The sequence below is a fragment of the Protomyctophum bolini genome, assembly GCF_963924005.1.
Source record: "Protomyctophum bolini genome assembly, chromosome: 17".
NCBI lineage: Eukaryota > Metazoa > Chordata > Actinopteri > Myctophiformes > Myctophidae > Protomyctophum > Protomyctophum bolini.
Window position 1 is genome coordinate 22251836 of NC_137878.1, and position 72089 is coordinate 22323924.

Sequence of the window (72089 nt, forward strand, 5' to 3'; positions counted from 1 at the left end):
TTCGGTCAAAAGCCCAAACCACACCAAAGGGTTGGGTCGGGACAAAACGTTTTTTTTATGTTAGGGTGGGAGTCAGGCATCGTCAATATTCTTTGTTTAATTTATTTGTATAAAACTGAAATCAAACCTTTTTGGCCTGGTTTTTATGAAGTGTTTGTTTAATAGCATGTAATGCTATTTCTTTATTATGATGTTTGTCGGATTGTATTGTCTTATGTTTATTAATTTCATCATTCATTTACCCTAACCCTAAAAGCAGTTTGCACTTTTAGTTGCACCTGATGTATGACTTGTTGCTTTATACATGTGATTAATTGAATGATTAATAAATTGATTGAAACCTCCTCGGTGGAGAAGAAAAATAGAAAAAATAATGTCCAGAAGCAAAGTAAAGGTGAATCGGAAAATGGCATGGCTGCACGAATGGTAATACTCAAAGACGAAGGGATGGCATTGCTGCACGAGGGGTAAGACACAAAGACGAAGGGATGGAAAAGTAAGAAAGAAAGAGGTAGAAGGGACCAGGGTGGTAAACGACTGTGAACGCCAAGGCAAGAACAAAAGGCAGAAATGCAGCGAAAGAGGCAGCCGGGCAATTCCATACGAGAGGGGAGGCGAGATGGAATGCGAGTCCTCTCCATGGCAATGAGCTTCCAGCGGTGAGTGTGAGAGGCAGAAAGGCCAGCATTCCTGACAGAGCCTTATCTCATCTTCAGCCTGGAATAAAACCCATTTTCCAGCCCCGAGACAATAAAGCACAAGGTTACCAAACCTCGTACCCGTGACACCCCCCATTTAGAGTAAGGCTTTGACCCAGCATGAAAATGCATAACGCCAGCCGAGGAGTGGTGTATGACACGTGTGATATGATGGGGGGAGGGCGTGTGCAGTTTCATGCAGTACCACTGTGTGTGTATGTGTGTGTGTGTGTGTGTGTGTGTGTGTGTGTGTGTGTGTGTGTGTGTGTGTCAAACAAAATCGATTCTGAATCGATGCAGCAACGTGCATGACCATCATCATCATCATTCGAGTGCCCTCGAGATCTGCGGCACAAGCTGCTTACACTGGTCTCTGTTGCTCACTTCCAGACCAAGTTCATTCACAGGCAGTCCTGTGTCCCTACTCAGAACATCTGGAAATGTGAGTGGTCTTGTTCCTCTTGATGGGCAGGGTAGTCTCCCACAGAAGAACATCCCAAATTACCTGGTCTTTTGCTCTGTGGCAGTGTCCAGCAAAGCAGAGTCTTCTTTCTGCCAGAACAACTGAGATGGGGGGGATGCCTCCATAAACCTGAGCTTTAGTGTGATGGTCCTTCCATGAAGGACCACCAGGGTAGCTATACTACCCTGGGTAGTATACCCAGGGTAGCTACTACCCTGGGTAAATAAAGGATTTAAAAAAAAAGTTCTGGACACGCATGAGGAGTCTTGTGTATGTTCAGTCAAGACGATCCCTGTCCATGTTTTGGCACCATAAAGAAGGATACTTTGAAGGCTTTGAACAGGTTGATCTTGGTAGGTCTTGAGATGTCTGACTGCCATATATGATGTAGCTTATTACAAGCACTCCAGGCCTGTCCTTTCCTTGCCTGGAAGTCCTTTCTTCTACTGACTACATATCAATGATATATCGATATATCGATTATTATAATCGCCTTTTTTACCCTTTCAAGTCTCGTTTGGATTTAACTTATACAGCCATCTCAACCAATCACAGCGACTCGAGAACATGTCTAGTTGAGACCGTAAGTCGCATTTAATATAAAAACTTGAATCTCTGTATATTGCCTCCATATATGGGCAGTCACGCCTCGTGACACGGCATGCAACCATATGGCCATTTCCATATGAAGATCACGACACTGACCTCATCTAACCCTGGATAACCATACATGGAAAAGAATGGACCATCACCTAGATCTGCATAGTTGTATGCATGGAGCGGGCCAGCAACTCTACATCTGACCTCAAACCTCAAGCCCTAAGATCTCCATATTTGGAGCTGACCTGTTCTGACATTCCATATGTTGATCCTTTCCCACCTGTCCTGACATTCCATATGTTGATCTGACCTCATCAAACCCTGTACACTCAAGACCAGCTCCATATATGGCCAGTAAAGAATTCATTCCATATGTTGATCTGACACCCCATGCCAAAGCACATATCACAGACTGTTTTCTAATCACGTATTTTTCCATGTGCACAGTACTTTTATGGAGGCATCTAAACAGCGGCAGTTATCTTTTCTGTCTTTGAAGGTATCGCAAGATTACACATCAAAAAGAAACACAGCAGACAACAAATAATGTGCCATATGTCCTCACTCCTCATCCAGTGTGATGAATTTGCTGGCTGGAATTGCAGGGTACAGAAAATGACAGATGTTGATAGAATGTTGTGCTGCCTTGTCAGAAAGAAACTGAGGGCAGTGCCAAGGCACACCTGTGTGTGCGCTCCTGTTCACGCTAGTGTGAATGAACACATTTTTATTGCTTTGTGTGCCACCACACCCGTGCCTGGGTTTCTGTTCCCCCCCACCCCCTCCCCTATGTCATTGACAGTCTGACAAGTGGTCTCTCATCAGCCTAAGTGGATCAGACTGTGTGATAGGCCTATATCGCCTGTAGGAAGAAATTATATGCTATAATATAATATGATGCTGCTGTATTAGCGTGGGTGACAAGTGTTTCCTCAATGTCCGCCCACCATCCATCCACCCATGCATCCATCCCTCCACCCATCCACCGGCAGCCAGCCACCCCAAGTATCACCCCCAGGAGACGTTGAGCCGCAGAGATAAGAGGATGGACGGAGCAGGAGACGATCGAGGGGAATTGGGGAGAGAAGAAGATGCCATTTTGCATGTAGTAAGATCAGAGACAAGGTGCGCTTCTGGTTTCTTTGCTTCACAAACCCTTGGCAGACAGAGAGAAAAGGGGTTTCAGAAGACTAGGGAAGTTGCGCCAGACTAGTGGTTGATGCAAACAGAGGATGGCTTGGGCTAATGTTAGCTCTGAGCTATTTCTTCAGTGAACTTTTAATCTCTCATTACAGGCACTCAAAAGCACACAGCAGACGCAGCAAACACACAACAGGCACAGACACAGACGCTCGTGCGCACGCACACAAAGCAGGCAGACAGACCACGCGCACGCACGCACGCACACGCACACGCACGCACACACACACACACACACAAAAATATAACAAGCCAGCTGTATTTCCCGTAGCCATGCTAATTAGGTATCCAATCAATGTATGTTTGGCATCAGGAAGCAGTTGGAGTATGCCTACTAGTTCAAATGACATCAGTGTTTGTGTCAAAGTAATTACTAGTCAGTAACAAAACTCTGTGTAGACATTCAGATTGGCCAATTTGGCCCCATGATCTGGGATCAGCTCAAGGGTCCTGTGTGGCCCCGCCTGACCCTTCAAGAGACATGTAAAACTGGCCCATGACCAGCTACTGGTTGATTAGGGGCAAGCGAAGCAATCTCTGGCTTGGTCTGTTAAATGAGATAGCAGTGAGTGTTCAGTTAGAGTATGGCATTCACAGACTCTCTTTAATAGCTTGAAAGACTATAAAGAGAGCTATTTGTCGAGAAAGTCCGTTTATCTAATCTTTGACGGACTAGTTCGCTTGGAAATGCTGCTTGGGAAAAGCCAAACAATTAGCACCCTTGGTAAGACAACAGATGGATCTTGGGCAAGCACGTTTTGGCAGTATGAAGTCATTTGAGGATGGAAATGAGGGAGCTTGGCACTGAATTGCTGATGATAGAGAGTTGTCCCAGCAGTGCATTGTCCCAATGCAGTTAAGGAAGGATATCTCCAGCAGCCATCTCTCAATATCTTAGAGAAAATGTCTACTAATATCCTTAGCTGTATTGAGCTTGTGATGCATAGGTTGCACACACACACACACACACACACGCACACACACACACCACACACACACACACGCACACGCGCACGCACGCACACAGGCACGCGTAAGCACAATAAACCATAACCCATGAGCAACATGTCACATCCACTTGACTTTGACCCTCACAACCCCATGGCAGCCGCTGTTGGTCACAGCACAAGCCTTGTTCAAATAGATCCTTTCATACACTATCAATTAGATCTCAGGCTGGCCAGGCGGCTACCAGGCTAATGGACCGACACTGATGTTAGCTTGCAAAAGGCCTGCTGAGCCGAGGAGTCTGTCAGTGTATCAGAGCTATAGCTTCAACACTTCCAAAGTGTAGCTTGTAGCTTAGCAGGAGGCAATTTCTGGAGTGAGAAATTGCTGTAGCTACTCGGTGGGTGTTATTTGACAATGATGGGAACTGAGCTTCTTTTCCTTCTGGTGTTTGAGGCAGTTATGAAAAAGTATAGGGATGGAAATTAACTCATCTCTTTTTCTGGGCATTAGTAACGCTGACCAATTTTGAATTTGTATACATGAAAGGCCTTTACACACTAGGGGCTTGATGAGTAAATGTGAAATACTCGCCAGAAAATATTTTGCATCAAAACAATTCATATATTATAGTTGATGCCTTCATAAAAAGTGACCTTATTCCAAATTAAAGTGATATAGCTTAATCACCAGGTAATATTCATATTTTGTGAGAATGTACTGAGCCCCTGAAGGGACATTAGTAGGTAGATTTCTACCTACTGTAATCCGTAATTTTTCAACCCACAAAATATTTTTTAAATAAACCTACCCATAAAAAAACGAATCTACCTACACAAATAGGTATGAATGTACTCATGCTGACTCAAATGACGAAATTAAAAAATAAGATAAGATATATTTTCACGTGAACTACTCATTGAGTTGCTGAAGTGCCTTAAGCCTTCAATGGCAAAATATTATAACAAAAATTATTCATAAAATAAATCACCATCCTAAACGTTTGATGTCCTCACAACAAGTACAGTAAAACAAGTGTGTGTGTGTGTGTGTGTGTGTGTGTGTGTGTGTGTGTGTGTGTGTGTGTGTGTGTGTGTGTGTGTGTCTGATGTTGGCAGAGTGGGCCGGCCAGGGTTGGATCGATAAGGCTTTGGCCTGAAACAGCAAGACGGTACCTGGACCTCAGCCTGCCTCCATCTTGGCTCACATTGATCTTCATTACCTCCACAAGCAGCCAGCCACAGCGGCCGCGCACACACACCCCTTAACACACAAAATACATAATGCAACACTTAAAGCGCGCACACACACACACACACACACGGATAGGGGCTTTAGCCACCTCTGGTGGAGTAGGGACAGCGCAGAGGGACAGCGCATGTCAGATGTTTTAGAGATAAAACCAGAGAGGCCAGACTGAGATGGTTTGGACACGTACAGAGGAGATCGATTAGGTGGATGTTGAGGTTGGAACTGCCAGGCAGGAGGCCTATATGGATGTTGTGAAAGAGTGAAGTTAGTTGGTGTGAGAGAAGAGGAGGCAGAGGACAGGGTGAGATGGAGGCAGATGTTCCGCTGTGGCGACCACTGAAGGGAAAAGCCGAAAGGAAAAGAAGAAAAGATCCTTTGGTGACCAAAAATAACTAAAAAATAACAAAAAAGCATATACTATTACTAGGTTATGTCTAGATGTTAGGGTTAAAGCAGCAATATTTCATGCACGAGGACATTGGTTTCGTCATAATGCACTCCGAAGAAAGTAAAATTGTCCTGGTGCAAAGTTCCGCCTATAAAATAGGGTCCAAAGTTGTCTGCCACTCTGTGTCAACCAAGATTTCTGATTGACAGACTGAAACTTTGATTGAAATATCCACATAATAGTTACATGAAAGTTCTTGCTTGTTGTTGGTTTGTTTACTTTTCAATTCATAAAACATTCAACAATGACAAACCCGCCAAAGCCACCAGTGAGGATGCCAGGTCCGACAGGGAGTTCATAAAGCCTTTGTTTATTCTATTGTTAGCGTCTCGGTTCATCTTGTCTCTTAGAATCCGGCTATTTAATGCACACCAGGGATAGTGAGTTAAGAGGAAGAAAGTAGACAGGGAGGGAGTGAATGAAAGGTGCTTTATTGAATGACAAAAAGCTCTCAGGTGTCATTCTCCCCCTGTGACTAAAGCTAATTCAATTCTTTCCCCTACTGTCTACCGGCGGACGGCAGCATAGCCTAGCCCCGGAAAACAACAAATGATTGTAACTCAATTGTTGCGAAACCACCATTGATTGTTTGCCGGTAAGGAGTTGGAAGAGAGACTCGTCGTGGCACTCATTTTCTCCATCCTGTCTCTCCTGTGGTAATGACTTTTGGGGTAAAGTGGCTGTGCATACAGAATATGCGCTCGGACCCACCTGTCTGAAGGAAGAGTGTGATTTCCTTTGTGCTTGCATTGCATAGTCAAGTCACACAAACAAACGGAAGGGCGAAAAAATTTACTAGAAACATCTGAATATGTAAAACAAAAATAGAAAAATAACTATTATTACAAAATAGGAGGCAACTGAATTGAACGAGCAGCAAATTAACCTATCAACCCCCCTAGGCTGTAGTTTTTAAAAAAAATTAACTGCCAGGCAGATGCACTCCTGCCCGTCTCCCACCTGAACGTTGTGTATAGCGAAACGTGGGGTGTTAATATAAGTCAGATGTACAGGTCCATTTTCACACTCTCATGGCCCTATCTTCCACAAAGTGCTGTTGGCTGGGCCGGCTTTGTGCTGGGCAGAAATGTCAGCTCAGTGTGGAGCTGTGAAGCGTTATTCATAGTCTAATATTTTCGGTGGTGAGGTTTCCACCGACGTGGACGTCACATGACGTCACTGAGCTGCGGTGAAGAGCAAACCACCGCTCTCTCCCCAGCCCTTCTCTCCGGTGGTCATCTCACCGGTCACCTCACCACCGAAAATTCAGACTATGAAGAGGCCTTGGGTTAGACAAAGGTCAAATTAGAAACTGGCACTCAATCAACCTCCGCTTTTCCTCAATCAATTCATGGACAATATGGTGCGTTGTGTACTGCTTGAACCATGCAGATCTCTCGTCAGACTTTATACACTCTAATACAGGATAAACGAAGTGAGCAGATAAGATTGGTCGGAACACTACAAAATTGAAGCTGATAAATACAGTAGGTATACTCTTTCCTGATTGGATGAAATTGGCAACCCATCTGACATGACAGCAGCGCCGCCACACAGATTAATCCCGCCACCCGTACAGCAAGGCATCACAAGATATGCTCCGTTCTATCTGTGACTCTGAGGACTTGTCTAAATTATCTACAAGCTAAATGCCTTTATAACAGGGTATGAAACCTAGCAAATACGTAGCAGCGTACAATAAGAGACGACGTTAAATTGCGTTGTATTCAACTCAATGAAGGAATCCATGATCGCACACGCCATGTGCAGTTCAACTGTGTTCCCCCGTATATCACGCTGCTGCAGTAATCTGATCCCAAGTCAGTGTAATCATTATAGGTTTTCATGCAATGAGCACTGAGCACAGGTCTTCTCGAATCCACTCGGGTATTATACATAATCATAAACAGACCAACAGGTCTAACAATAATATTATCTGAAGTTTCTGAACCGTCCGAGAGATTATGGTAAAACACGGATCAGGACCCATACGTGTCTCTCATGTCCTGTTGGGTATTTTGGGAATCGGGGGGACCTGTGAGATGGCAATGGCATCATAGGATCTACCAGCAAGCAATGGACTCTGCTGAACCGCTTGCATACTGGGGTCGGTTGCTTCAAGTCAACTATGAAGAAGTGGGGCCTAGCAGACAGGGCAGAATATGAGTGTGACAAGTCTAAGCAGACTGCCATGCAAGCCAATCTCAGCGCAGAATGGCACACCTTCAAGCCAATCACAGTGGGCAATAAGTGCAGACGATTCCGTCCTCAAAATTTGAGGACACAATTATTACTTAGATATACGAATCACTATTCTGCCCAGCTTTCTCATCACAATGATTTTCTAACATCTGCATAGATAGATATTTGGGCATGCCTGACAAAGAACTCCATATATGGGCATCGTTTGAAAAGTAGGTCAGTGCCCAACGGGCACCACTCTAGTAATTTCAATTGATATAAGACAAGTAAAATAAAGGTAGATCTTTTTTAATGTCATCTCATTTCGACAACCCATTTAGGCCTGAGGCCAATTCTAAATATTTATATAGCAGCATCAATGTTTTTTACGTTTTTGAATACTGTACATACTGTACAGAACCCCAAAAGGGGTTCCCGCCCAGAATGGGTTAAGTGAACCCTGTTCTCCCCTAATTGAAACCAATGTGAAGGTCCTCAAACGGCGAATATTTTACATCAAACAATTAATTTGGCTTCATTCATACAAGTTGAGGGAGGCTTTCATATGCAGTGAAAATGTCACTTAATCGGCACGTAATATTCCATTGACTGTTTGACTCATGACACAAACAGCAGTTTAAATGAATTCATCACAGAAAAGGACCTTTAGAGTTGTTGGAGCAAGTCATTAGTCAACCATATGTTTAGCCATAGTGCCATCTGGTATAGACAGCATTAAGTTCTAACATTCAAATTATCTTTAATGTCCTACTGTAACTTTCATACAGAACATAATGTTAAAGCCCCTGCATCCCCATGTTTGTATGAGTCTTTAAATGATTATTAAAAGACCCCCTTTCAAATAAAAAGTCTCACGCCACTGCGTTTCAGGCTGGGGCTCATGCATCTATATTGAGGTCAACTTCTACCGCTCCGGGTAGAAGATGCACAGTAAGAATTTAACTAGTGTGAAATTACTACTTCATTGAATACAAATGTTAATCTCACAAAGCGTAAATACCGTCAAACACAAACTCCAAATCCATGCTGACAGTACAGTCCATCTATTCTAGAACATCCATAACAATGTTAAGTACAGAGCCACAACATCAAAGAGTCTGCAACCATTTGAATAATTAGGGGGCTCACATCAAAAGACTACTGTAGGATGGGGGGGCGGAGATCTTTATATTCTCTTTGTTTCTCTCACTCAATAAAAATTGGGGAGGTCAGATCGGTACGAATCACACGTGTCCTCAACACGTGAAAAACAGTGAGTCATCTTTCTTGAATGAAACATTTGAATGTACTGTTAGACAAGGCATTACTCTGCTATCAGTTTCACAGACTTTGTCTGGATTGGATACATTTAAAAAACGCCTGAAAATGTCAATACTAAATCAGTATTTTTAAAAGTTACATAAATATCTGCAGATAGAAGACTTCCGGTATGACGGCACGCTAAGCAGTCGGGTGTCTCGTACCTCCGTTAAAAAAGTTACTGAAATCCTGATAAAATTAAAACAGTCTACTGCTAAAAGTGAACATTCACATGCCTAATCGTTACCCTGATGAAGAAAGCAAAACCACAAAGTAAAGGTCGCGGTAAAACGCAGTCTAAAATAGATTTTGCCTCGTCCAAACAAACTGGGGAAGCTAGCAGCAGCATGGCGGACCATGAGGAGGAGGAATCCACCGGTGACGAATGCAGTGGAACCGGGCCGCAGTTGCAAGTAATTCTTGATGCAATCCAAGAATCAAGAACAGAAGTTTCCAACAGATTTGATGCGGTGCTGGCTGCAATTGAAGGACTTAAAAAAGAAATGGGGGAGTGTGTGGAACGGATTGAAACTGCAGAAACTCGCATCTCTGGGACCGAAGACACGCTGACTAGCCTGCTGACCAAGGTAACACGGCTCGAAGGACAGAACAAAGAACTGAAACAAATGACTCTGGATGCTGAAACAAGGTCCAGAAGATGTAATTTGAGATTAGTTTTATTGCCGGAAAATTCTGAAGGGGATAATGCCTGCACTTTCATGGAGAATTGGATTCCAGAAGCTTTTGGTATCACACTAACTGCAAAAGCATTCCTGGGACGGGTGCACAGAGTCGGACCGAGAAGGGGTCCAAACGCTCCACCAAGACCTCTCATCATGCAATTTCTGAACGACAGAGATCTGATGGCAGTGTGGAATGCAGCTAGAAGCAAACAACAAATACTCTGCAAGAATAATCCAGTGAGGTTCCACAGAGATCTCCCGACCGACACCCACAAGAAGATGAAGGGATTCGACGAGGTGAGACAGAAGTTCCGCTCCATGGAAATACGGTGTGGGATACAACTACCAGCCTGCAAGCTCCTGGTGACCTACAAGGACCGAACGCATTCATTCAACACCCCTGAGGATGCGGCGATCCTTGCCGGGCGAATCGAAGTGGATCGGAGACAAGAGAGAGAGAGAGGGGGCGAGCCATCGGGAGACGGACTTTTTGACTAGCCTCGGGGGCTAAACTTCAATCAAAATATTCATTCATATCCTTTGCTACTATACTGTTCTTAATCTAGGCGGCGTTATCACAAACTTAACTTTTGCACTTTATTTTATACTATTTATTTTACAAACTTATATGGGGTTCATGGGACTGAAGTAAATGGGTCACTAATCTAGCAGTATCGCTACACTGACCATAACATCACAAGCTATTCCATCGTGTAAGGTTCTGAATCCACATATATGTCTGACTTTATTTTTATTTTGTATTATCTAAAAACGAATGGGGTATATCGATCTGAGATGGACCAATGTGGCTAAATGTTTACTTTATAGGCTTAACCAGCTCGCGTTTTTTGTTTTTATTTAATGACTTAATTACTTGAGAGACTATATCATTTTATTTCTACTACTACACTTTAGCGGCGTTGTTAAAAAAAATATCTGCAGATATACAACACCTCACCATATAACAAACCGTAGTTTGTGCAGCGGGGCACAGGGCAGCGAGCAAGAGGGGAATTCTTTCAACATAAATTGCTACTTTCAGTTCAGGACGGAGAGGGCACTTTTCACCGACGGGCTAGGGCCCCCTTTCATGTATTAAAGTGTACGTACCTGCATGCGTACCAATGTACTATGCGCCCTAGCACAAACAGTTCATTTGTCATTATGTCATATAAAACAGAAGCCAGAATGTAAGAACTTACCTTTCTGGTATGCGGTCAGGCTTGGGCTTGGCTCAGGGAAGAGGACGCCACTGCCATGCATAGTCCGCCATGGCACCGTTGGACGTGCGACAAAGAAAGCAGGAAGACCATCCTTCTGTATGAAATAATACCAAGGTCAAATATAATGGTCAGAATAAAAGCAGGAACCAACTGAGGGAAATGCTTTGAAGTACAGTCAATTGTTAATATGTATGGTAATGTATGGTATCCTACATATTATGTTTAATTAATGTGCAAGTGGGCCTTGAAATAACACCATTGGTGCATCCACATGCATCCTCTGAATGACCATACATTTTTATTAAGACCACATCAATGTGTCATAACTGTCATTAGTGTCATCATCACACAGTGACATACCATCATCCACAAAAACATTAACACACATGCTATTGATTGAACTACCGTACACATTCTGCATACACATCCACAACATGTAGACAAAGTAGGCATGTGGTGCGAGCACATACGCGTGCACACTGCACACACATTAAAGGCTGCTAGCCTATCAGTGTAACATCACAAACAGCCATATTTTAAACCCCACTGTTGTGTCTCGAGGATATTTTGTATTTTTTGTTGAGCCAACATTATGTAGTGCTATATCATTGTGTGATTCACACTGGACTGGTCAGGTTTATGGGTAATGCAGATAATAAAACTGAGAAATCTCTCTGGTATTCTTTATTATTGGGGTAAAGTACACCTCCCACGGGCCTAAAAGTAAGCACAGATATATTGCATTTATGCCACATAAAAGATACTGGTTGAATTTCCTTGTTTTGTTTTTATGTTCTAATTAAATAAAAATAAAAAATAAAAACTTTTATTGCCCTACCAAGAAAGTTTCTAATGATGTTACCAAGGTAACAGAACACATAATGTCAATTCCAGTTTGCTAACGATACACAATTGTATTAGGCTATGTTCCCTGAAGATAAAAGTCCATTCAAGTCACTGGAGAAATGTCTAATTGGTCTAAAAACGTGATATATGATTATTAAACAGAAGTAATTTTGCCATATAAATAGTCCACCTGGGCCTGTGCAGTAGTGTTGAAGCCACAAACGTATGTGATAACATCTGTGTGTCCATTTCACCGTTTGTGTGTCCATCATGTATCTCCAGAACCGACGGACCAACCAACATCAAACTAGTCGTGCACATTGCCAACAACCTGAGTAGAGAGTTAAGTGCCTTGCATGGCATCAAGTTGGTCGGATAGGCGGTTGTCCAGCAGCAACCGATGCCGATACAGTACAGTACAGTACAGTACAGGGACCCACACACGGTAACTCTGTCATTTCTCAACCGTTTCGGACGTAGGGCAGCTCGCTGGAACCGGCCCGGCCTCATTCCTGGGGGTCTGGATGTTCCGGGGACCCCACATGGTAACTCTCTCATTTCTCTACCGTTTTGGACGTGGGGCGGCTTGCCGGAACCGGGGCGGCACCCTGGCCGTGGTCCTGTGGGTCTGGAGATGCACCACTCACTTCACACGGGTGTGATTTTAATTAATTAATATGCTTTTTCACCTTCGATTTCCTAAAATTGTCAGGTGTCAGAACTGCATTTAAATTAACTATTTACTGGACAATGTTATAATCATGATCGCCAATGTCTGTGTACTTTACTACTTGAACATGAGACACAGTGTACTTGATATGTATTGTGCACTGCCTGAACTGTAGCATACTTTATAGTTGCATTAGTTGGGCTACGAGAGACATCGCAGTGACATCAAGGTCAGCCTTGCTGCAGTAGGTACGTTATTATGTCTGATGTCTTGTTGTCACGTCATTATGATCCAGCACTATATATGTTCCTGTTTGTGTAATAAACTTTGTGAACCTTTAGCGTGATACTGTCTTGTGTTGCGCTATTGTTCTCCCGGGCCCGCCGCCGCTGTCGCCGTACCAAAGGAATACTTCAACTGGATTATCACACACCACCCAGCCTGCACACACTACTGTCTGTCAAACCAGACGAGGGTCCAGTACTTAGAGTTTACAACAGACAATGCACCAACCAACCAAAGAATACTATACCCCTGGACAATGCACCAACCACCAATACAACTGGACAATGCACCGACTGTCTACTTTTACTATTGGCGGGGGGGAAATCAACTGCTGCGTAGTTTGTGCAGCGGGGCACGGGGCAGCGAGCAAGAGGGGAATTCTTTCAACATAAATTGCTACTTTCAGTTCAGGACGGAGAGGGCACTTTTCACCGACGGGCTAGGGCCCCCTTTCATGTATTAAAGTGTACGTACCTGCATGCGTACAAATGTACCATGCGCCCTAGCACAAACAGTTCATTTGTCATTATGTCATATAAAACAGAAGCCAGAATGTAAGAACTTACCTTTCTGGTATGCGGTCAGGCTTGGGCTTGGCTCAGGGAAGAGGACGCCACTGCCATGCATAGTCCGCCATGGCACCGTTGGACGTGCGACAAAGAAAGCAGGAAGACCATCCTTCTGTATGAAATAATACCAAGGTCAAATATAATGGTCAGAATAAAAGCAGGAACCAACTGAGGGAAATGCTTTGATGTACAGTCAATTGTTAATATGTATGGTAATGTATGGTATCCTACATCTTATGTTTAATTAATGTGCAAGTGGGCCTTGAAATAACACCATTGGTGCATCCACATGCATCCTCTGAATGACCATACGTTTTTATTAAGACCACATCAATGTGTCATAACTGTCATTAGTGTCATCATCACACAGTGACATACCATCATCCACAAAAACATTAACACACATGCTATTGATTGAACTACCGTACACATTCTGCATACACATCCACAACATGTAGGCAAAGTAGGCATGTGGTGCGAGCCTTTCTGCAGTAGGTACGTTATTTTGTCTGAGGTCTTGTTGTCACGTCATTATGATCCAGCACTATATATGTTCCTGTTTGTGTAATAAACTTTGTGAACCTTTAGCGTGATACTGTCTTGTGTCGCGTTAGTGTTCTCCCGGGCCCGCCGCCGCTGTCGCCGTACCAAAGGAATACTTCAACTGGATTATCACACACCACCCAGCCTGCACACACTACTGTCTGTCAAACCAGACGAGGGTCCAGTACTTAGAGTTTACAACAGACAATACACCAACCAACCAAAGAATACTATACCCCTGGACAATGCACCAACCACCAATACAACTGGACAATGCACCAACCAACCAACCAACGAATACATACAACTGGACAATGCACCAACCAATACAACTGGACAATGCACCAACCAATACAACTGGACAATGGGCAGTTTTGCCACTTTACTCTCTCAAAAACAACTCTTCACACAGACAGGTGCAAGCACATTATTATGGATGCTGCCTTGGTACAACCACATGCCATTTTCTTTGCAATATCAGTCTGGAAACTGATCTGTATGACTGGGAGTGTTACACTGACTATGTGGTATAAACCAGTGGTTCCCAAAGTGGGGTCCGGGAACCGCTAGGGGTCCTTGAGGGAGTTCCAGGGGGTCCCCAGCTAAATGCTAGTTAGGAACCAAATGGACCCAAATAGGTCCATTTGGTTCCATTTGTACAATCTCAGAGTTAAATTAACAATGATTTTACAATATAAATTGGGGGTCCCAGGGATAGAAACGCCATTAAATGGGGGTCCATAGACTAATGCATGTCAAACTGGGGGTCCTTGAAATTAAACAGGTTGAGAATCACTGCTAGAGCTGTAAACATCTTCTCGACTTCTTATGGGAGTCCCTGGCAGTATTGGCATATATTTTCAAATGGGGGACCGCGAGCTATAGTGTCAATTTGGGGGTCCTTGACATGAAAAGGTTTGGGAACCACTGGTATAAACACTAGTTATTTCAGCTGCTGTTACCTTTGTGTTGGAACCTTGTTTTGGTCGGTCCCATACATCCAGACAGCAGACAGAGTGAAGCCTCCTGCAGGCTGCAGCACGGTTTGTTAGCCAGTGGTTTGTGACGTCTTGCACTGGCCTGGCCTCACTCACGGATAAACTTTCCCAGTCTTTGTTGTTGTAACTGCATTCCCGTTTCTTTCTCCTCCATGTTTATTTATTTCGTCACAATTTTCGCTAACTTCGCTAAGACGCTAACCTGTGCTGTGTTTCATGCGTCGTGTTGTTTTGTTTTGGTGGGCGTTCTCTAAACAAACTAGCGTGCGCGGCTGTTTGATTGCCAGCCAAATGAGCCTCCTCCCCCCCCCCCACACACACACACCGCGAGCACTCGCACGCACATGCACGCACACACACACACATAGACACACACACAAAAACAAGATTGAACAAGATTGTCGTTCCAAGAGAAAGTGAGTATTACTATACCACTTACTTATTTATTCACCTGTGATATTCATAAATATGTTCTCTTCCCATTTTGTGAAAAGACTTATTTTGTAACTTAATTAATTACAATGTTTTTGTTCATTGAGGTTTGGCCTTCGAGGGAAATGTGGCTTTTTACTGTGTTTCCTTGATTTTAAACTAGTCGTGTAGTCAGCTGTTACATACATTTGTAAACGTTTCAAAATAATACTGCATGTTTAGCTTGCGGCCCTTGGACTTTTGGAATTTTGCTGAGGGGCCCCTAGGCCATCTTAAATTGTGTAGCCCTGAATTAGCCGATATAATCACATAGGATTGTTACAGAGAAAACACCACTTGACTGCAGAAACATGCACAAAAATGTGCATATTTTTTTACTCCCCATTTGAGGATCATTAAGAGTCACGTGTGTGTTGTGTTGCCAGCTTCTTGGTTTAATGTTAAGTCTGTCTTATCTGGTTATGGAGGAGTGCCGCCCTAACACATCTTGCTTCTTTCATTTGACACATAGGCTACACAACACTAACCAAATGAAGATCCCCTGGGATTTAAACAATTGTGTTTTCAGCACTATAGGGAGTCTCTTATCATCACCAGCCATGTTCAATGGGCCAATGTAAGGCTTAACTGGTCCACAAGGAATTGTCCCTGTGCTCCAGATGGCAAGTTACTACTGAGTTCACATGATTGCACAACTCATGCATTTATCTGTGTAAACAATATGCAGAGGCTTACACACAAACAATGACCCCATGCTGAAACCGTGAGATGACGCTGCTCCTGTGGTTAGGCTGTTGAATATGCATCGTTAATTACTTTTCGGTTGATCAGCGACAGCGTAGGTCAGGACAGGTCTACTGAAAAATATCCAATCAAGAAATATTGAAAATATCTGAAAGATATTCAAATATGCCTATACTGGCATTACACAACATTTGGCAGACAGAGACAGACTCCCCCTTGCCTTCAGCCTGGCAGAGGTAAGAACGTTTTTATTTATTTTTATTGTATTCATTTATCTCATGCTGTACAGTACATGTTACAACTAAGCGTACAAATTGCAATGCAATTGCAAACTAGAGTAACAGTAAAGTGGTAATTTTAAAATGAATGAACGTCTAGTAGAATGTTATGTCTAAGCATATTGGCATGCACACAACAGCATGAATTAATGAATTAATGAATGGAATTAAATTGTCTTTCCACTTGCTGCTTTCATGATTATTGATGTGTGTGGGTTTTTATTGTCTCTTAATGTCCTGACACTTTGATACACAGATCAAGTAACTGTCCAATGCACTGGAGTAAGTTGTAAGCGGGGGGGGGGGGGGGGGGAGAGAGAGAGAGAGAGAGAGCTCAAAAGATGAAGAGATAGAGGGAGAAGCGACAGATCGCCAACTAGAAAGCAAAAGATTGAGACAGGGGTATATCGCCTTTATCCAAGGCGCTTTACATAGATTGTGCATTACATTCACACACCAATGGCAGAAGAAACCATGCAAGGCACCAACCAGCACATCAGGAGTAATTAGGGGTTCAGTGTCTTGCTCAAGGACACTTTGACACCAACTCTGGGGGAGCCCGGGTTCAAACACTCTACCCCTGAGCCACCGCCACCCCAGGGGAACAGATGGGGTGAGACACACACATAGAGACCTGTGGATGGCGGATTTGGCCATGGTTGCTGCAGATAACCGCGGTTGGCGGATGGTGTGGTTAATACAAATAGGATGATGTGGTTATATACTGGGCGGATAATGAATTTGCGTTTGCGGGTGACAAAAAACTTAATCCGCAGGTCTGTAGTGACAGTATAGATATTTGACAAAGACATGGACAGGGAGAGAGACAGACCGAGTGAGACTAAACAACTGAGTCATGGTAGGAGTCAGAGGACACACAGGCAAACTTATTGAACATAATGCTCAACATGTCATTATTGAGCCAATGTACATTACCATATCATGTAGGCTACACCATGCTTGGTTTAAATCATACCCAAGGACATTGACTTTAAGCAATGTTTATTCTGTTAATTCTCCATGCAGATCCCCCAAATCCCCCCCCGGCCCCCTTGTGCCTGTCTGTTTGCTGTTTTGTTCCATTTTTACTGACTTGTTCAGCTAAGACTCAAGTTGTTTCAAGCAATGCATCTCCTGGACGCCTACCAGTTTCTGCGGATTAACTCAATTTACTTTCAGTTTTTCATCAAGCTTGTTATTCTCAGAATCCCTTCCCTATTGTGAAGTGTGATGTTCATAGAAGGACTGTTTAGCATCTCCATCTGGTGCTTGCTTTGACAACAAAACAATTAAGCCTTATGCTATGCCTAATCGTATGTCTGTGTTGCACAGTTGCACTGCATATAGACCTATTGACCAATGCCCAAAATAATTGCCACAAGTCAACAGGGTGAAGGTCCATATTTTGCTTGAACATAGGCTACTACTAGTTTTCACAAACAGCAGACTTCGACTTGAGCTGCTGAATATGGACAACAGAACAGTAATCTTGTGGAATCAGATTACAAGAAACTGCATAATCTATGTCAATTGCAATGTTAAAAGATGAAATAGTGATTATGTGAAGTAAATGTGTCAGAAATAGTCACTATTCGTGTCATAGTGCAAACCATAGTGGGTATATACAGTACAACTGTACAATGCACACAATTTCCAAAATCAAGATATTGCCTTTTTAGCCTCTAATGGCAGAAATGCCAAAATAACTGCAGTGTTTTCCATTTACTTCCACCTTTTCCTTTCTCACTGATGATGTGGCTGCTTTATTCTGGTAACAGAGATGAGATTTGCTGATTCTCTGTCCACTCAACATTGATCCCCTCTCTCCCAACCAACAGAGGGGGGGAAAGTGTATTGAACAAACCGTGGAACATGAGCACCCTCTCATGGACAGCACACTACATAGCAGTCACGATGATATTTCTCCTGTGCCACAGTCCCCCATGACAATGTTTGGGAGTAATGTAATTTGTAAAAGTCCATTGTGTGTTTTTTTTGTTTATTGTTTTCCATTTACTCAATGCTGCAACAAAAGGAGACATTGTTCAGCAATGTTGAATGATGGGCATTGGGCAAGCGAGAGCATTTCCTTTGTCCCATGAGGGGGCCCGAGACGTTGTTTAACACCCTGCACACCCTAACTGAACCTAACCTGACTACGCCAGACTGGGCGGTATTGAGTTTGAGTTGACAAGTTGACAATATGCTCCTCTATCTGGGATCGTGTAGGGATAGGCGTTGAAACCCATTTTAAAAATAGATGCCTCATCGGCCGCTGCAGTTCAGTGGAGCCATGTGTCTCCAACGTAGGCGGAAGTGCGGAAGGGGCTCTGCGTCACTGCCACTCAAGTGACTATTGGCCAATCACAGCGCGTCTTTTCTGGGACTTCTGGGAATCAATTCAATCCAAGGGAACGTTACGTTCTGTGAAGCTTGGCAAGCTTCCGCTCATTCCGCTATACTTCACAGGGACTCTCGGGAAAGCTTGCCTACCCTCGAGAAGCACACGCCCCAGAGCCGGAAGAGGCGTCTACCCTTTTATGTCTATGTTGAATCCGGCCTGTGCCCAGGTCTAAACAATCAGTGGCAGCTATGGGCGGGATCTTGGCGAGACTGGGTGTAATGGCATCGAGAAGCGCCTGTTGCAATTGTATTTCCTATAGAGCCTTAAAATGTTTGTGTGTGTGTGTGTGTGTGTGTGTGTGTGTGTGTGTGTGTGTGTGCGTACTTGCATGCGTTTGTGCGTGCACGCGTATCCAGCTTTTATGAGTTCATTGGGGTGTGCCTGTGTGGGTTGGTGCTTCAAATTGTTGTTGTTGTAAGCACTACTGTACATCACTGTATCTCCACGGAAACTGCTAAAGAAAACACTTAGGTGGGTTAGGCTCATCTCATCTCGTCTCTGGCTCATTCCTCCCACCTGAGGAATGTGTGAGACTGTTTGCCACAGAAGACAACTGCTGTGAAGGATTAACACACTGATCCTGATTCAGTGTGGTGGACTTCCATTGAACACAGGCAACAGATCTTTTTAATTGCCGGAAATGCAAATTGTGTGTGTGTGTGTGTGTGTGTGTGTGTGTGTGTGTGTGTGTGTGTGTGTGTGTGTGTGTGTGAACATTTCATTTGAAGTCATGTAATAATTATATTAACAAAACCACTGTCTAGACATGGCATAAATATTAAGTTGTCCCTTATCTGTTGCCATACTCATCGGCCGCCAGTGTTAGATCAGTGTCATATTTACATTCTACTTGCATGTGCGTGGCATGCATGCGTGTGCAGTTTTGCTAAAAAATGTGCACACTTGCTGGTTCTTGTTATACCTCCCAATGGCTTGAGCAAACAATTGCTGGCCCATGACACATAACTAGCTGATGAAGCAAATATGTTAAGTGGGATGTAAAGGTTAGACACACAGACAGACCCATAGGGGTCCATTTGTCACATTCTCACAGTAACTTAGGATTTTACTGGCTGCACCCATAGAGGCTGCACCTGAAACCAACATGGAACCAAGTGTTCATGTGGGCCCTCCGCCTTCCTATACTGAATTAAAATGTGCTGATTTGCATCAATTTCACACTCATACCTGTCCTTTTACATGCAAACCATCTGTACGCCGATCTATCATGAGCATTGAAGTCAGTTCCTTACTTCCTGCGCCTGCCTGCCTACCTGAGTTTTGTCTGCTTATACTTGTCTTTCTGACTGCGTGTCTGTGTCCATCTGTTTGCTTGACCGACTATATCCATTTCCTCCTGCATCTCTCTCTTATCTCTCTTACATCTCTTGTCTTATCCCAGATGCCTCAAGGCAGGCTTGTTCTTGTCCAAAGGAAGGTTGCTAAACAGGTCCAGAATAGAACTATAGATATGTGTGTTTGCATAATGTGTGTGTAGTCTATGATGCTCCACCCCTAGTCCCACTCAAACTAACTAACTAAAAAAATCTGTAGATAGCTGCAGCCTACAACCACACCCCCTCTCCCCTCCCTCAATCCAGGTGAAGTCAGTCTCTCCAGGAAACAAGACAGAAAATATCACCTCTCTTTCAGTTCCTGAGGACACATCTATACTCTGCTCTGTCCACGGTAAGGCACTATACCTTATTGTCCTGAATATAAGACTGTTTTTTTTTTTCAATGGAAATATCCTAAAAAACAGGGTCGTATTATAATCGGGGACTAGACTATTTGGCATTCAATGTTCTTTTACCACAAATGAGTCTGAATCTAGTAATTTTACAGGTGAAGAAAAGAAAGGATCAGTGGAGGACCAATGGACAATGATGCTAGTCTGTGGGAAAAGGGATTCCGAAAGGACTTGAGTAATAGTAGCTGGTTGTAGGGGACTTGTTCACATGTCAAGGAGCAGAGAGCTGAGCCCAAGTGCACATGGAGCAAAGAGAAGCAAAGACAGATTATGTAACTGGTGGTAATATCAGCAAAACATGTCATACAGTATATTTGCTTGGACTCGATGCTCCATTTTGACGGATATATTGGCTTGGACTCGATGCTCCATTTTGACGAATGTATTTTATATTTTGGCAGCCACATGAGAGCAAATGCCACAAAAAGGAATATATGTAGGCTACCAATGAAATTAGAACCGGTACTAAAGATTATACTGGGGGAGGTTAATTTGTTGCTGAGATGTTGGAGGGCAAACTGACACATAAAGACACCAGGCTTAGTAGTTACTGAGGTATGTAAGCTAGTTCAACCTGTAGAGCCAGTCACAGCCACGGATCTATCACACTGTCAAATGAGCTGACCTGATACAGCAGTGAGATGAAAGAGCTACAGTATATGAACTATACTGTTTTCAAGCAGTGATCCTAGTAGTGTGTAATTGCTAATTAATAATTGATGACATCTATTGACGTTGCATTTAGACTGATTTATATTATTGGCCTCAGATAGGCCATAGGGATAGGTTATAAGAAATAAATGATGACAAAGATTACACATTTTTGTTCGTACATCATGGATTAATTCAACCATTGTGCTTTCTTTTTTTTGCGTGAAAAGATTGCTTTTTTCTTGGTCTTTTATAACTCAACGATAGCTGATCCATTCTGAACTCATAGGTCTAAGCATCTAAAATCGAAAGCAAGGATATGGCTTACAGCCTTGCTTCTCAGCTACATAGACCATAAAGCACTGGTGAGGAACAGCAAAGGCATCGAGATGCACAATAAGATCGATACCACTGATCGCGTTATCCAGTTAGATGCAGACATGAACCGTGGGTGACATTTATGTTCTGCGTTGTAACTTGAGTGTGTTCAGCAAATAAAACACCTTTCTTTACAAGTGCTGTAAGAATTCTAGAGTGTGCACTGACTCATTTGACAGGCATGTCCACACTCCACAGTAACCCTGACAAAAATTTGGCCTGGACTGGCCCACCACAACCAGCGCGCAGATAATCTACTGACTTTTCGGGTCGAGTGCCGAGGCCCATACAAATACTTGAAATACAAGCCCTTAACACCACCACATTTACAGTACAACATAAATGATACACAACCAACAGACAACTAATGTAACATTTGACCCAGACCGGCCCACCAGAGGGTTGGCCCACCGGGCATATGCCTGGTATGTCCTGTGGCCAGTCCACCCCTGAGTGCCCTACATTATAGTGCAGATGGACTTGAAATGGAGAGCTTGTACTCAGAGAGAGTCTATTCATCATAACATCACGATTGTATGAAAACATGAGTTGAGTTTGGTTCAGTGCCGTTTTCTTGGAATCGTAACAGCGGAATCCTGTTTTAGGTTCACATGTGTTCAAAACCACTACGTTTTAGTCCTCTCCTGCCAACAGTGCCACTCCAGTGATACAAATAAAGTCTGATTCAAATGAGTCCTAATTGGAATTAACTTGAATTAACTATTTTTTTAAAACTTTTAGCATGAGGTCAGCGGACTGACCTCATGCTTCCTTACAATGCATGAGGAGTCCAAGCTGCTTCTTTTCACCTGACAGGGGGGAGTTTCCCCGGCCGGACATAGTGTGTGGAAGGAACACGTTATTCCGACCAGTTCATTTCCCCTCCATCAGGCGCCCCGGCTGGCCAGGGGGATGTAGTTTAGAGACCAGGATTACTGCATGTTTTTGTGTAAAAAAAAACAGACAATGCAAATATTTGGGCTGATATCCCCTTTCTCTCCATCTCAGCACAGAACAGCCACACATCTTTCAACAATCAAATTATATTCTTCAAACTAAGTATGCAATTGCTTTTGTAGAGCCTACAATTAGGCTTTACAGCAGGGCAACAGGGTTGTACATGTTTGACGCGTGCAGTAGTGTGATTAATTCAATGTCCAGAAGTTTGTCTTTCTTTCGATATGTCAATCCATTTATTGTATACTCAGAAGTAGTAACATTTGTCAATAAACTGAAACTGTTAAACAAACAAACGCACTGAAACTATAATGACCACGCACGGGCACGGTCGAAAACTGTCTTGTCTTCCCCTGTCGCACCTGAGTGCCATCAGAGGGACAGGTACTTGAGCGTTTCCAAGACAACAATCATCATGACGTCATCGTACAGAGAGACATCGTTAACTTCATCATTAATTAGTGTAAATAAACAAAACAAATAAACAAAAGGCATTTTGGCTCCAACACACCGGCCCCTAATTGGGAACGGCAGGATGCCGTGAGCAATTCAATTCAAATAAATAACAAAGGGAGCCAATAATTCATACAACACTCAAACCCTCTGCTTCGTGGATCAAGCAAAGCTTGTTTACTGGTCTGTCCAGTGTGCTGGTTTTTGGGTTTGACCCGTGCAGAACGCACTAATCTGGCCACTCGTCCTCTGGTTTCCATAGAATCCACCTTCTGTTGGTCAGCAGATCATCCACCTTTACTCCTCTGTGGCGTCTGCAGAACACAGTCAGACAGAATCTTTCTTGTACCTGCGTTGGCACTAGTGATCCAATATGTTCTCTGCAATCTGGAGAGAACATGCTTCCTTCCGCCATGGCCCACTTGTTCATGGATGTGCTTCAGTATGAGAGTGGATATATGGAGGTCTTTTGTGAGGATAACAGGATGTTTGGATTCCTCAGGCATTGCTGCCCTACTCAGCCTTCCTCCAACTCTAAGCAAACCATCCTCCAGAATGGGGTCCAGTTTATCTATGGGACTGTCTTTCTTCACTTCACCCAATCCAGATGTCAACACAGCAAGTTCATCTGGGAACCTTTGCTGCTGAGTGAACCCGTTAGCTGTGGAATGATCATCTGGCGTTAAATGCTGGCTTCCCAATGCAGCTCTAATGCGCTTCATTTCTTGTTGAACCTTTTCCGCATTTTCCTGTTGAGCCTTTTCCGCATTTTCCTGGTGAGCCCTTTCCGCATTTTCTTGTTTCCGCTGGTTTCTTTTTTGACTCATGTTCAATAGAGTGCTCATATCATCCCTTGACATTTCCTCTTTGTCTTCTGATGATTTCTCATTGCAATCATGGTTGTACTGATTGTGCAGCAACTCCTCCAAATGCGTTATGGAGGTCCTGTTGACAGTAACATTCTGATTCTTTTCACTGTAGCCACAAAGGGGACCATTAATGACCCACCCCAATAGGGTCCTAATGGCATATGGCCCATTGCCACGACTGTTCACAACTTCCCACGGTTCAAGCAGTTTAGAGGCATTGGTACCTATCAATAACTCAACGTCAGCTTGAATGCGTGGAAGAACAACCCCATTCAAATATGGCCACTTAGTCAGCTCCTCTTCTTTAATCATGTTACTGGTGGTTACAGGCATTTTCTTCTGAGTGTAGACCTTGGGCAGGTCAAAAAACTGTTCTCCAGTGAGGCTTGAGATTTCCAGGCCCGTCAGCATATAGCTGGAGACAATTGCCTTTGGGCCCATGGTTAGCAGGCCGATTTTGGCTTTCCTTCCATTCAGATTTAACTTTTTCATTAGGGCCTCTGAACAAAAGGTGTCGGTACTGCCGGGGTCAAGGAATGCATAAGTTTCAATTATTTTGTGTCCCTTGCTGGACTTCACTTGCACAGGTAAGATTGACAGAACACCACTGCTGTCACCGGCCCCTGTTTGTCCACAAGTTTGCAAAGAGACCTGTAGATTGCTCACTGATGTGTTGCTTGCTCTCTCTGTTTGATCAAATTCAATATGAAGAAGACTGGGATGTTTTTTGTTGCACACCTTGCAAGTCAAACGGTCAACACAAAATTTGCTTAAATGTCCAACATGAAGGCAGCCAAAACAGATTCCCTTTTGCTTGATGAAGGCAACCTTGTCCCCATGTGCCTTTTTCTCCATCTGTGGACATTGATCAAGAGTGTGGGTTTTAGAACAGCATACACAAGTGGTGGTGTTGTGAGCAGATGCATTACTTGAACTGTGTGTAGATCCCTCTTGGTCTTCTACTTCAGGGGTTTCAATAGTAGTAGCAAAACTGTCTCCCTTGAACTTGTGTTGGCCCTGTGACTTCATTCTGTTCATCGGCTTTCCTGGGTTGCCTGTACCCTGTGTGGGATTCTGAATGTCCCCAAAGACTGGATCAGACACAATCTTCACCTGGCGCTCAATGAAAGCTACAATGTCTGTGAATTGTGGTCGGCGGTGATGCCTTTCCATTATACCACATGCAGAGACTCTCCAAATATCTCGTAGCTTATATGGGAGCTTCGAAATCACAGTTTTCATGTTGGCTGGCATGTCAAGTTCCCTCATATACTGTACAGTCTCCATGGCATTGCAACACTGGCGAAGGAAGAGTGAATATGCGCGAAGGGATGTCAGATCTTCAGATTTCAACAGCGGCCAGTTGAGCACCTTCTCCATGTAGGCTGCTGTGATCTTGTACTCATCTCCAAAGTGTTGCTCAAGGAGGTATTTTGCCATGTCATAACCTCTGTCTGGCTCCATGTGTTGACAGCTGCGTACAAGTTCATTGGGCTGACCCTTGGTGTACCTTTCCAAGTAGTACAGACAGTCACCTTTGTTGCTTGCATTTCTCTCCACACAGTGTGCAAAGGCCCTGACAAAGGGTCTGTATCGCAGAGGATCCCCATCAAAATATGGAATCTCTCTGGGTGGCAGTAAATGAGAGGTTTGCTGTGCCATTAGCATTGCCGTAATGTCATTTTGTTGTTGTAGCAAGTTGCATACAATTGAGGTTTCATTTGGTTGCTGTGGGGGGTTTGAAATGAGTGGTTGCTGCTGTTGTATGAGTGGTTGTTGTACACATGGTTGTGGGGGTTGGATGTATTGTGTCACTGGTTCATAGTCTCTGGCTAGGGGATTGAATGTGACTGAAGGTACTTTTGCCCTTGTGGCTTTCCTGAAGTATGAGTCCATTCCATCAGATGGTGCGTGTGATGGGGTTTGGTGACTGGGGGATTGTAGCACTGCTATTTTGGCATTAGCAGCTGCCAGTTGTGCATCCAGTTCCATACTTTCCTTCTTCTTTCTTAGTATTTCTTTTTTTTGTAACATTTCTCTTTGTAGCTGTAACATTTCTCTTTGTAGCATTTCCTCCTCTTCCTCAATTGCATGCCTTTCTTTTAATGCGGCAGCACTTACGGCAAGGGCTGCTCTCTCTGCCTGTGCCTGCCTGCAAGCTGATGAGTTGCTGGACCTGCTGGACCTGCTTGTTCCAGACCTGTGGCTTTTATCAGTGGACTTTGAGCTTTCAACATTTGAAATGCTGTCATTGGGATTGATTTCAACAACATCATCCCCACTTTGCCCAGTTTGTTTATTTGTCCAGTCATTCACCTCATCAATAAAGGCATGAACATTGATCATTTTTGCCTTGAACCAAATGTCATGTTTCTCTGTTTCCTCAGGCTCAATTAGTGGCAACAGAACACTCTGTGTCTCTCTTGCGTACTGGGCTATGTGGAGATATTTCATGAATGTTGATTGCACTTCCTGTTTGCTTCCTCCTCTTTGCATTAATTCCTCAATAACTCTCTGCAGGTTGGATGCCTTGTTTAGTGTAGATTTTCTCTCCCTTTGTAGCCAGTCAATTTTCTCAGCTAAGGCCTTTGGTGTTAATTTCACCTTGCGTTTTGTGATGGTTAGGCCCACCTGTGATTCCCTTTCACTGTGAACACTTTGGCCTGTGGTGGTCACATTGGAATGTGTTTCCATTTCACTGTGAACATTTGGACCTGTGGCGGTCTCATTGAACTGTGTTTCAACTTCACTGTGAACATGTTGACCTGTGGTGGTCACATTGGACTGCTTTTCAGCCTTTGATGGTTCAATCATTGCAACACCAGTTGAGCTTGTAATGTGCGATACAGCCACGGGGGGCTCTCCAACCACATTTGACTCAGTTGGACCCAGAACGCCATTATCTGGTTCCATTATTGCAACTAACCCAAAAGTGTAAAATGTAAAACCAGTACCTTGTTATTTCACAGTAAAAACACACAGTTATTCATCACAGTTAAAACCATCACATTAAAACCTTAAGACCTTATAAAACGTATAGGAGTTGAAAACCATAAAACCACCAATGCATTGGATTTACCAGAGCGCTTGTATTTGACCCTTTTTTCTTCTTTCTTTCTCAAAGTACTTCTTTGTGTGCACACGTTTGTTTTATATGGCCATATTCATATACCAGCTGGTAGCGCGCTACGTTACCTTTCTGTGCAGTGTGCACAGAGGACCGGCCCAATTCAAACTGGGAAAAGCTCCCAAGTGCACAATCAAGCACGGGGAAGTTGAACTGCTCCAAGCACTGCGAGGAGGGCGGGCAGCGCGGCTGTCCGCTCACCGGGACGTTCTGGCTGGCAGTGGCTGCGCTGCGGTGCTGGTCCGAACGGCGAGAGCCTGCGAGGCGGGCGTGGTGCCGTCGGGCTGGCTGGCTGCGCTGCGGTGCTGGTCCAAGCGTCGTGCGCCTGCGAGGCGGGCGTGGTGCCGTCGGGCTGGCTGGCTGCGCTGCGGTGCTGGTCCGAACGGCGAGAGCCTGCGAGGCGGGCGTGGTGCCGCCGGGCTGGCTGGCTGCTGATCCGACGCCGTGTCCTTCCGAATGGCTCCTGGTCCGTCCCAGTTTCGCACAAACACAGCGAAACGAGTGCCTTAAGCAACGATCACGGTCCCGTCCTCAACGATCAGCCGTCGCGTTGCCCACGAAGATCCTCTTCTTCCCAACTAAACTCAACTTTCATTAAACTAATAGTCCTTGTTTCTAACGAAGACTAGAGTTTTCGACAATGTAGAGCCTACAATTAGGCTTTACAGCAGGGCAACAGGGTTGTACATGTTTGACGCGTGCAGTAGTGTGATTAATTCAATGTCCAGAAGTTTGTCTTTCTTTCGATATGTCAATCCATTTATTGTATACTCAGAAGTAGTAACATTTGTCAATAAACTGAAACTGTTAAACAAACAAACGCACTGAAACTATAATGACCACGCACGGGCACGGTCGAAAACTGTCTTGTCTTCCCCTGTCGCACCTGAGTGCCATCAGAGGGACAGGTACTTGAGCGTTTCCAAGACAACAATCATCATGACGTCATCGTACAGAGAGACATCGTTAACTTCATCATTAATTAGTGTAAATAAACAAAACAAATAAACAAAAGGCATTTTGGCTCCAACAGCTTTAGTTTATTCAGATGACGCCGGCCTGCCCGACCCCCTTCCGTTCAAATGACCATAGTGGCTTTGCCTACTGAAAAGTATTGGGCAATGATTCATTGATGGGTAACGAGTCGGTATTGAAAAGGTAGCGCTGCATAAATACTAATCAGCAAAAGCCCAAAGGGAGAAAGTGGAGAGTATGTTTACAGTAAATGATGAATGACTGCTGCGCATTCCCACAGACAATCTTCGTCTCAAGGATAAAAGTGGCTCTTTATAGTTTTGTTTGTTTATTTGTTTGTTTTGTTTCCCAGAGGGAAATTACTATGATTTTCATTGATTCTACCTATTATAATGGCCCCTGAAATTGGATGTGTCCTCTTCAAAATGATAAAATAGGGCCCTTCACTTTTAGACCGCATTAATTAAACTTCTGATTATATTTATGCGTACAGACTACAGTATATGTGCACATGCATGTGAGTGTGACCATATCTACAGTACCATAGTATATACATGTAATGGAATACACATAATAGCAGCATTTTATATCGATACTGAAACATCATGCTACTTATGAAATGTTGCTCTACCTCATTTACGCTCAGCCTAACATCCATTTATCTGTTGTTGTTTTTCTTCACTGGCAGATCACCGGCCACCGCCTATCCCCACCTGCCCCCCCCTGTCCCAGGATTGACCTGCCCCCTCTGTGTTCTCCCCAACCTCTCCCAAGCAGCAGCCATGAACTGGTCAGCACTGGAGGCCCTGCTCAGCGGGGTCAACAAGTACTCCACCGTGTTCGGCCGCGTCTGGCTCTCCATGGTCTTCGTCTTCCGCGTCATGGTTTTTGTGGTGGCCGCCCAGCGGGTGTGGGGCGACGAGAGCAAGGACTTTGTCTGCAACACGGCGCAGCCGGGCTGCACCAACGTCTGCTACGATAGCATCTTCCCCATCTCCCACATCCGCCTGTGGGCCTTGCAGCTCATCTTTGTCACCTGTCCCTCGCTGATGGTGGTGGGGCACGTCAAGTACCGCGAGAAGAAGGACGTGCAGTACACCTCGACGCACAACGGTACTCACATGTATGCCAACCCCGGGAAGAAACGGGGAGGGCTGTGGTGGACATATCTGGTGAGTAATCTGTATACAACAGAGACATTTCATATCAAATTCATACCCAAAACTAAAGAATATTTTGTTATTGTTGGTTACGGTTTTGATTACGATTCCATGCTGTATTTATTGATGTGGTACCATAGGATAGATAACAGGCAAAATAACAATTGTTCTACGATCTCTAATAGGCTATACACACGCCATTTTGGAAAGAACTTGGGCCCCTTCCCTACTTCCTTCACAGGTGTTACCGGCCGGCGGCCGCTGATACTAATGAAGGCTCTGGTCAAACAGAGTCAGGGTGCTGCTATTGTGTGTGTTGGGTTATTGGCTCACGTACCGGAAACACCAGTGGGTCTCAAAGTGTCCTTGAATGGGTTCTACTTCTAAATGGCCCTGTACGGGTGTGTATTCTGTGTGAAATGTGTACACTCCCAGAGTTATGGGGGTCCTTGAAATTTAAAAGTTTGAGAACCATTGCACACTAAACGGAACAGAGCCTTAATTAGTATCAACAGTAAACACCTAGTAGGGAATTCTGTGTACATATCCCATTGTGTAGACTTTGTAATGCAGATATTTAACAATAATTTAACTCTTGAGAGCGTAAAATAAAAGCAAATGGACCCTTAAGGATCCATTTGGGTTAACTTTACGCTCTCAAGAGTTAAAGATCTATAAGGGTCCATTTGGTTACCAACTCTCCATCATTTACCTGGGAACCATGCACCTGGAACCCCCTCAAGGACCACTGGTTGAAAACCACTGCTCTAATCCCTTGACCACTGAAAGATTGTCATGGCATACAACTTCACACTTTATAACAAAATACATACATAAATGGATGCACCTGGGACGTATCCTCAGTGATGTATCCCAAGGTCATCGGGGTTTCGGGTCTCGCAACATCATACCCCTCACTCAGGTGACCCAGCCGGGAGTGATCAAGTCCCGACTTACGTCCCAGTAGCTACCCTCGATAAGTCCCATTAGGGAAAAACCAGGGCCACACAATCCATTCCTCCTGAACTACTCTGCCGGGACTGGGAGGTACCATTCTGGCACATGGAAGGACTAGGCTCTGTGGGTTGACACCTGTCCGGGCCCCTCCTACGTCTCACCAGGTCCACTCCTGCTCTCACCAGGTCAGGCCCTGTGCGTTGCACCAGGCACTTTATTCAGGAATGGTGGATTCTCAAGCCGCAACGGTTCCGCAGGCTCCACCTTGCCCTTGGTGGTGCCGCAGGCTCCGCTTGAGGCTTGCATGGCCCTCCTAAAGGCCTCACCGTGGGTTTGTTGGGCTTCTTCCTCACGGAAGACACAGGCTGGGGCGCTAACCCATACTGCTCCCGGGTGCCGTCTAATTTCCGGCTGCCACCCGTCTCTCCGGTGGTCACCAGACTATTCCTGGTTGTCACTTAGTCTATTCCTATGAGTCACTATAAATAGAAGTATAAATTATAAGTTGCTCTGAAGAAAGAATGTCAGATAAACGTCTAAATTGTACATTGCACTCACCACAGGTGAGTTTGATCTTCAAGGCAAGCTTCGACGCTGGCTTCCTCTACATCCTGCACGAGGTCTATAAGGGTTTCGACATGCCCCGCCTGTCCAAGTGCTCCCTGGAGCCCTGCCCCAACACGGTGGACTGCTACATCTCCCGTCCCACGGAGAAGAGGATCTTCACCATCTTCATGGTGGTGTCGTCCGCCTGCTGCATTCTCATGTGCATCTGCGAGATGATCTACCTCATCTGCACACGCATCCAGAAGCTGGTCAGGAAGAAGAAGGAGGCACACAGGAAGCTGTTCGCAGAGACCCACGAGATGATGCCCTTGGCCCGGCCCAGGCCCGAGTTCATGTCAAAGTCGTCGGTCCGAGTGGACCTCACCAATACAGCCTCCATCCAGAACCTCAGCAACATCAAGACAGAGGCAGGACCCTCTGAGAAAAAATAGGACAATGTGTGACTGGCTGAGTGGAGAGACTGGGTGAAATTGAAACTACAATATGTGTTTTTTTCTTTTTCTTTTGTGAGCTTTCAGAAGACTATACTTTTTGAAGAACTTTTTGAAGACAGAATATGTTAAAATGTCTTGTGAAGTGTATGTAGATAGCCCTACCCAATAAGACTGGAAGAGAGGGGAGGAATATATACATTCTTTCGTCATAATTACTATTTCATTATCCATTGTTATTGTTTCATTTGGCCTATTCGTGTCATTGTATTTTGTGAAGAACAAAATTGTACATAGAAGGAAGTATGGAATCGCATAGAATTAACATGTACCACATTGAATGTACCACGTTGAATGTCATTTTTCTTGTCTTTAAAATAAATTATAACTAGAGGACCGCCACACACACACACACACACACACACACACACACACACACACAAGCACTTAGGGATAGGGACCCCTGCAATAACACAGCAGCCTGATTCTCAGAGATGAGAGGTGTGACCTATTTAAGACGAACTGAAGTAACATTCCAGTGGATTGTTTGTAATTTTGAAGTAAGAAGATTATCTAATTAAAGTTTGTAATTTTGTCTATATAGGCCTACATGTATTTATTTATTACTGTGACTCATAAAGCTATTTATCTCTGAAAATGACACGACGTAGTCCTTCTTTCCTTAAGCTTCAACATTCTATGTAATCTGGTTTGCTTTAATTTAAATAATAAAGAGAAGCTTATGTGTTCTCGTCTGATCCACTCTGGCAAACAGAACTATCAAAAGTTAAATATTTGTTCAGTCCGGAGTCAATGCGAGGACATCAATTTTGATCATAGCAAGACAATGTGTGAATGAGAGATGAATGGCCCTGGGTCCGCGAGATAAAGAGAATGGGTGAGGGTGACAGTTGAGTTGAGAGCCAGAGAGAAAGAGGAGGGTTGAATTGAAATAGAATTGGGGGAGAGAGAGAGAGAGAGAGAGAGAGAGAGAGAGTCAGTCAGTCAGAGAGAGAGAGCAGCATTGTTCTGTATAATTAGCAGAGGAGGCGAATAGGCGTGTGCGTGTGCCGCGTGTTGACTTTGCGGGTCCATTTGGTTTCGGGTCTTTACCCAGGCAGTGACTCACTTTGTTCATCATATCTTTTCCATGTCGTCATGCGGTCCGGGGCGGGGCTTGTGGGTGCGGCTTTTGACGGACACGTGAATGCACCAAACAGGCGGAGCTCCAGTCCAGCCTCGGCGATTACGGATGCGTCGTTGTAGGAAGTAAATAAAAAATGAGCTTTCATTACGGTCACGGTCAGGTAATAACTGCATTTCGTCTCTTTATTACTATGATAATTGTTTAATTACTGCTCAGACTGCTAGGGGAATGACTGATTTAATGTTTGCGGGGGAAAAAAGGATATTTGGACTGTAGTGTAAAGAAAAGTTGTGTTATTGACGACAGCTATTTGGAAACGAAGGCATGGTAGCTATTACATTATTATTATCATAGCACATATTTCAAACATCCATGATCTTATTTATTATTGTACTCATGGCCACCACATGTCCATCTATAACGCTATACTTATTTGTAGCTAAAATGCAGCTACAACATATTCTCTTAACATTTAACAAAGTATACCGGTAGCTACACAAAAGATAGATTTCTTTCGAAATAAGTTAGCTGCAGTATCCTACACTTAAAAGTGGCTAGCGCTACTGTACATCAAAGCTAAATGTGGCTGAGGACATCTTATGACATTGAAGTGATTTGTTGAATAAAAGGTGGATGGATATGGAGAATCTCTGTGATTTGGACAAAATGGCAGTTAGTGAATAGTGATAGACAAAGTGGCATAGTCAGTGGCCGTGCAGCTAAACGTATGTTCAGCTGCCGTCAGTGCCGTGCAGGCAGCTGAAAATGTAGTGAGTCAAGCTTATGGTGAAATCTAAGATTCAAATCAAAGTAGATCATTCTTGTAGGAGACGGAGGGAGACCCGCACACGGCCACTTGCTGGTTCAAGAGCTTTTATTTATATAGTCAAAGTGCAACGTTTTGGTCTTGCCCGGGGTCACATGTGGAAGTGTTATGAAATGAAATGTTACGATTCCCAGTACTTAGAGCTAGCTATGCTAACTCAAACAGTACTGAACTAACAGTGTTCAGTAAGTCACAACTAGCCAGTAGGCCTATTATACACTATTGATTAGGTCACTTTATTAATCCTTCCTAAAAACAGCAACAAACACCTTGACCAGTTACAGTAGTACCACCTAAAGTTACTAATTACTTAGAATACAGTCTGTATTGTCTCATAATTATATGTGACTCAATGAACTTTGCTCTCTCACTGCAGGGCTATCCAGGGGGGTCCAACCCACCATCTGCCGCTCCATACAGTGGTGGAGGTGGTCCATATGGACATCCCCAAGCTGCCCCATACGGAGGTGCTGCAGGAGCAAACGGAGGGCATTACGGTGGGTACGGTGCCCCACGACAAGGGGCACCATATGGGCATGGAGCAGGGAGTGCCCCTAGTGCACCGTATGCTGGTTATGGTGGACAGCATCACCAGGGACCCTATGGACACCAGGCTCCTACAGGTAACTAGTGCACAGGATTGAGCCATTTATGTGGATGTAAAACAAGCTGTAAGCCTGTCTTTGTGTATATGACTATCACTACCCCAGTCAGAGGTCTAAGGTGCCCACTGTACCTACAGTATATATCCTATACGATCAACCCCTGTGGCCTTCCATCCTGCACTGTCTACACTGTAGTTTTTACGTGCAGCTGCTGCTGGTCAAAATATTCTCCTTGTTTTCCTACACTTTTATAGTCCATTTGAAGCCACTGCGTTGCCATGGTTTAGTTTGTTGTGATCCGTGAACGCATCATCGGCAGTGCTCGGCACAAAGCCAACAACAACCCCCCCTCCACCCTTTTCATGTTGGGGAGGATTTCTCGTACCACCAGAGGAGGTCCTTTGTACCACTAGTGGTCTACTCTACAGTAAGGAGGTCCTTTGTACCACTAGTGGTCTACAGTAAGGAAGGACGTACCACCAGAGGAGGTCCTTTGTACCACTAGTGGTCTACAGTAAGGAGGTCCTTTGTACCACTAGTGGTCTACAGTAAGGAAGAGAAAACCTGACGTATGGAGACACGGTCAATAAACATGATTACAAGTTGAAGCCACGTCGACCAGCACCACCACTCCTCACGCAAAGGCTCTCGTTCTCTCCTGCCTCGCTGTTTTGGTTGGATGATGGATAGTTAGTGACTCAGGCTCTAGCTCCATGGCTCACAGAGTCATGTAGAGAGACAGTGCTCAGTTTGTGCCCCTCAGCAGGATTACACTGCTGGAGCGATGACTCGGGTAATACTCTCTGTGTGTGTGTGTGTGTGTGTGTGTGTGTGTGTGTGTGTGTATTTCTAATGCAAGAGATTTTAGTGTGTGTGTTGATGCTGAGTCGAGTCACAGAAGCAAGCCTTTATCATTCCCAGCAGCGACAGCAGCTCCTAACAGGGCCAGGCCTTCGAGTGACACTTATCCCTTGCTCCCTCTTCGTTTTTCTGACAGTCAGCCAACTCACCCCACCCCCACCCTCCTCGCTTCATCTCGCACTGGGCCTTCCGGCACTCTCTCCTCTGACCTTAATTCAGCATAGAGCCCCGCCGATATAGAATAATATTTATTATTATTTATTTATTTTTGCTCACAGAGGTCATTTCTCCATTATTGTTTGACAACATTATGCTAATATCTCCCTCCCTCACAAGATATACAGGCCCTGCAACAGGGATGTATAACTAGGGCACCAGTATAACTGGTGCAGATTCCTGTCAATCTCTAGCATAATTCTCCTGGATGATTCGATTCCTATTGACTACGCCTTCCTGTAATCGGCCATTATTTCAAGCTTTGTGTTATGAGCTTGTATTATCTTCACTTTGCATACCACCACCCCAATTATTTAAAATAATTCATGATGTAAACTGTAAACTATTTCCTCAACACATTTTTGGCAACTCTTGATTATGTGGTTTTTGGTTTTGTTGATTTATTTATTTTTGACAAATGCTACAGATGTGTTATTTCTTGTGATCATCATCTTGAGAAACTGTCAGTTTCAACTGTCAGTAATATTAGATTAGATTATTTTGCAAACAAACTAGATAGACATGGTTTTGATTCAAAGAGCTACTCCAAATATAATTAATAAATATAAATTAATTAATACATATTCCGCTGCTACAGTAAACTTCATGCCCTTTTAAAATGTGTTATTTTATCTCCCTGCATATAGGTAATTATAACACTAGACCTAACGAGGTCCTAAACAAGGTTTTTTTTTAAAACAATAGGTTGCTTGTAGAACCTCACCCCCACCTTTGTCTCCATCCCTAACCAAAGTCTCCATCCTTGACCCACTGTAGGTAACATCCCCCCGGGCGTCAACCCAGAGGCGTACCAGTGGTTCCAGACTGTGGATACAGACCACAGTGGCTTCATCACCCTGAGGGAGCTGAAACAGGCACTGGTTAACTCCAACTGGTCGGCATTCAACGATGAGACCTGCGTTATGATGATCAGTGAGTGAAACGTAGTGGCGTTTACCCAAAAAGAAACGCATAAAAGCCACTGAGGTGCTGCAACATAATGTTGCAGCAATGTGTCCATAATAAAATAACATGTGATAATTGTAGTAAAATATAGTTTGTTGCTTATAGTCTTGCAGTCCAGCAACATGAGGTGGTTAACTTCCAGTACTAAACTCTAGCATTATTTGTGTCATTTCAATCACAGACACTTATCCATCCGTAGCCGCCACAGTCAAAAACTAGCATACCTCCCTCCCATCTGGTTCGTTATGTTCCTGTGGTGGAATTGGGAAACAGGGTGAGATATTTTGAGTCACAGCTCGGTCGAAAGGGCAAAGGGGAAACCGCTCAAACGAAGGTGTCATCGATCAAGTACAGGAAGTAAGGGCCGATTCATACTCTTATTTTAGAGCTGAATAAAAGTTGGTTTGAGCCTACAATGTGACGTCATTTGAGGTTCGGGGGGGGGGCGGGTACCGAAACAGCGGTAAAATAGGAGTATGAATCGGCCCTTAGACATCAAATTGTTAACTGCACAGAAATACATGAGATTATCAGGGGGCATCAGAGACTCGCATGGATAGAAAGAAACCTTTTCGGTGAGACTAGTCGAGGGCGAATTACTCCAACAGTGCCACCTCTGTCTGCATGTCCCTGCATTCTGCAATGATACCATTATGATAAGGAAGAAAATGTGACTACTGAATCACCTTTTGATTAAGCATACAGAGAACAGATAACCTTCAACGCTGAATAACCGGTCCCTCGAAGCCTGAACAAACTATTATTAATATTTAAACCTTTTAAAGATGTAACTAATCATGTTGTAACTTGTTAATATAAAAATGTGTCATTTGCCATTACATGTTTTGAACACTAGCAGGGGGGAGGGGAGGGACTGTCAAAAGCTTTATGTGGCTGAATGTGTGATTGAATGCGTTTTCTTAATCTTAACAGACATGTTTGACAAGACACGGTCGGGGCGCATGGACCTGTTTGGGTTCTCTGCCCTGTGGGGCTTCATGCAGCAGTGGAGAGTTCTGTTCCAGCAGTATGACAGAGACCGCTCTGGCACTATCAGCGGCACAGAACTGCACCAAGGTACCTGCGTGTGTTTGTGGGAATGTTTGAACATAATATATGCACACAACCATTAATGCATGCATGTTGGAAATGCCAGTTATAACGGTTGCAACAATGACAATTAAGGAACCAATTATAGCAAAAATGAGGGAGGTGGTGGGTCAGTTCAGAATAAGAATCACTAAAGAAATCAGTAAATCAGCTTAACTGTGATTTATTAAAATAAAATAAAAGTGTCTCAAAAGGTAGGGGTGTGAAGTCCAAGTGTCCTAGCACTGTCCAAAACTAAACTCGTGTGTCCAAAACTAAACTCAGGTGTCCAAAAATAAAGCAAATCCAAACCAGTCTGTAGAGTGTGGCCAGTCTCCTCTGGCCACCCTTAAACTCCTCCGTAAAGTCTGGTCCAATATCCAAACTCCAAAAGTGGAAAGAAGGTCTCTAAATCTAATGGTAGAATCCAATCCCCAGGAAAGTACTCCAAAATAGAAATATGGCAAGACTTGGGAAATATTCCTCTTGCTTCTCCAGTAGCCTGTCTGCACCTCCACTCTGGACTGACAGAGTCAATCTCTCCAGGTGGCCCAAACATTGTGATTGCCCATCACTCCATCAGCCAGGTGACCTGTGGGCGGGGCTTCTCAATCACTGCCTGTTGCTATGGCAACACATGCATCTCACTGGCTTCTTGTAGCATATAGTCCATCAGATAATTAGGAAAATTTCATAGAGCAGCGGATTGGTAGAAAATAATAAAATACATGAAAATGGAAAATATGATGCTATATAAATATTTGAAGTATTTCAGAAAACTTAGGTCAGGATTAAGAAGGCGTTTTTAGAATCGGCATCAGCCCAAAATGGGATATACTTATACCACTAACCTATTTTACTGCGTTTACGTCTGTGGTTGTCATTGTTTTCAGCCCTCTCTCTGTGTTGTTTTCTCCCCTCAGCCCTCTCCCAGATGGGATACAACTTAAGTCCCCAGTTCACCGAGACCTTGGTGGGCCGCTTCGGTGTGCGCGGTGGGCGTCCGGGCATACAGCTGGATCGATTCATCCAGGTGTGCACACAGCTCCAGAGCATGACCGAGGCTTTCAGGGAGAAGGACACGGGCATGACTGGCAATGTCCGCATGAGCTATGAGGATTTCCTCTGTAGCGCAGTGTCCAGGCTCATGTGAGCCCTGGTGTATTATCCAGCTGCACTGGGTGGACAGTATAACTGAAATGTTCATGACTCTGTGTCATACAGATCTCCCTTGTGGCTCCCACAAGGACCCCCAGCTGTTTATTATAGTACCAGTGCACATTGTTTCAGGGATCAACAGATCCTGTCTATACCCAGGACAACATGACGTTGCTTCAAATTCAATATGAACTAGTCATCAAGGAGGGCAGCTGGATGGCATGAGTTTCATTGTGGGTCAGTATTACTAGAGCCAAAAGGGTGATTGGACTGGCATTATATGTCAATCATACTATTAATGCACTTCTCAAGACTGACAGATTAAAATAATTACCAATCTTATCTTTATCCAGGTGGTCTAGCCTTGAGTTAGTCAAGAGTGGCTACTACTATACATTGTCTTAACTATTAAGATGACTGTTAATCAAGATGCATATCTTGTACTTTAAACCACCATCAATTTTAAGAAACAATTGGCACAGTAACTTTGAAAGATAACATACACGGATGTTCTTGAATGGAAGAAGAGCATGCAAAGACCAGTACCAGGCCTCTTTCTTTAAAACTCATGCCATCCTGAAACCTCTGTACAATTTGAGTAGTAGTAGCTTTACATTATCAGTGCAAAGACTTGGAAGATGAAGAAACTGGGATGTTTAATTATTTTCTAAAGTTGTTTTATTTCCTAAAGTAGTTCAATTTAATTGCAACTGTGCGTTGTTGTGTGGCAAACCTGCTCACATACACCCTTATTTTCATGTGCCATTGAAGCCTCTTATACATTACCGGTGCTCAGTACTTCTATAAGGTATTTCCATTGCATATGTGCACCCTATATTAAGGTGCACAGCTTGTGATTTAGCAGTATGAAGTTCTAGCACCAGCTCAACTTTGATTCTGCATATGTGGCAGATTCTGCCAATGCTTTTCAATGCATTTTATGTATTACCATGTTTTGTTTTTGCTTATTGTAAATCGCTCTGGATTAAGAGCGTCTGCTAAATGCCAAAATTGTAGATTCATGTAGTTATAATGGGAATTGGGTTTGTTGCCATTCACGAATTTGCGAATAAAACAGCGCTCTGTCTCCCATTGAAAAGCATTGGTAATATCTGCTGCATAAGTTTGGTGTGACCACACCCTAACTGTGATGTCCCACCACTCCACTTGGTGAGAATTTGATCAAGTTGTATTTCAAATCGGCACCTAATTAATTCTATGCCCATATTTATTATAATGAATTTTCTCAACTGGACCAGTATGAAAAAGTGGCATAGCCTATAGACATTTTGTCTAAAGAACCAAAGAGCCAGTTTACCCATTTCATTTCAGTGACATGGGATCTTCCATAACTATGGGGCCAATATTTTTGCCTATATTTAGCAGTTAATGCACTTTAATGCATTTTGAAAATGTTGACAAAATATGTATTTGTGCCAGAACCTAATAAATGCTTTTATAAGATTTTTAAGATGTCTTTGTCATTTAAAAAAAGGTTTCATCAAATATTCCTACAACAAACCCATATCACTTGTCCACCAATCCAGAGATGCTTGCATGATATTTAGTTATGTTCTATTTATAAATGCGTTTGAAAGGTATACCCTAAAATATAAATGGCTTAATACCAACATTCCACTTCTTGTAGAATGAGTGACAAACCCCTCTTGATTCTTGAATAACAATAACTGACACTCCATTTCCCCAGACTAGCTTCTGATCATTGACGTGCATGATCCTCCAGTAACCACTAGGGACCGCTAAAACACAGGAAATCTTTGAAGGAGCGTAGGTAGTGTGTGACGTCTAGCCCAGGCTGTGATCACAGTGATTGCCATGTTTGTTGTTCGATTTGAGATTTGACTAAACACAGCAACACTATTATGCAAATGATCAAACAAATGGATTGCGTATTAATATAATATGAGTATGATATTGTGGTTGTTCTTGCTTGGGAAGTGCAACCAAGTAAGTAGTCAATCGCAGTGCGAGCGTCCCTCCGGACTATGGGATCTGGAGAACAAGTGACAACAACACGGTCACGTGTCGCGGAAGTTGCGTTGAATCCTTGGTACTACAATCAGCTCGTGGTAAAGTTAAAGGTGAGTGAATGTCATTCAGGCGTAATTTACAACACAGAATAATGGTCAATGTCATTGTTTAGGAATTATTACCATGCAGTCTGAACAGTGTTTTTCATTGACGTTATCATAACGTTAATAGCTTGTGGAGTGCCCCAACAGTCACACTGCAGTCCTCCGTAGTTTAGCTAACATGGGCTAGCTTACCTCCAGTCCGTTTACGTTAGTTGTGAAACAATTTAAAAACACGAACAAACAACCCGTCCTTCTACCAAAGAAATGCAGACCAACACCTAGTCTTAAAGTTTGAAAATACTTTTTAAAATCCCCTCGAGACAGTTTACTTTCCATTGTAGTGCCACAGTAATTATACCTCCATAGATGTATTTACATTGGGGTCCCAGAGCTATAAATGGGGGGCTGTAGCCTAATTCAGGTCAAACTGGGAACTTGAAATGGAAATGGAAATGGTTAAAAATCACTGCTAGAACTGTAAAAATCTTCTCTTATAGGTGTCCTTGGCATATATTTTCTAATGGGGGTCCGCAGGCTAATGAGTCAATTTGGAGGTCCTTGACATGAAAAAGTTTGAGAATCACGTGCTAAACTGGTTAAGTATCAGTGCACGGGATGTCCAAACATTTTTTGTCCTGAACTCTTGTCACATTTGCCATTTGACAATGAAAGGAGAATTTACGTCATATGTAGACGAGCAAATCTGCCATTTTGGTCAGAATGAGATGATGTATGATGATAAGAGCACCCCTCACTTCACACGGGTGTGATTTTTCAAGCTTCATAGTTTAGACTCTGGAGCAAACTCACAATAAACTGTACTGAATAGGTCGTTTAAGAACTATAACCTCGGCTTTAAATAATCATTTTGTTTTTATTCTTATTTCCCCAGCCGTGCAACTGGTAGGCTAGCCCGGCTGAGGCAGTGTGCAGCCATGTGGCCTCTAGTATGGACAGCCATGCGGACCTATGCCCCCTATGTCACCTTCCCTGTGGCCCTAGTGGTTGGAGCAGTGGGCTACCACCTGGAGTGGTACATCAGGGGGACCCCTAAACCACGAGAGGAGAAGAGTATCCAGGACCTGAGGGAGGAGAGGAAGCTGCAGGAAAAAGCAGGGACGGATAGCACGCAGGTGCTTAGCCTTAAAGATAAACTGGAGTTCACTCCTAGAGCTGCTCTGAACAGGAACCGACCTGAAGAAAGCTAACCCTTCCTTGGGTGAGAGACTCACTTCTGTCCCCTCTACATCACTGGAGCCACACACCTAGCGATTTCTGTCCCCTCTACATCACTGGAGCCACACACCTAGCACTTCCTGTCCCCTCTACATCACTGGAGCCACACACCTAGCGCTTGAACGGAAGAGGGACAGAGCCAAAGCACCCAGCATTTCCACACACATTGCTGCAAACAGGCATTGTGCACCCAAGACACTGGCATGCATGTGTGCAACCATCAGGCATTACCCCAAATTATCTTTGTTAATGGGATTTAATGTTTGTTAGTGACTAAACAAAAACAAACATTAATTTAATTGTCAATGGTGTCTTTAAAACAAACCTAAACACAAACAAACCTGTATATAGGAGGGGCTAGTGCCTCTCAGTAACACACTGTAGGTGTTCCACGTCTAAATGGGACAATATCTGGAAGCTAGGGATGGTGGAACATTTAGAATGTAGGCTATTTGAATGAGTGGAAGTGTCTTTGTAATACCATAACATAGATTCATAGATCTTTTCGACCCTGTTGTATCAAGCAACGCCTATAAGCGCATACAAAGCTTTATGAGCCTGACTTTCCAACTTGAACTTGGCATGAGATGACGTGGTCTGTTTGTCCCCAGCTTCCGCCCGCCAGTTCTGTTTGTAATTATATCGTCACTCACTTATTTGAATTTCATCTTCTAGATAAAAAGGGGATAATTTTAAATATTACTGTTAGCATATAATAAATACATGTGAGATGACATAAGGCTTTGAATCACAACCTCTTTAGTCTTTTTCTCTGCTCTCGTAAAGATATGGGCGTGTGTCTCTTGTATCTCAACGAATGCTGCCTCATTTATTTTCTCCATAATGGGCTGTGATAAAATTGTGAGTTTGGAAGAGAAGATGTTTGTTTATTGGCATTTAAAGCCAACAAGTCCAACTCACATTGGCATCTGTACCTTTCCTGTTATGGTTTTATTTATGTATATTATATATTTACCAGAGAAAAGACCAGCATGCAGTGAGTGCACGCAATAACGACTGAATAGTAACAGTAGCTACTGTGTTGAATTAATTGTATAATAAAGAATTGCTATGGAAAGTCTGACATTTCCTTTTTCCTATCCTATCACTGTCACCTCTGTTGACCCAAAATGGCACACAACAAAGTAATAAACCGTTTTTGTGTCCAGTAAATTATCTAGACTTCCATGAAAAACAATAGGACTGCTAGTTGCAGGACTTCACATCAAAGTGGGAAGGAAGTGATGACTCGGCTCATACAGGTCCAAACGGGAAATTATTTTCTATCTAGGGAAAACGGAAGACATTCCGGTAAACCAGAAGTACGACACCAGTGCCTTAGCTTTTGTGTATTCAACTATTTGGGTAACATGTGAGCTTTATCCTCTAATTCATGGGCCTGGATTTTTTTTTTTTAATTCAAAAAACATGGGCTATAACCCATCGTTTTTTTCATTTTTTTCAAATCCTCAAAAATGATGAAAAACGGCGTGCCATAGTATGCCGTACGATATGGGCTATAGCCCACGGTCCAAAATGATGAGAAACGAGGCTAACTTTTTTTTTCAAAATTTAAAAAAAAAGGGCTATAACCCATCGTTTTTGTCATTTCGTCATTTTTTTCAAATCTTCAAAAATGATGAAAAACGGCGCGCTATAGTATGCCGTACGATATGGGCTATAGCCCATGGTCCAAAATGATGAGAAACGAGGATAACTTTTTTTTTCAAAATTAAAAAAAACATGGGCTATAACCCATCGTTTTTGTAAAATTGCGGAAATGGAAATTGCGGAAATTGCAGAAATGCAGAAATGGAAATTGCGGAAATTGCGGAAATGGTAATTGCGGAAATGGAAATTCCGGAAATCGTAATTGGGGAAATTGCGGAAATTGCGGAATTGCGGAAATTGCGGAAATGGGAATTGCGGAATTTTATTTTTTATTTTTTAAACAAAAAAATTAAAATTAAAATGAAATAAAAAAATGTATAGAGACTGGCGCTTAGGGACTTTTTGGCACTTCTTAATAGCGATGGATGAGTTAATAGAGGGTATGCGCATGCATAAAGTGAATGGCAGACGAGTGGCAAAGTGAGTGACAAAGTGAATTTAACATTGTTTAAAGTCATTTAATGCAATCAAATATGACTTTTCTGTTTGGATGTATGGGCTGTCGAGGCCAGAAAGTAGTTTTTTGCCACTCAGTACGCATTTCCGCATAACTGCCGGGTATGATGGTGATGTCACGCGCATACCCTCTATAGTAGTGTAATAGTAATTTTCAGAGGGATGAACATACCGTATAACACTGACTGTTCGGTGTTCATTTTAAACAAGCATGTCATGAGGTATGTGCAAATATACTGCAGCAAGTACCCCAACAACAATGCCAGTGCACTTGGGATTTGTTCCTGCTCTTCCTTATTATTATTAATACCAGAGGTATTAATAATACCTATAATAATGTGCTAATTAGTAAGGCCAGGCGGGGCCTCGGGCCAGCCAGTTAGGGCCCAGGTAGGGCCGGGCCTTAATTTTCGGACCTGTTAAGAACTTTAGTTTTCTCTGGCTGCTGGGCGCGGATGTGGCTAATAACTTTGTAGGGCCGTCTAGAGTTAGAATGGACAGGTATCAGTCAAAAGGGAGACATCGAAGAGGAAGGACAGGTGGGGAGGATCAACATCTGGAATGTCAGAACAGGTCAGCTCCATATATGGAGCTGACAAGGCGTGACGGACTGACGGTCATATATGGTGGCGTGATGTGTCACGAGGCTTGACGGACTGACAATATGGAGGCGTGACAGACGGACTAACTGACTGACTGGTTTTGCAGGTTTTCATAGTAATCTGCGACATACAGTCGTACGGTCGCAATAATATAGCATTATTAGCCCCTCCTGAATTCAGCTATAGTTTAGATTTTTGTCCTAACAAACATTAAATGACATTGACAATGAATGGATAATTTACGTCATATGTGTCTGAGCAAATCGGCTATTTGGTGCTAACAAAAATATTAAATGCAATTGACAATGAATGGAGAATTTACGTCATAATAATTATGTACGTAGACGAGCAAATCGGCTATTTTGTCCTAACACAAACATTAAATGCCATTGAAAATGAATGGAGAATTTACGTCATGTGTCTGAGCAAATGATGATGATAAACGATGATTAGAGCGCCCCTCACTTTTATTATCGTGGATGATTATTTATAATTTTATGTAAACCTAACCAACATCCTTGAATTATGACCCAGGCTGTGATGTCAGTTTGATGATGTAAGTGATGTCAGTTTGATGTCATTCGTTCGCTCTCTATTTAAATGTATTCCCCTTGGTTAATAACTAATTGAGAGCTATAATCAAGTCTGAGAGGTAGAGGTAGTCATCATAAACTGTTTTGCAGCCACAATGAACCTCAACACAATCAACACATTCGTTGAGTTTTCTAGAGCCTCCTCGGTTACCACCGAGGAGGATAATGGCATGTCATGGTCATACCGATGGCTCTGCAGATTTGTAGGAGTTATCGGAGGAATATCATGTGCCCTCTTGGGAGTGTTGAACTTTGTAACTGTAAACCCCTTAACCATGTTTGCTGGAATATCGATGTTGTTAAATGCCTTTGTGCTGTTCCTCTGTGAAGCCCCATTCTGCCGTCCATTCCTGACGTGTGCTGATGCAGTAGCAGCACGGGCAGACAAACTCCAATCTTGGCAGAAAGCTTTTTTGTACTGCGGAATGGCATTGTTTCCCATGTTTCTGAGTTTCTCAGCTACAACAGTGGTGGGGAATGCCCTTGCTTTTGCTACAGGAGTCATGTACGGTCTTGCCTCTCTGGACAAAAAGGAAGATGCGGCACACCAGACAGATGATGAAGAAAAGTTGACAGGGACAATACCGGTAAACTGGGTTTCTCTGTGAGGCATCCGCCTTTACTGGTTATTCTCTCTACTTCAGTTTTCCGAGTAGACATTCCTCCCTTTCTGCCTCCATCCATCCTATCCTACCTACTCCATCCACTCAGCCTTTTACCTGTCTTCTTCTACCATCCATCCACCCAGCAACCGCTTATCCATAATCGGGCCGCGGGCCAACAGTTCCAGCAGAGATGTCCATCGTTCCCTCTTCAGAGCAACATTAGCAACTTCCTCCAGGCGAGAGACGCTAGGGAGGCATCTGTACTAGATGCCTGAACCACCTAAGCTGGCTAGTCTTTCTCATGCGACTGAACTTCTTACCCTATCTCTAAGATGCCAGCCAGCCGCCTGAACTCATTTTGGCCGCCAACAATGTTGCAGTTTCTGGGTCATGGTGGAACAGTCGGTAGTGCTGTCGCCTCACAGCTAGAAGGTCCTGGGTTCGATTCCCGCTGTGGGTGTGTTCCCTCTTCCACGTCATCAGTGCCCATACCCGAGGCGGGGTTGGCGAAAGGGCCTTTCTGTGTGGAGTTTTCATGTTCTCCCCGTGTCCCCTAGGGTATAGGTACCCTCACAAAAACATGCAGTAATGCTGGTCTCTAAACTACCTCCCCCTGGCCATCCGGGGCGCCTGATGGAGGGGAAAGGAACTGATCGGAATAACGTGTTTCTTCCACACGCTACATCCGGCCCGGGAAACTCTCCCCTGTCAGGCGAAAATAAGCACCTCAGACTCCTATGCATAGAAGGAAGCACGAGGTCAGGCTGCTGCCCCCCAGGTTGGCAGAGGAAGTGTAGCGCCCAGGATTACATTAGATAATTGACTTATGTTATGAGATTATTGATTACTTAAATATTAATCCATATGAAATGAGGTTTCTTAATTTGAATGGACATACAGAGTCATTTCCCCATGCCAAGGAAGTGTGCAGCCATGTGGCCTGTAGTATGGACCGCACAGACAGACCTACACCCCAAACATGAGCTTCCCTGTGGCCCTATAGTGCTCGGAACAATGGGCTATACCACCTGTTCAGCAAGGGGGAGATGAGTTTTTTGGACCTGAGAGAGAAGAGGAACTGGAGGAACAAACAGGGGAAAAGACCACGCAGGTCCCTAAAGAGAATTGAGCAGAGAAGTGGAGTTCATTCATGGAGCTGAATGGGGCCCAAGATCCTACTGGCCTTCTATAAAGGCATCCTGCCCTCAACCCCCACCTGCAGAGATGGGTTATGCAGACAGCCTTTATAGCCCAAAGCCATCCCAACCAAGTGCTACCAGAAGTGGCTTAGAAGCCACAAGGCCACCGGAAGTAAACTGCAAAACTATCTCTGGAAAATCAGGTTTATGAACAAGCAGGCCAGGAGGAGGATCAGTAATACACTTCGGAGATGCTGAACGCTAACCCTGTATCCGCCTGTCTGCCAGTGTGTCAAGGCATGTAAACACACAATCAAGTGTACATGGCCCCACCTACCTCAATATTTAAACAGTACTTGGAGGTCAATCTATGACAGTATACCAGTAAGACGCGCAAACGCGGGAAGCGAACGCAGCTGAGACCCTGCAGATCATGTCTGTCTGTGTGTCTGTCCCGCTGTTACTGTATATGTGGACCTGGCCCCTTTTGTGCCCATATATGGAGCTGAGTGGACCTGGCCCCTTTTGTGCCCATATATGGAGCTGAGTGGACCTGGCCCCTTTTGTGCCCATATATGGAGCTGAGTGATTGCTGATGTAACACACTCCATATTTGGATAGCGGGACAGACACACGGACACACAGACAGACAGACAGACAGACAGGATCTGCTAGGTCTCATAGTAAGTCTGTCATCATGGCCTCAGGACTGTGGCATCTCCATATTTGGGGGGAAAAGTACAAACAGACAGACAGACGGAGATTCCTGGAATGTTTGAGGGGCCTATATACAGCTTTTGTCCCCACACGTCTCATATTTTCCATTGACAATGAAAGGAGGAATTATGTCCCTCATATGATAATTTGTGGCAACACAAACATTAAGTGCCATTGACAATGAAGGGAAAAGGTATGTCATATGTAGACAAGCAAATGAGATGATGTATGATGATGTATAATGATAAGAGCTCCCCTCACTTCACATGGGTGTGATTTTTATAGATGGATGGATACCACACACATGACACTTGTGTAACACTAATTATACAATATACATGTAAATAGATATGTACTATATACACACATACTGTGCAGCATGCACACAGATGGATATATGGATAATATAATGATGTCACGTGGCAGCCAAGTCTGGACTTTTAAAGTAAAAAGGAAATAAAACATTAACAGCACTTGTGATGTCATGTGGCAGCCACACTTAACACGAGTGTGATTTTTCTTCTTTATTTCTTTGTTATTGTAATTATTATATTTCTGCTACAAGGTTGAGCAAACAAAACGTATTTTACTTTCGTGTACCACTCCAATGACCTCAAAGTATACTTTCATTTGATCTAAATTGAAAGTGATTCAGCTTATAGCAGACTGTTTCCAGCTCAACAACAAATTATTGCGAACGCAGTGAGCACTTACTATGAGACCTAGCAGATCATGTCTGTCTGTCTGTGTGTGTGTCTGTCTGTCTGTGTGTCTGTCCCGCTATCCAAATATGGAGTGTGTTGCATCAGCAATCACTCAGCTCCATATATGGGCACAAAAGGGGCCAGGTCCACTCAGCTCCATATATGGGCACAAAAGGGGCACCATATAAGGCAGCTATACGTCCAAAACCCAAAAATGTACGAGCTGCGTTCGCTTCCCGCGTTTGCGCGTCTTACTCGTGGTCTGTTGACACAGTGCATATCAAAATCAGCCTTTACTAAATCTGCCAAGTTATTAACTGAAGGATGTGCACTCCTGCATGACAACAAACACACCTCTGCTTTCTGATATTAAATACAGTGTGTATCTAAATGAGAGCTAAAACAACATCTTATTTAATGGCATCAAAGTAATAGTGTTTTCTGCCTCAGGTCCAACAGTTGACAATACTGTTGTAATAAATGCTATAGCTATAATAATAATTGCGAACGCAGTGAGCACTTACTATGAGACCTAGCAGATCATGTCTGTGTGTCTGTCTGTCCCGCTTTTGTGCCCATATATGGAGCTGAGTGATTTGTTTGTGATTGATGCAAGTGTCTGTCCCGCTGTTACGTCACCATGACTCAGCCATAACCATATAAGGAGTCCCCAAAGCAGCTATACGTCCAAAACCCAAATATGTACGAGCTGCGTTCGCTTCCCGCGTTTGCGCGTCTTACTTGTGTCTGTCTGTCTGTCTGTCTGTCTGTCTGTCTGTCCCGCTGTTACGTCACCATGACTCAGCCATAACCATATAAGGAGTCCCCAAAGCAGCTATACGTCCAAAACCCAAATATGTACGAGCTGCGTTCGCTTCCCGCGTTTGCGCGTCTTACTTGTGTACATACAGTATATATTATTGTTATTCTCCCCCCTTGTGTGTTTTTCTCTACAGTAAATATATTTGCAGAAAATAACTCACAAGCTCAAAGAGTGCATAGTTGCTCTATTTTAGCTGAATGCTGACTTCATAATAGGGATCATGCTATTGTTTATGTGGTTAAGAAGTTATCAGGGAAAGTAGGCTACTATTAGGACCAAACTGGTGACGCAGTCAGGACATGCATTATAGCAGCAGGGTGCTTATAGTCATTGCCACAGAATGAGAACATTAAATTAAACACACATGGTCATACACAAACAAATACACAAAGGGCAACATCAAACAATTATCGCATTCACACTGTTGCTCCAGTCCTGCGGCGCTTCCTGAGATGAATGAGGAAACCGAAAGGTCCATCTCTCCGCTGCCTCAGGACCGAGCTCAATGGATCGTGACATTTCCATTGTGTCAGTGGACGTCACGCTCTGCAGCCTGTCAGGCCAGTGCAACAGGAGGGCTTATGAATCCCAGATTTGCACCGGCCACAGTGCATAAACTCTGCTATCAGAAACCATCAGCATCCCCCCACCCGCCATCCCATTGCTAACCCTAAGATTTGCTATCAGTGGAACAGTCCGCTCCACTCCGGTAACCTGGCTCATGCAAGTTAACAGTGGTAATTATTTCAAGCTGAGGAAAGTTTCCATTTGAAGCTAGTGCAGAGAGCCATGTGTAGACATGCAGAGACACAGCGTTGCAAACATATTTGAGGAGGACTGTGAGTCTCTTTCAGAGGACCATGGTGAGGATTAGAAATATATACAGCTATGTGGCTTTTATGAGAGAGAAAGGATTTAAAAAAATCACACCCCTGTGAAATGAGGGGCGCTCTTGTCATCGTACAAATTTACGTTGGTGGACATTTGACCTAATTTCTCCTTTCATTGTCAAAGGCAAATAATGAAACGTGTGGGGACAAGATTTACGTCATATGATTCATCCATTGTCAATGGCATATATTGAGACCTAAAAGTTGTATGGAGGGGCTAGCTCCCCTAAATCATTCACACCTGTTTGAAATGAGGGCCGCACTTGTCATCACACATCATCATACATCATCACAATCACAATTGGCACTTGTGGCGTCCTCAATTTTCTGTCCTCACTTTTTAACCTTAATATGTGCATTGCTCAGCCAATCAAATCATGGCTATGGGGTGCGATATCCACCCCACCGCAGAAGAAATGTATTCCTAAACGTCCCATTGTTTACCTGGCTACAGTGAAGGGGCGGTGTGTCTAGGTGTATGAGAGGTGTATGAGTGTGCGGGCCAAAGACATCCCTGGTTCCCCTCCCGGGAACAATCAAAGGACAGCTCTGCCCTCTGTTAACAATGGCCTGGCTGTTTGGGACTGGACAGTGCTGTGGGAACCAAGCCGCACGGTCCATGGGAAAGGGGAGGATTTGGGGAGACGCTCCATTGTTCTCCCTCGGATGATGAAGGATAATGGGACTGGCCGGGTGATGCTGGTGGCTGTTGTTTCACAAGCGGTCCTATCTAACATCCTGAGTGGTGTTCCCTCTGCCGCAGGAACAATGGAGCCGCCTGCCTGCGCCTGGAAGGTTACTACTGCATCCCGAAGAAACACACGCACGCGCACTACCGCAAGAACTGTTGAAAATGTGTAGAGACTGTGTACATACTTACTATATAAATAGCCTAAACATCCGCATGTATACTGTCGAGGAAGCCAATGGGAAAATGCTTTTATGTGACAGCTACTGTATGATCTGCAGGTTACAGCCCTGCCTGAAGACCATAAGCCTGATAATATCTCCACTGGCCAATAGGTATGTTCCCTTATTGCATGCAAACACACACACGCGTGCAGCCGCACGCAGGCACGCACGCATGCACACCAATTCTCTAATCAGATTGAGATCTCTGTATACGTCAGTCCACGTCCCTTTTATGCCCATATTTGGGGATCTCTCTATCGGTCAGTCCATGTCCCTAGCTTTTATGCCCATATTTGGGGATCTCTGCATCAGTCCTGTATCAGGGCTTGTACGTTTTCCCTTCCCAGAAATGTAGTGGAGTCAAAAGTACATTATTTCTCTTTGAAATGGAGTGGAGTGAAAGTCATATAGTCAAGGTCAGGTCAAGCACAGATACTCAGATACAGAAATGTACTTAAATGTACTTAGTAACTGTCCACAACTTCCTCTGCTTGACTGCTGCCACACAGCAGGTCTCTTATCTCTAACCAATCACGACATGGGACTTTGACGGGCTGGCCATGACTTCAGGTCAGCAAGACACGGGGGAGCCACCCACAACAATGCAACAATGCCCACTGCAAGAGCCCCATTGTCAGGGTGAACACTCCCAACTGACCAATCCCTGGAGAGAAACAATAGCGGAACAGGAAAGAGATATGGACCCACTTCCTGCCCAAAGTTTAAATTTAGGAGCTGGTCAAAGCTTTTTGCTTTGTTTTGTCGAGTAGGGAAGTGTGCCTGAATGAGGGAAAGAACGTGATCCATAACTATATTATTGTTATAGATCGTTTATGGATATGGAGACGGTCGTGTGTCGCAACATTGGCTACAGCAGAATATATGCTCAGACAGACACGTACGCACACACACACACACACACACACACACACACACACACACACACACACACACACAATTTACTGCCATTTTTTATCAAACGGTTTGTTTCCGGCATATTACACGTCAGGTGGAAACCATATGTGCAAAACCCATTACTTTTCAGGAAATAGGATTAAAATAACCTGTATTCCAATAGTTACAATTTCTAAAACACACGGGCAGACATAAAGCAGTCATTGACATGCCTATTTTGGGCATGACATTATAGGCTAAATATTTCTAAATGTTTCTAAAAGGGCTACATTTCCGTGTCGCGAGTGCAGAATCGCCTTCGCGATTCGCCTTCGCCTTCGCGATTCGACCATTTACTCAAATGCAAAGGCGATTCCGCACTCTCTTCCGTGACACTGTTATATGTTGAAGTATAAAATAGGGCATTAATCTATGACAAAAGATAGTAAGATGGAATATGAAGATACGGTACAAGGATTCTGCCTCACGGCAAATGTAGACTAACAAATGATCTCCTCTGCAACATTCCTCAAATACATCCAGATACAAATCTTATCAACTCTTACATCCTGATCTGCTATTTTAAGCCTTGTCATCCCCTTGTGTCTGTTATCTGTGTGCCATGTTAGAGGTGGTGCCTTTGCATAATAGTATTACAGTACTTTCAGCGGTGGACAAAGTAGGTACTCAAACAGTACTTGTACAGTATAGACACTCGATCATGGTCAAGTACTTGCTTTAAAAAGTTGTACCTTATGTGTCATATAAACTCTGTATACCCCGCAGCTTCCACATGTCCTAACAGCTGCCCTCCACGACTGTCATAGCCTAGCCTAAGATTTAGACTCTGATTTAGACACGTTTTAAACCCATAGGTCTGCAGGTTTAATCCACTCAGTCTTGGAATCTTTCCACCATCTTGGAGGGCGTCGTCTCCCCAACTGAGTGCAACTGGCTGTGCAACTCTGACCGCCCTAGTTACATTCGAGGAAAGATCCAAGATCCAAAATTCAGAGACAGAATGCTTTAAAACAATTTTATTGAAAACTACAGACCTACGGGTTTCAAACGCTTTACGTATATATAAACCGAACAGGTGGGGCAGCAGGGTATGCATTTTTGCATTTGTACACGTTCAGAGCTATTCTGGGGCAGGGGATTTCGGGCTCAGGACCATGGCGCAAGTTCGCTTAGACTCAGAATCGATAAATGCATACATCCAAATTGGGTGTACACCCAATTTTGTGTGTACACCGCGTTGATAAATAAGGGCCTAAAACTCTAAATCTTAGGCTAGACATAATAGCCCGGGCCTGTGTACAGTGTACCCAAACCAGCCTGGCGAAGATCTGCAGGCATCTTCAACGTTTTTCAGTGTGTATTTTCAGACATTTTTAAACCACAATATGGTGGCTCTGTACTTGGTCTGTTCTTTTTCTGTCTACACCAATTCTAGTCTCAAACGCGTTGTGAGCTTTACAGCTATTTTCGGCCAATGGCCGAAATAATGGCAAATAAAAATAATTTGTTTAAGCTTCAAGTGAATGCATGCACACTATAGAAAAGGACACTCTCTGAGCGCAAATCTCTGCCAGGCTGGGTTGCTTACCCATGGCCTTTGTCGTGGGGTGCAGTCACCAGGACAAGGAAGATGAGGAGGAAATAGGGTCTGTATGACAGATGGTGCTCTTTCATGTTTGTGGGCAGAAATGAAAGCACTTTTGATGGTGAGCCATACAGAGACCCTTCAACATGCGATTCCAATTTGGGGTTGATTGGATGTTGCTTTTATGATATATATGCCACAGGCCCCTATAACACAGGCAACCTTTATGGAATATCAAAGAGTGTACATGCAAAGTTTGACTTTGATTGTTCCATCAGTGTCGATATTAGCTGCACACATGGACACACACACACACACACACACACACACACACACACACACAGAGAGAGAGAGAGAGTTGTGGCGTTGCAGAGGGCTTTCAGCAGTAGAGCTGACAGGAAACTCAATTTAGCAGCCCAGTCTCGCGTGGCATATACAATATAACACTGGCACACAGCTCTGGAGGAGGACCCCCAGAGCCTAGTAGTAGACCCTGTCATGTATCATAGAGGAGGGGTTGTTTACGGCCACAACAAACTGCCCTAAGCAACATACTGAGGCTATGCAGTATGTTGTCTCTTGCTGGACTTTGAAGCACTGTAAAATGCAAGAGCTACAGTGGGCTACAGTGGGCTACAGTGTGCATGTGTGTGCGTATGTGTGTGTGTGCGTATGTGTGTGTGCGTGCGCAGGGCGTGCGTGCATGTGTGTGTGTGTGTGCGTGTGCGCGTGCCCATAATTCCAGCGGGATCCATAATAATGGCCTAGTGTGCATAGCAGGCTCTGGTTTATAGCGTTAACGCCATTCTTATTAGGGATGTTTGGGATGTTTTTAACATCTACTCAGGCTATTGTGAGCACCCCAGACACTTTTTAAGTTGATTTCATCAGACACGCTCCCTACTTCAAAAACTCCATTTAACCATATTAGACTAATTTAAAACACATATCATGTTCGGTCACCAGAACCAAGGATGACATTGTCCTTCTAATACGTCTAATAATTATTTTTCATTAATTTTATTATTGTATTTATTTATTTTTCATTTTCCAAAGAACAACATCAGTCACCAGAACCAAGGATGGGTGTTTTAAATTAATCTAACAGGGTTGAATGGAGTTTGAAGTTACAAATTAATGGGTTTATAATATAGGAAGGGTCTGATAAAATGAATGTCAAATATCGAATTACTGAATCAAGCAACTTTAAAACTGTCCAAGGTGCTCACAAATGACCGAAAACATGATTGAAAGTGAAATATCCCCCCACAAACCTAGCTTAATTGCTTATAACGAAATGTAATATTTTCCCTTATACAGTATGACATGTTCAGCAGAGGGTTCAACAATATCAGGAAACTGTCTGAATGGCAGCTGATTCCCAAAACGTTACATACTGTACCTTCAACTGTGAGGTACATACAAACGGGTCGTCCTAACCTATACACCTACTAACTCCCATTCATTGTACGAACTACAGTATGTGTTCAGGTTATGTCAATTGTAAATGATAGGCACCGCATATCTACTTTGTCAAAGTTAGGTTCAGCTTTATCATACGGAAATCCTACGAAAGGGAAATGGTCTAGACATGAATATTACAGGTAATCAAACTGATGAATGGGGAACGCTGTGTTAATTCCCCCCCATTGTGTTCAAGTGGAGACAGTGATTTATTCAGTCCTGGCACACGAAGACTAAACATCACTTTCATCTGCTTTCACTGCAGTGGAAATAAATGTGGTGGAGTAAAAGTACAATGTGTGCCTCTGAGATGTAGTAGTGGAGTAGAAGTAAAAGTATTGGAAATACTCAAGTAAAGTACAAATAGTATACAATATATATGTGCATGTTACTCTACACCACTAAGACTAAATATATTGACAATTTTGTCAACAAATAAAAACTAGTTGTACAGTATATGCACTACTCGGAATGGCGACGAGAGTTGATCCATGCAAGGTAAAAGTAAAAGTCCCATCACGTGGGTGATGGGACTTTATTGGTTCATGGGCTGCGAAGAAGACAGATTCATGGTGGTTGCTGTGTGTTCCGTTGCTGGCTTTGGTTGGCAGAGTGAAGGGCTGATATGGCTGGCCCCTGACAATCTGTTCTGTGACCCCTCGGCTCACGCACTACACAGCACAAAGCAGCATGCACATTTACAGTATGTACCACACACACACACACACACACACACACACACACACACACACCTGGACTGAGATAACAGGCTGCGGGAGCAACCCCGCCAAGTTATGGTGAATGGGGATTGGACTGGCAGGCTCAGCAGACTCTGCTTGGAACATTCTCTCAACAATAATACCTGCCAATTTGTCTTTTAAACAAGGAAACCCTGCTGTGAAATCTAAGCCGCAATAAAACATTCCATTTAGCAGAGTAAAGAATAGTTTACCTCTCTTTAATTGTATCTGAATAGAAAATAAAACCTCTACAAAAATGTCAAGAGATTCATTTCTCTCTCTCTCTCTCTTTCATTTGTGTCTTTTCAGTTGTTTGTTACCGTTTGGCTTTGGGCCTCCACTGATTTAGACATTTGTTTTATGAGAACCAACCATAGCCCACCTCTAACAAGACACTCTGCCTGCCGTAGATTAGCCTACTGTAATGTCATCATGGACTCTCTCTCACACACACACACACACACACACACACACACACACACACACACACACACACACAGTCTTTTAGCAATTGCACTCAACGAAAGCATTACCGACAGGAATCCCCGTGGGACATGAAATAAAGGCAGAAAGTATTTTCTACTATAGACTGACCAATGCCAGATTTATGGGTCCAATGCCACCAATTGCTAATGTTAATTTGGAAAAAAACCAGATCTAACAAGCTCAAAAACGTTAACATAATAGGCAGATATATTGACCAAACCGTAATAACTGTCCGTCTCTATTTTCCACCTTATATCAATTTCTCCTGCCGTTTTTCCTTATTGGCCCCCTGGGCAACAGAAGTTACAGAACCGAGAGCAGCCATTAAATCAAAGTTATTTCCCCTCCATTTTCTTCCTGAGGAGGCAAATCTCAGAATACGCTGGAGGACTCACCACTCCATACGTGTTATTCTGTTATTCCCCAAGGTCTACCCCTTCAGTGATTCAGTGGTTCCACAATGACAGCATTTAGATAAGAAGAAACATATATATGTATATTGTTCCACCCACACAACATTGAATACCACAATACAATGATAACATCACATACAGACAAGCTTAAGCACTCTCACCTCGTGTCCCTATTTTGGGCTAATGTCATTAGTGTTGAAAATGCACAAAAGTAGCAAACAGCAAACGCATCGCAATGTGTTGCATTACGATGTCGCATATCGTCTATTTTCCCTACATTTGCATCCCATTGCCAAACAACGAAGTATAAAATAAGGCATTAATTAATTTATGAAATAATATAAAAAGTATTATTAAAGTAAATATTAAATATGGCGATACAAGGTTTTAGATGAAAGCCTTTAATAAAACATGACCTATGTTTATTAAGTACTAGGACTGTTGTGGTAGAGTAGCATTGATTGTTGAGGCCATGCAGGCAACACAGATAAATAAGTGTTATTGGAGTGTGGCAACAGGTATTTTAAATTTTAGAAAAAAAAATCATAGCCCATTTTTAAATTACATAGACATTTATTGTCCACAAACAATAAATACAAATAATACAAAAGTTACTGTTGTTCTACAAATAGTATACATTAAATACTGTTTTTACAAACACAACGATTTCTTCCCAAGATTTTAACAGCACTTTTCTTTCAGCAGTACCGCATTCAGTCTATTGAGACTAGTGTTGACACATTGAAATTGAGTTAGAATAACATCCACAATGTTGCCGCGTACGTACATTCGCCACCTTTTGCATTATCACAACAAAAAATCACAAGGTCGAAGACTACTTTCATAATCAACATACCCATTCTTATCTGATCTCTCATTCTCTTGCAACCTTTCCAGTGTTCTCTCATATTGTCACTGTTAAACGTTAAACGTATGCGACGTCTGAAACAAATATGATCTGAAGTGGGACGTGTTCCTCAGTCATGTTGCAGGTCCCTTGGTGTGATCCATGGTCAGGCAATGCCCTCTTGATTGTTTATTGTATTACTACACATTATGATACGGTTGATGATGCTGCGTTTGGTCGTGTAAATAATGTAAACTATTTTCACATTTTAATTTGATTTTTCTTTTTCCTTTTTTTCTTTCTATTTGTTTATCTTATCTATCTTGCCTGTCCATGAATACGTTCTCTGCTGTTGTTGTTTGTTTGTATTTTAAGTTCTGTTTTATGTGTTTGTAAAAAATATAAAATAAAGTACTGATCATAAAAAAAAAACGTATGTCTGAAACCATTTATTTTCAGGAAATGGAAAAATTATTTTGAGTTCCAAATCCAATGGTGTCTCTTTTTAATACTTCATTCATACATTCTTTCTTTTATAAAACCCACTGACAATGATATTCAAACTTTATAATGCATCAGTCGTTTACAGCAGTGGTTCCCAACGTGGGGTCTGGGGACCCCCAGGGGTCCTTGAGGGAGTTCCAGGGGGTCCCCAGCTAAATGATAGTTTGGAACCAAATGGACCCTTATGGATCTGTAACTCTGAGAGTGTACAAATGGAACCAAACGGACCCGTTTGTACACTCTCAGAGTTTTTTATCTTATCTTTGATTTTCCAATATAAATTGGGGGTCCCAGAGATATATGCCATTAAATGCGGGTCTGTAGACTAATATGCATGTCAAACTGGGGGGTCCTAATTAAACGGGTTGAGAATCACTGCTAGAGCCGTTCAAATCTTCTCTTATGGGGCATATATTTTCAAAAGGGCTAATTAGTGTCAATTTGGGGGTTCTTGACATGAAAAGGTTTGGGAACTACTGGTTTACAGTCATCGTTTGTCTCCCCTTCTCCTCCCCGTTTCCATGATGAGCCCTAACTCTAACTAGCATCAATGGATGGGGAAAGGCAAGTCCTCCCATGACTGCATATAGGTTTAAACACTTTCTACATTCAGAACTTAACTTAACTAAACTTTGTAAAAATTATTTGCTGCACATCTTGCGTGTCATTTAAAATGTCCAAATCGCACAAACATACTGTACTTGATGACATACTGTGTGTGTGTCATGCGCATGTTGCACATGACCAACACCATTCCCTTGGGGACCTGAATGGGTACCAGAATCCAGTACATTCCACAGTCCAGAGCAAAGCGAGGGGGGAGAGAGAGAGAGAGAGAGAGATGGAGAGAGAGCTTGAGCTCCAAGGGCCTACAGTATAATCCTCAGGGGAACATGCTTAAAGAGACTATTTTAGCCTCTTGGTCCTTGCCGGACGGAGCCCCCCCCCCCCGCCCGTCCTATCACAGTGATTTTCCACTGTTACGTTTCGCTTTATAAACCATTCCATGCAATCTAGAGGAATTGTACTACCATGGTATCCTCTCTCATAGTCTGAGTTATATTTCCTTTGAACACCATCTGATCCATCTATCTGTTAAAGCACCATGTGGACGCCCCTCCCTCTGAAGCATTCTCTTCACAGTGCAATGGCTGTTTGTCTTCATTTGAGCTCTCATCACGCACTCGTCAAGTGTCTTACGCTCGACAGTGTTCTGACACGGCAGACTGCGCAGCTAGCACATCTCCCTTCGTCATCATAATCCCATCTGTTCCTGTCATACATAATGCTTCTGCTTTGAGTGTCCTTTATGGGCACCCTTACTATGTTTCCCGTTGGTCTGACTATGTTTCCCGTTGGTTTGGTGTGCGTGTTTCTTATGGTGGTTCCTGGGGGAATGTCCAGACCCCATGCCCCCCATGCAGGACAGGTAGCTGGGCAGCAGGTCGTTGGCCGCCTCCCCAGAAGGACCCCATGTCCTCTCGGCCTCCACGTCCACATAGCTCTCTGCACAGTGCTGGGGGTAGCCTGCCCCTTCACCCTCCGTGGGCAAGTGGAGGTGGTTCCTCTCTTGGAAAGATGGCGCCGTCGCCTCCTCCTCCACCTGCAGCCCAGACGCCTCCGGCTGCCCGGAGACCCATTTGACCCGAGGCCGGGCGGCCTGACCCGGGCCGCGGTAGCGCTTCTCCAGCCGCTGGGAGATGGCCAGCTGGAGGAGGTGCAGGAGCTCCACGAGGTTGAGCAGCAGGGAGACGGCGGCGATGACCTGCGTGTAAACCGTGAAGATGGTCTTCTCGGTGGGCCGAGAGACGAAGCAGTCCACCGTGTGCGGGCAGGGGTCCCCGACGCACTCGAACCTGGCCTCGACGGAGAAGCCGCCGTAGAGGAGCCACAGCCCCGCGATGAAGCCGGACTCCAGGAGGACCTTGACGAGGATGCTGAGCGCGTACGCGCACAGCAGCCTTCCCTTCAGTTTGGGAGTCTCGGAAATGTCCCTCTGCACGGACGTCCCGCCTTTGACCCCGTCGTGCTCGTTCACTCTCTTCGCCTCTGCGTCTTTGGGGATCGACCTCCTCGTGCCACCATTGTCCCCTCCGTCCTCCCTGGCCTCATCCTGGCCCCCTTCTTCCTCCTCCTCCTCCTCCTCTTCCCTCTTGTCCGCCGTCGCCCGCCTCACGGCCACGTATCCAAAGTAGAATATGGTGGGCGTGGAGACGAAGATGACCTGGAGCAGTGTTGATTTTGACAGCAAATTGTGATTTTAGTTTTTGAATAGTTTTAATGTACGGTAGTTTTAGTCACATTTCAGTCACCTGGAATGTTTTAGTCTAGTTTAATCGACTAAATCTACAGTTGATTTAGTCGACTAAAAGGTATTTTGGTGGGCCTTGATGGAGTTATAATGGCTGATTTGACACTTGCTGAAAATAGCCGATCTACAAGCTAACACTGTGAGCTTGTAGATCTGCTATTTTCAGCATGCAACCAAACATAAATTGACTTGTCTTTTAGTTCTACTGGATCTCTTCTCCATCTAGTTTGTATTTGCGGGCAATACTGTCAATATATTTAGTCATATAGTTTTTTTAGTCATCATGGCTTAGTGGCTTTTATTTAGCTTCTATTGAGTTTTCCTCCGTGTAAAAAAGTAGTCGACGAACATTTTCTCTTCACGGCGTTAGACGACGAAATCAATCAACCACCGACCTGGAGGACGAAGTAGCGGAAGTGGGAGATGGGGAAGGCGCGGTCGTAGCACACGGCCGTGCAGCCCGGCTGCCGCGTGTTGCACACGAAGTCGGCCTGCTCGTCGTCCCAGGCGGACTCGGCGGCCGTCCCCAGCACCAGCATGCGGAACAGGAAGAGCACGGTGAGCCAGACGCGGCCCACGCCCGTCGAGTACTCCTGGCCCTCCTCCAGCAGGTGCTCGAGGAAGGACCAGTCAGCCCTGGACATCCTCTGGTCCTGAGATATAGCATGAGAGAGCATGAGGATGCAGAAAGCATGGGGGGAGAGAGAGAGAGAACAATGGAGAATTGATGCGAAGTTGCACTGCACACTGTGAACAAGCACTCGCTCTATAGCATTGATTACTATTTTATAAATGTTCTTTTCCATTTACAGCTTCTTTAATATCACATCCCTTAAACCCGCACGCACACACACAAATGCACACGCACACGCACACATACACAAATGTGCACTCCAAGAAATGGCCATTTAAAGACCGTAAAGTGTAAACTGTACAATGCTCATTATACGTAACTAATCGGTTACAGAAGCAAACAGACTTGAAAATAACATATAAACCATTCAGTCGGCGTAAATGTTTTTTCCTCTATAAGACTGTTTTACTGACACATAATTAACACTTTGACGTATACACAATGGATGACATAAGTTTCCATAAGCACCTTTGCGGTATAATGGTCTACCTTTTTATTTTATTTGAGTGAATGTGTAGCTGGCGTGTGTGATTAGCAGCAAGCCCTTATTATTTCTTCCATGAGCTCATGCTGAGACCGTACACATTATCACGGTGGGTTTCAGAAGTGCTATGGAAGTGCCACTCAGAGACGGCGGCGCACAATTAAAAGTAATTGCACCAGAGTTGGCTATAGCAGATCTGTTAGACAACAGCCAGCTAAACCAGAGGTTCCCAAAGTGGGGTCCAGGGACCCCTAGCGGTCCTTGAGGGAGTTCCAGGGGGTCCCCAGCTAAATGATAGTTAGGAACCAAATGGACCCTTGATTTTACAATATATATTGGGGTCCCAGAGATCGAAATGCCATTAAATGGGAGACCGTAGCCTAATTCAGGTCAAACCCGGAGTCCGGAATCACTGCAAGAGCTAAAATATTCTCATTTTGGGGGTCCTTGACATGAAAAAGTTTGGGTACCACTGTGCTAAACAACCAAAACCTCAAACACAATTTATAGTATAGAGTGAGAGAAAAGGATCAATATATTATTATGGAACCATGAGGTTCCCAGTTCGATCCCGGGCTCCCCCAGAGTTAAGGTCGAAGTGTCCTTCAGCAAGGCCTGGACCACCCAATTGCTCCTGATATGCAGGTTGGTGCCTTGCATGGTTTCCTCCGCCGTGTGTGTGCGTGTGATGTGAATGGGTGAATGTAATGCACAATCTATGTGAAGCGCTTTGGATAAAAGCGCTATATAAATGCTCCATTTAAAATGTTGATTTGAAGGGCAGGGAGGTTAAAGCTCTATATTTTGATAGTAACACAAGTGTCCCTGTCCCTCTTTCTCTTTAATAAACAAAGGCTAAATATAAAATACATTTTCAGGTGGGTTGCCAATGTCATCCAATAGTAGAGTAGCCTACCCATTTATCAGCTTCAGTTTTGTATAGTGTTTCAGTTCCAATTGTGTTTGCTATTTGTGTGTGTCATTACTTCCAATTCCAGTTGTTTATTCTGCATCCTATAAAGGTGCTAGTAATGTTATAATGTCATTGATATTGGGACTATTTCCTCAGAAGTTCTGGCCTGATCATTGATGATGCATAACAGGGTCCCTCCCCAGGAAGTGTTGTACAGCCATGTAGTCACAATGTACAGTAGGCTGCGCGCGCACACACACACACACACACACACACACACACACACACACACACACACACACACACACACACACACACACACACACACACACACACACACACACACACACACACACACACACACACACACACACACACACACACACACACACACACACACACACACACACACACACACACACACACACACACACACACACACACACACACACACACACACACACACAGTACACACGTCACACACACACGTGCATAAACATCCTGTTACTGTATGTTTGAACTCTTTATGTCAAGTCTGTTATTTCATCCCCTCTGAGAACTCATCATAGAATGGCCGGCTTTAACACTGACAACCAGACTGCTGACGAATTATGAGTTGACTATACAATACAGTAGGCCTACTGTCATGAATGAAGGTGGTTCTCCAGAAGAGACAACGCTTTGATCACATTGTAGTTCTCAGTGCTCTCTTCAATCATCACATTCAAAACAGACAGTCAGACATAATGAATGATGACTATAGCTAGAACAGAAGCTTCACCCAGAACTATAGGCCTAATGTTGAATGTATAAATGTTCTTATCAGACTCATGCCATAGGTTTTTAACCAGTGGTCCTTGAGGGGGGTCCCCAGCTAAATGATGCGTTGACCAAAAGGACCCTTATAGACTTTAGAGTGTACGTTTCATTTTACACTCTCAAGAGTTCAATTATCTTTCAACATCTGCATAACTTCATTTAGAAGAAGTCTACAAAATTAGAGAATGTAGAAGTTATTTTGATAAACGTTTGCCGGATATCTTTCCTAGCTGCACCAGTGCCACATCAAGAATTGTGGACAAAATTGTATCCAACGATAATAAAAAATATTTAGCTTGGGTCTGAGAGGCTAATTAAATGTCATCAAATGGTGGTCCGTGGCTCAGAATAAATAATGGACCTTGACATGGAAAAGGTTGTAAACCACAGTTCTAGGCTATATTAAACACGAAGACATAGAGGCACAGAATATGAGTTATGATCATTATTATTTCGTTAATTGGGTGGACATACCTGTCTGTCGTAAAGTCGGGGTTTTCTCCTTGTTGAATGTGTCTCAGTGCTCTACAGAGCTCCGTGCGTGGTGGTCTTCTGCTTGTATCCAACTGTTTGCCCTTTAAATTAAGCAGCGCGCAAACGGAAAAATCGGGGAGAACTTTCCCATGGCTTTATTGGCCCTCCCTCAGGAACAGATCCAGCAGGAAACGGGGGGTGATCTCAAAATAGTCACACTCATTCACCTCCCGAGTTTCGTTATTAAGCTTCGGTGGTAGAGCAGCTGGGAGCGACGCACTTTTCAGAAGTAATTTATTTCCCGGAAAATAGCTCATGAATTGCAGTTAATAGCCTAATCAATTGTGTTCCAATCCAGGACACTGTAAAGTGGAAATTAGACAAACTCTTTGTGAAAGATAGCTCTGACCAGTTGAACTGTCCCAAGTGTCTATTGGTGTGTTTTATAATTTATTTAATTTTTAGTAGGTATATATAATATAATAGCTTATCCCTAAAGTAATCAACCCACAGTCCCATGTAATTTCCCATTACACCACGCAGTGGCGCCAGACTCCTTATTTTGGGGAAGTGCATGAGGACAGGAAAGTCAATTAGTCTCAATATATTAAACACAAAACCAGCACATGCTCATCCATTAGGCAGGCTTAATAGGCTACCGCCATAAAAGTGGAAAAGTGAAGGAAAATGTAGGCTTACTACACTAAACTAATAACTATTATTATACATCTCGACATACTACTAGTACTTCTAGCCTAAATCCATGGTGGAAAAAGTAGGCTACTAAAACGTTTAATTTAAGTAAATGTACTTAATGTAAAAGTACTCATAGCAGAATGTCCCATTTCACAAGTTCAAAATGTGTACAAAATATTTAGAAAATAGCAGATCTAGAAGCTTGTCGCAACGCATTGTGAGCTTGTAGATCTGCTATTTGCAAATGGCCGAAATATATAGGGTTGACGTGGTGTTTTCTAAACAAAATTTAAATCTCCAAAGTAACTATAGTAACTAGCACAAACTTTGGCTCCGAGATGCAGTGGAGTAGATGAAAAATTATTTGAAATTGGAAATACTCAAGTAAAGTACAAATACCTCAAAATTGTACTTATTTACAGTACTTAAGTAAATGTACTTAGTTACTTTACACCACCTAAATGCCTAAATCTCATCTATCTAATACATCTCATTAAGTAAGGGTCAGTAAGCTTGTTTGGTTAGGGTCCGTTTTATGCAAGGCCAGCAAGATTCTGGAACAGTCAGGAACTGTAGATAGTTGATAGATCCTTTGATCTATTGCATTGGTCATGAGAGAGAGAGAGAGAGAGAGAGAGAGAGAGAGATGTGTGTGTGTATGCCAATAAGAATATTCATAAAATATATGCTTCATCACCTCCCGTTTAGACTACTGCAGCTCTCTATATCTGGGGCCGTCCACCATCTCTTATCTACAGATGGTTCAAAATGCCACTGCTAGACTCATTACTGGAACAAAGAAACAAGAACAACAACAAAGAAACAACATATCACCTCTGCACTGGCACAACTGCACATGGTTACTTTGCTCTAGTTGTGTTCAAAGCTTCCGAATCTTCCGGATCTCATAACAGTGTCCGATGCCACTAGGTCACTTATATCTTCCACTCAAAAACTCCTTGCAGTTCCCCCTACAAACCAAAGGTAATCGGGCTTTCTCTGTAGCTGCATTATCCAATGACCTCCCAACTCCCATTCCGAATCAAGGTAAGCCCCACCCTTGAGATCTTTAAATATAAACTGAAAACCCACATTTTTAATTCTGGTTTTTACCACAGTTTGAGGTTATTGTATGATGTTTGTTGTTCACTTGTGTTTTTATTAATGCGTCTATGCTTTGCGAATAGACTACGGTCTAATTGTATTGGAACACACTTTCTGCTGTTGTTTCTAAATGTGCTGACTCAACCCTGTGCAGCTGGATCCTGCACTTTGATGACTTGTATAGACTTTACTGTCCCACAAGGGGACATTCCATTCCATGGTACTGTACTTGGGAGACGACAAAACAACAGCGCAAATGAGAACACTTTAACAGTAATACAACAGCAATAACAACAGAAAAGGGCACTCAGGCCTGTTCAGCAAGGGTTCCCGGTGTTTAGCCCAGACAGACAGGGTTTTCAGTTTAGGTTTAGGCATAAATTATGTCTGTAAGGTTACAGTTAGGGTCAAGACAAACTCTCAATCAAGGATTGATTGATTGATTGATTGATTGATGTATTAACAGTTTGCAGAATTACAGTACATTTCAAGTACAACTCAATACAAAAACTGTTAACAGTGAGTGGACGACACCATAAATCATTACACTTGTTTACAATAGGGCCCACCATTTTCAATTCATCAAAACATTTAGAGACGTACGGATATAAAGTAAGCCTTGCCGAGCCATGAGGCCCATAGGGCAGGAGCCTATCGCCTGTTTCTGTAGCGTGAGGCAGCTTGATGTACAAGTACACCCCCTGGACATGACGCTAGTATGTCGCAGGGACTTACACCCCAATCCAACCCTTGATGCTGAGTGTCAAGCAGGGAGGCACTGGGTCCCATTTTTAGAGTCTTTGGTATGACCCGGCCGGGGATCGAACCCCAACCTCCCAGTCTCAGGGCGGACACTCTAACCACAAGGCCACTGAGCGTACGAACGTACAAATCGATATAGTAAAAAAGAAATCATCATAGGAGGTAAAAAGGGAAAAGAAACATTTTATACAGTGAGGGGAAACCGGGGTAGGTGGGGGATTCAGATTTTACGGGGCCAGTTTCGAATTGCAGCCGTTCGTAGGTGCCCTTTGAGAGCAGTTTTGAAGGAGTCAAGGGATTTGCATGTCTTAATGACTGTTGGTAGGGCGTTCCACATTTTGGTGGCATAGGAGCAAAATTAATTTAATCCCTTGTTTGTGCTGAATCTGGGTTGCACATGGTTTGTTGAACTCGCTCTGGTGTTGTGGGTGTGGACTTCGTTGACATTAAGGAAGTATTTAGACAGGTACATGGGTATCTTGCTGGTGTAGCGAATCTTGTGGACCAGACCCATTGCAAGGTGCTGTACTCTGTCGTCAACCCTAAGCCATTCCAGCCTGTCAAAGTGGGCAGGGGTGAGGTGGGTTCGAGGAGTGAGGCCAAGTAGTAGCCTGACCAGTTTGTTTTGGGAAGTCTGGAGCCTTGTTTTAAGGGCCTTAGATGTGCTGTGGTACCAGGAGGTGCAAGCGTAGTCGAAGAAACCTTGTACGAGGGCTCCTATATTAGGAAAAACACCAATTAAAGAGAGAGTCCCGTTAAGCAAGGCCTCTTGTTCACAAGTCGTGTCCACAGTAAGTGTTTTTACCAGCTGCTATGCAATAGCAAGCCGAGTCTATATAATCGATGTGCAAGCTAGTGCAGCTGGATTTCTGATTGGCAGCCTCGTCTCTAGGCAACCACACACGTCAACGTCGCACGACACGTGTGTGAGTGCCTGCATATTTCCGCGTGCTGCCGTGCTGTGTGTCTGAGTGCGCGTGAGTCTATCATCGATGTGCAAGATAGTCCTCTAGTCCAGAAACTGTGTGTGCGTGTGTGCGCGTGCGTGTATGTGTGCAGTGGCGGATTTAGCAATCGGGGTGCTCTAAGCAAAGCCCTAGCAGGGGGCTCCTCCTGCGTGTGCATAGTGCATCATCATCAGTAGCATCATGACTGGTGCTATAGCAGCAGCCCGTACCAATAGCAGCAGTCTGGTGCTATAGCAGCAGCCCGTACCAATAGCAGCAGTCTGGTGCTATAGCAGCAGCCCGTACCAATAGCAGCAGTCTGGTGCTATAGCAGCAGCCCGTACCAATAACAGCAGTCTGGTGCTATAGCAGCAGCCCGTACCAATAACAGCAGTCTGGTGCTATAGCAGCAGCCCGTACCAATAACAGCAGTCTGGTGCTATAGCAGCAGCCCGTACCAATAGCAGCAGTCTCACTTGTAGTCAACCTATAGTTGCAGCCTCAGAACCAACCTCACTGTCAGTGTCATTAGCCAACAAATCTGCTACATGAGCTGTCATTTTAGTTGGCATTAATTACCTAAACAATCATTTTTGCCTATTTGCGATTTTCCCGAAAAATCTACAAGCTCATTCCTCATCAGCAGCATATTTTTGTCTTTGTGACATAATGTACCCTATATTTGCAAACAGTGCTGTTGACCACCATGGTCCACATAATGACCACAACCACATAACATGTGTGCAACAAGAGCCAATGCCAATATACTATATTAATATTAGAACTTTTTAAAGACAGAATGTCAAAATGCCATGTTTTGTTCCAACTATGGGGTGAACAATTAGTAGGCCAGCCCCAGATTACCTAAGGGTTCTAGATGTCTGAGATTTAGCTGGACCCAGAGCCACAAACAGATCTATAGACAAGTAACAACATTTTAAAATGAATTCTCTGGGATACTGGTAGCCAATGAAAGGATTTTAGGACTGGTGTAATATGGTCATATTTCCTAGTTTTCGTCAGCACTCTAGCAGCATGATTCTGAATCAGTTGGAGTTGACGAAGAACTTTGTTTGAAAGTCCTGTGAGCAGACCATTACAGTAATCCAGTCTACTGGAAACAAACGCATGTGCCATGTGTAAGTGTTTCTAGGTCTTGCTTGGACATAATTCCCCTGACTCTTGCAATATTTTTAAGGTGAAATTACAGCTTTGATATAACTGTTCAAATTGAAATCTGACACCAAGATCTCTCACCCGACTCTTGGGTATAATTAAGAGACCACGATTCAAGGTGAGAGATTACACTCTTCCAAGTTCCTGTGCAGTCACATCACCGTGAACCTCGCCTCTGATGAGCACACCACCCATGAGGTGGAAAATGTACAGAAACACCTCTTTCAGGTGTGAAGAAGAGGGTGAAGAAGATCAGCATGGGGTTCAGCAAGATCCTATAGCCTTTTTCCACAGAGGCATAACTGAGAGCATGCTGACTGCACACAATAAAACACCCAATACACACACACACACACACACACACACACACACACACACACACACACACACACACACACAGAGTTATGAACAACATAAATAGTACTAATAGCAGCAATGCCCTGATATGAACAGAACAATGATAAAGATTCTAATAGTTTTAGTGAGATGCAGAATTGATCCGTCTCACAGTATCAGGGAAGAAGCTGTTCCTCGACCTGGTGGTTCTGGACCTGGTTCTGGACCTGCCCGATGGGAGGGGGGGGGGGGGGGGGGGGGGGGCACACAGTGCATTTGCAGGGTGGCTATATCGGTGGGGAGCCTCATGATACGATACGGGGGGGCTTTTTCCTCGACTTGCTTGCTGCCTGCCTGCCTGCCTGCCTGCCTGTCTGTCTGTCTGCTTGTCTGCCTGCCTGCCTGCCTGCCTGCTTGTCTGCCTGCCTGCGGCAGAGCAGTTACCGTATGGCACAGCTATTCCAGAAAGTGAGGATATACTCTCCACCACACACCTCTTGTGTAGACGAAAGTGAAGGTGCTCTCCACCACACACCTCCTGTAGGTGGAAGAGACGAAGTGCCATTAAGGCTAGCGAGGCCAGTGAGGCTAGTGGTACGGTACGGGGTCCTTTAACGTCCACAGTAATCTCCTTTCATTCTTTACATAAATAGATGTAGAGGTTGTTTACTTTTCACTAAGTCATTCAATCATTCCACCGCCTGCAGCATGCCTGTACACGGATTCATCGCTGTGAGCGATGACTCCCACCACTACTGCGTCGTCGCCCCTGTGAACTTCAACAACGTGACTGCTCGGTTGCTTCATGGCCGAGCACGATGGAGATTGTTTGGATGAACTGGCACACCCCGGTCCTATCACGCAGATACTGTATCCTGCTGAGTAATAGGCCAAGTTTCGCAAACAATGACCCTGAGGGGACATCTGAAATTGGAGACATGCATGCATGGCACACATTTTCCCAACGTTATAAAATCCTCCTCAGTCAGTGTCCTGCCGCAGTCCACAAATATGGACTGAGGCAGTGGGGGGGCTCAAACGTTGTCCTTCCCAATGTGCATGTGCACCGTTCTCTTCTTCTTTTCTTTTTTTTTTTTTTTTACAGCCTGTGATGTGTTTTTTTATGCTTGATGTCAGACATTATAGCCTGAAAGTTAACAACCACAGCACATTCACACACATACTGTAACATACTGACGACAGGCTAGGGGTGAACTGTCAACCTTTTGATTACTAGACAGCCTCTCTATAGTCTCTACTCACTCTGCACACTGCTTTGCAGTTACTTATTTGAAATGAATTATAAGTGACGATTCTTAATGCTGCCTTGTAGGTCCACAGGTAGAGCTTGTTTTCCAAATGCATGCACAGATGCACTAAGCGATGGACGGCTACATGTTGAAGTCCGACCTTCTGCAGGTGTGTATAGGCTACTACAAAGTGGCGGTGACCAGTGGTGGAAAAAGTACTCCAATGTTTTACTTAAGTAAAAGTATCAGTACTGCAATGTAAATAAGTTAAGTAGAAGTCCCGTCGTATTCAAAATGTACTCAAGTAAAAGTGCAAAAGTATCGGCATCAAATTGCACTTAAAGTACTAAAAGTAAAAGTGCTTGCAGAATGTCCCACAAGTTAAAAATGTGTATAAAATCTTTGATGCAACGCATTGTGAGCTTGTACATCATTTTCAAATGGCTGAAATATATATAGGGCTGAAGTGGTTCATGCATGTTTTCTAATCAAAATTAAGATCTCCAAATACCTCAAAATTGTACCTAAGTAGAGTACTTGAGTAAATTAACTTTACAACTTTACATATGCTTTACATCCAACACATGCAGTGCATGTTCCTAATAAAATGTCTACCCACTTCAGTCCGTTGCTCTCCCCAGGTTGGCAGAGGGAGTGTAGAGCCTAAGAGCCCAGGATTACATTAGTTACAAAATCGTGGGATAAAAATGTAAACAAAAAAGAAAAATCTACCCAGACTGAGACAATCAGCTGTTATGCTATTCCAAATGCCCATCATGTCATTGATATCCATAGACGTTGGATTGTATCTTGAGCCCCGTTTGTAACAAATTAGCATTTGGCTACTGAACATACATCCAAGTAAAATGAGAATATAAATCTGTATAACGGGAATTGTAGCAGTCGTGGAAAGCACATATAGGAGCACGATCACACATCATACCAGAAGTGTTCTTACACACCAGTCCAATCACCCAATGACTGGCTTCAGTGTCTGACTTTGGCATCACATATTCATCAGCTGGGTAAGGCCACTGGCAAGGAATCCATCTCTGCACAATCATCTCTGATCAGTAATTTTAATCTCCTCGGTTGCTGCGGAGACCAGACATGTATACAAGCCTATTAATGTGACGGTGAATCATTCTGACAGTTCGGCGCACTTCCCTTTTCGTTGGCCATTACATGCACAAATGAATGGCGATGAAGGCAGTGCGAATGGCTGACCAAGAATAATGGATCAGTCTCCGTTTCCGATCAGAGATGTGCAAACCCGCTCCCGTTCCAGATGAGCTTCCCCCGCGAGCGGAGTGAGATATTGATGAAACTAATTCACAGTCTCGCCTTCAATCAATTCCTCACTGTTTAACACATGCTGCTGTGTGTGACTCTCAATCAATACCAAACTTTAAGTATTAGCCTACAAAGGGGAAGGGGACACACCAATGCACAAGTAAAATACAAAGGTGACAAGGTCATTTTTAAATGAACTTGTCAGGCTGGAAACATGCTCTCTCTCATACTGTAATCTGCGTGCACCAGAGCCAGTGTATAGACTGTATACAAGGGTGCTGGTGCACATCCATCTGGCATGCAACGGTACATTTCCATCCCTGAAAGGAGTGCTGGTGTGGTTTCAGTGCTGGTTGGTTAGTGGAGATATCAGAGCCACATGCATGAGCTATGGGTTCCATAGCCTTGCACATAGTTTGATGAAATATGCATGATGCAGTGACAGTGCTGTAGATCTGTTGAAGTGATGGATATATGTGTGTGTGTGTGTGTGTGTGTGTGTGTGTGTGTGTGTGTGTGTGTGTGTGTGTGTGTGTGTGTGTGTGCAACAGGCCTCAGTGTGAGAGCATGATGTTTTCCCTGTCAATGTCCTGTACAAGGTGATAGGTCATCTGTCTCTATTATATTCCATCGTTTTCAGTTATACAGTATGTACGGTACCTGTTCTGTTTTATATTCTTTTTTGATTGTATTATAATTCATCATTATACGATCTTGTACCACTCCGATGTTGAGCGTGCACAAAGTCAAGGCTGCCTGTTGAAAAGGACCCCCCCCCCCCCCCCCGACCGATGGAAGTATTAGCCTCCCTTCCCTCTGTTCCCTCTGCTTACCATGTGTCTCACGGCCTGCACGTTACCGCTCCCTGACAGCCACTATTGATCTCGGCCAGCTTGGAAAGACGCCATGAAAGCGCACATTGGCAGCTGATGACAGCTTTATTAGAGAAGGACGACACAACAGATCAGCAGGTTTCCCCTGCATCCATACCCCAAAGGGGTGAACCAATGGATGGAGCTCATCAGATCTGTATTGGGATCGACTGACTGGCCGGATTTAGATCAATTTGTTTTGTCCAGATGGGAATACTGGCCCTCAAACACATACCACATAAGCTGTTCTCCCATACCAACCTAGGCTTAAAATCACTGCTGGGCATAAGAATCTGCCAATTTTCCACGTCAATGACAGCTTTTAATATAATGTTAGGCTACTTTTCACTGTGTGGTGCCAAAGGGGCCATCCATCTAGAAGGGTTTGTTTGGCATCCCCACATGAGTAGACCAATCAGAAAACAGAAAAGCTCACGCTGCCACATTTATACAGTGAAGCATACTGCTCAGTTGACACTGTTAACATAGGAAACCAAATGAGGTTAATAGCTAAAGGCGTGGTATACAATGTGGATATGCACAAGCATTATTTATTACGGTACTGCTGTAGTCAATCCATCCATCCAAGCCTCTCGATGCAGTCGACCACAGTGCTTTACACTTCATTACCGGTAATAGCTTTTATACTCATCACTGTATGTTATATGAAGAATTGGGCTGGCCTTCGCTCAC

At 43.7% G+C, this 72089-nt stretch overlaps 4 protein-coding genes across 4 annotated transcripts; 3 read left to right on the forward strand and 1 right to left on the reverse strand.

The window, feature by feature from the left end:
• Window positions 1–20374: 20374 nt before the first annotated feature.
• On the forward strand, window positions 20375–31720 carry gjb9b (gap junction protein beta 9b). Its single transcript, XM_080787716.1, has 3 exons — window positions 20375–20473; window positions 28633–29116; window positions 30625–31720. Exons 2-3 carry the CDS (start codon window positions 28727–28729, stop codon window positions 31057–31059), a joined length of 825 nt encoding a protein of 274 aa, XP_080643842.1. The 5' UTR covers window positions 20375–20473; window positions 28633–28726; the 3' UTR covers window positions 31060–31720.
• Window positions 31721–32255: 535 nt separating this feature from the next.
• On the forward strand, window positions 32256–39382 carry pef1 (penta-EF-hand domain containing 1). The gene is made up of 5 exons (XM_080787536.1): window positions 32256–32366; window positions 33409–33655; window positions 35492–35647; window positions 36614–36757; window positions 37693–39382. The coding sequence occupies exons 1-5, from the start codon at window positions 32340–32342 to the stop codon at window positions 37920–37922; spliced, it is 804 nt and encodes a 267-aa protein (XP_080643662.1). The 5' UTR covers window positions 32256–32339; the 3' UTR covers window positions 37923–39382.
• A 529-nt stretch (window positions 39383–39911) lies between these two features.
• On the forward strand, window positions 39912–42343 carry smim12 (small integral membrane protein 12). The gene is made up of 2 exons (XM_080786953.1): window positions 39912–40029; window positions 40916–42343. Exon 2 carries the CDS (start codon window positions 40959–40961, stop codon window positions 41229–41231), a length of 273 nt encoding a protein of 90 aa, XP_080643079.1. The 5' UTR covers window positions 39912–40029; window positions 40916–40958; the 3' UTR covers window positions 41232–42343.
• Window positions 42344–56535: 14192 nt separating this feature from the next.
• Window positions 56536–63053, reverse strand: gja4 (gap junction protein alpha 4). Its single transcript, XM_080787597.1, has 3 exons — window positions 62961–63053; window positions 60032–60289; window positions 56536–59549 (listed from the first exon to the last, which is right to left on the reverse strand). Exons 2-3 carry the CDS (start codon window positions 60278–60280, stop codon window positions 58602–58604), a joined length of 1197 nt encoding a protein of 398 aa, XP_080643723.1. The 5' UTR covers window positions 60281–60289; window positions 62961–63053; the 3' UTR covers window positions 56536–58601.
• Between the last annotated feature and the right edge of the window lie 9036 nt (window positions 63054–72089).

What these genes read in the sequence shown, in the direction of transcription:
- smim12 (XM_080786953.1), top strand. Translation starts at nt 40,959, where the DNA reads ATGTGGCCTCTAGTATGGACAGCCATGCGGACCTATGCCCCCTATGTC.
- pef1 (XM_080787536.1), top strand. Translation starts at nt 32,340, where the DNA reads ATGAGCTTTCATTACGGTCACGGTCAG. An exon ending in TGGACACCAGGCTCCTACAG is followed by an intron (nt 33,656 to 35,491) that starts GTAACTAGTGCA and finishes GACCCACTGTAG; the next exon opens with GTAACATCCCCCCGGGCGTC. An exon ending in GACCTGCGTTATGATGATCA is followed by an intron (nt 35,648 to 36,613) that starts GTGAGTGAAACG and finishes TAATCTTAACAG; the next exon opens with ACATGTTTGACAAGACACGG.
- gjb9b (XM_080787716.1), top strand. Translation starts at nt 28,727, where the DNA reads ATGAACTGGTCAGCACTGGAGGCCCTGCTCAGCGGGGTCAACAAGTAC. An exon ending in GGCTGTGGTGGACATATCTG is followed by an intron (nt 29,117 to 30,624) that starts GTGAGTAATCTG and finishes CACTCACCACAG; the next exon opens with GTGAGTTTGATCTTCAAGGC.
- gja4 (XM_080787597.1), bottom strand. Translation starts at nt 60,280, where the DNA reads ATGTCCAGGGCTGACTGGTCCTTCCTCGAGCACCTGCTGGAGGAGGGC. An exon ending in TCCGCTACTTCGTCCTCCAG is followed by an intron (nt 59,550 to 60,031) that starts GTCGGTGGTTGA and finishes ACACTGCTCCAG; the next exon opens with GTCATCTTCGTCTCCACGCC.